This window comes from Pezoporus flaviventris, unplaced genomic scaffold (assembly GCF_033815535.1).
Source record: "Pezoporus flaviventris isolate CSIRO_AGI_PZ_B2104156 unplaced genomic scaffold, CSIRO_AGI_Pfla_v1 ptg000037l, whole genome shotgun sequence".
In the NCBI taxonomy this organism is placed as follows: domain Eukaryota; kingdom Metazoa; phylum Chordata; class Aves; order Psittaciformes; family Psittacidae; genus Pezoporus; species Pezoporus flaviventris.
Window position 1 is genome coordinate 21,745,444 of NW_026892585.1, and position 72,089 is coordinate 21,817,532.

Sequence of the window (72,089 nt, forward strand, 5' to 3'; positions counted from 1 at the left end):
ATGCTTGGTTGAGTTTGCATGGTCATGGCGAGCAACAGGTAGTTACAATGCTGCATGAGTTATTTTTATATACCTTCATGTTTTGTAGCAAACTAACTTGTGAAACAATGGTTTTAACTTCTTACTATGAATCTAGCTAAGAAAAATTTTGACAGCATACTTAGTGTTTTGAGTGTGTGCGAACAAAATATCATGTAAGTAGCTGTCTGCATTTATGAAGTCCACTTATAACCAACCCTTCTTACAGCCATAAATCTATATGTTTTATCTCACAAGCAAATACCATTGTCAGGCAGCCAAGACCGTCTAATCATACATGCCTACAGCCTGGCTTCTTGCATGAATGGCTCTCCCCTATGCACCAGCAAAATCCGATTATTTTCTAGGAAGAACAGACCATTGACAAGAGAATACGAAACATCACCAGCTAAGTTGCACTGGATATGCTGAACTCATGTAAAGGCAAAAGAGTACAGATTTCTGTTGAAAGGTGTGCTTTCAATATCTCATCAGTCACCGCAGGAAAATTCCCAATGTTTCAGCTCCCCTTTGCATGCTACTGCTCTTGAAGAAACTGTATTCCTGTAGGGGCTCACTAAAGTAGAGCCACATAACGGCATTTGAGAGGAATTCAAAAATTCAGGAGGTTAAATACAAACTTTTCTATTTATTGGATCAGTAAATGGAAAAGCCAGAGGCATTTACAGTGTGTAGGGTTAAATCAGAGCAGCTGGGAAGCTCATCTGTGAGAGATTTGAGGAAGAAACTAAAAATGCAAGTTGACCAGCAGCTGTTTGTCATAATGGGAAGAGAATTTTGGCTATTGTGGCATTAATTTAATCAAAACTAGAGAAGTATTTATAGCAATGGTAAAATGGGAAAGTGCTTATTACTTAACTAGTTGTCTACTAGTATCATGAAGAATAGTTTTCCCTCCTGTTGTGTGACACATCTTTTTTACTTTGTTTCACCTTTTCCCCTTCAGGCTCTCATAAGACCTGGTATTCATTACTTAAATGAAAAAATCTTGTTTCTTTCAGACAGTATTAATGATCTGATTTTTGATCTTGTTTGCTAATAAACTAAAACTTCTTGCATGTGCCATAACAGAGAGGATCTTTCTTTTTGTGAATTGAGCAATTTTCTGAATTAGCAGAGCTTTTCATGGGAGCATTATTTTTAAGTGCTGTTACCGGGATTAATCAGGAGAATTTAGTTTAAATTAGCAATGTTTAAATTAATTAAAGAGAGCGGCCTGTGAATTTTCCATCTGAGTTAAGATTCAAGATCTTACTTGTGGGGGATTTTTTGTGTATATGATTCCAGCAACAGCAAATTTGAAGAAAATCTGATTTAAATGTTGTGTGTTGCACAGGAGATTACATTAACACTTCAGTTAGAAATTACATGCAGACAATTGCTCATTTATCTTGAGGTTCCTTAGTCTTGGGTGGCTCAACATAGACCAACTGCAATCAGTGAGGCTGCTGTAAATGCCGTAGGCAAGATCCTACCCCAGATATATGTGGTGGTGAGAAAAGGCCATAGGAATTTTGGACACTTGCCTTCTTTTCTGAGTACTGCCTTCCTTGCCCTGTGTTTCCATGGAACAGAGCAGTAGGAGATGCACTTCATGGAGCAAATGCATGAGTGATGAGTCATTTGAAAGTACATGAGATAATTCAGCTTCTTCTGACTTCAGCTGGATGGACTAAATGCAGGAATATGAAGTATTGCATCTATTTTGAATCATCAATTAATATATCTGTAGTTGTCTGGGTACAGACAGTGTACAGAGGTACAGAGGGTACAGAGTGGTGTTGTTTCAGATTCTGGCTGCTGAAAGACTTCTAGCTTGGTAATGGACAAAGACTTTAGATTCCCCACTGCAATGTTGTTGCTGGGTAACAAACACAGTACCAACTGCCTCTTGTCCTTTTTCTATGTTAAGAAAAGATTCTGGTACCAACAAGAATAGCTATGTAGTCCTCACAGAGACCAGGATTTGAAAGCAGGCATAATTCCACCAAGCCCTATTACCCCTGTTCTTTCTTTCCTTGCTGCTGATTGTAGCCCAGCCTTGGCTTGGAGCAGCCATGCTCTGCTTAACTCAGGATATTTGCTGGCAGACTGGCCTAGAGCATTCTCTTGCCAGCTTGGGCCAAGCTAGCCCGGCAGCAAGACTCTTCTCCAAAGAGAGCTGGAGTTCAGGCTGGGCATTGTCAGAGGGAGTTTAAGCTGTGGATGCTGCATAAGGGAAGTTTTCAGCTCAGATAAAGACTTCTCTGGACCAGAGTCAGGCTTGCCCAAAGCCCTGCCTGCAGACCATGACAGACTGCTACTGAACTGTTGGAAAAACAAAATCGAGAGCTTAAAACACATCTCCGATAAATTGTCTTCCAAAAGTGTTAACTCATCAAGAGCTTATAGCAGGCCCCATGCTCTTTCATACTAACATTTATATTGCTGGACAGGCATGAGAGCAAATGCACTTTTGGTCAGGAGCAGCTAAGGGAGGATATGACTACAGATGAACTATGGATGGTGAAGGACAACATACAGAATTTTATGGAAATATTTCCAAACATTAGCTCATGCAATTAGGTTCAGAAAGTTGCAAAGTAACCTTCTGAAAAGAATCATCCCTGCGACATAGGTCATGTCACCTGGAGATGACATTTATTTAAATAGCATGAGTTGTTAGCCCTTTTCTCTCTCAATCTCTATTTTTTAAAAAATAACCAAATCCCTTTGAGAGTAACAGAGGGGTTAAGTACTTTACTTTAGGGAATGTGCTGGTTTTGACTGGGATAGAGTTGATTTTCTGCATAGTAACTGGCATGGGGCTCTGTGTTTAATTTATGCTGGAAACAGTGGTGACAGCACAGGGAGCACTGAGCAGTGTTTCACAGAGCTAAGGCCTTTTCTCCTTCTCACACCACCCCGTCAGTGAGTGGGCTGGGGATGCACAAGAAGCTGGGAGGGGACACAGCTGGGACAGCTGACCCCAACTGACCCAAGGGATATTCCACGTCATATGGTGTGATGCTCAGCACATGAAGCTGGGGGAAGAAGAAGGAAGGAGGAGATGAAGGAAGAAGGAGTGATGGCATTTGTCTTCCCAAGTAACCATTACACGTGATGGAGCCCCGCTTTTATGGAGGTGGCTGAATGCCTACCTGCCCATGGGAAGTGGTGAATGAATTCCTTGTTTTGCTTTGCTTGTATGTGCAGCTTTTGCTTCACCCATTAAACTGTCCTTACCTCAGCCCACAAGTTCTCTCACATTTACTCTTCCGAATCTCTTCTTCATCTTGACGTGGGGGGAGGGAGCGAGCGGTTGTGTGGGGGGGGTTAGTTGCTGGCTGGAGAAGCAGTTAGATTGACAGAGCCTGCCCACTAATTTAATAGAGATTCCAAAGGCTTTCCTGGATGAAACCAATTACAAGCTCTTCCTGAGGAAAGGTGTTTGGGATGTATATATATAAATTATATATTATTATATATTATATATTACATATTGTATAATACATTATATATAAGATATGTATATATTATGTGTATGTATATTATATATAGTACATTGTATCTGTATATTCTATATTATATATTGTATATATGTATTTTACATATACATTTAATAGATATATACTGTATATATATTAGACATTTTCCATTCATAAGAAATTGTTTCTCCTGAATACATTGGGTTTTATTTGCAGACTATGATATGATCACCTTTATTAATGTAGGTGGTGCAAACACCTAGATAAGAAAATAAGAAAGCTGAATAGGATGATGAACCAGAAATTGAGTGATCCCGTTTTATGCAATCCCACTGCTGCTCTGCAAGGCAATTACATTTCTGATTGCAACCATTTTAATGGTAAGATTCTCCCAGTTTTCAAGTCCATGTTTTTTGTGCCCTCTCTCTCTCTCAGGTAAGAAAACCAGTGTGAAGAGGGCTTGCTTTATACAAAATCTTTTCTGCAGAAGCACAAAAAAATAACCCCAGCCATTACAGATATGCTTATTCCTCTGAAGTTTCTTTCAGGTGCTTGACACCTCTGAGGAATAAGAACGGCAGTTTTAAAATACATCTCCCCCTTTAATTCCTCAGCGCATCCATTTTAGCAGCAATCATTACAATGGAGTTGACACATCTACGAACCTGAGAGGTGTTGTCAGAATCTGGAGGAATGAGCACACGAGATGAAGTCAGAGCGTTTGTTCCTTGACAGCTCACACTGGCAGCCCAGATAGGGCTGGAAAAAAAAGAGAAGGTACTGTAATTTGTCCTCACTGATCTGAAGCCTGCAAACGGATATAATTTCAGACATAAATACTCTGAGCAGCATGCTTTCCTGGGAGGTTGTTGCAAGAGTGAAGCATACTGATACCTCCTCTAAAGGTTTGTATTTCATGACCCCATTTTGGTGACTGTCTCTAACAGTCATTCCCTGCAAAGATTCTCACTCAGAAAATATATTATGAATGAGAGTGGGTTTCTTTTTGAGTTCAAACTGAAATTTATCTCCTTATTCTTACAGCTTGAAAAAAACTAAAGTTTAATGCCTGAACTGCAACTGAATCATTACATTTTATGTATATAAAGCAAGATAAAACCTATTTGACATGCTTACTTTTTTCAGGTTACTAACATATTTTACTTTATCTGTGTGGGTTTTTTGTAATATCTGAAAATATGCCCAATGTTTTACAAAACTAGTACAGGCTTAGCACCAGCCCATAAAGTCTGACAGTTCTGAGACGATGAGTATTAGGTGCTTTTTCCCATCAATTATTATTTCTGTAATAGATGTATGGAAAAGGAAAAAGCACGTTAAAATTAGGGCAGCCATGAAAAAATAAATCCTCAGTCATGCACAGTTAAGATGGAACATTAAATATTAAATCTGAATTTTGAGGATATATTGTGAAATATGGTCTACATTTACATTCTAAAATATTTTGTTTAAACAATTAATTGTCCTCAACATGCCTTTTTTAAAGTTAAATGTTTTATGCAATAACTTACTGAACATACAGAATGGAGCTGGCAGCCACCAATATTAAGGATGAATATCCTTACAGCTTAACCTAGAATACTGTAAGGCAACTTGCCTTATATCAGTGTTAAAAAATTCACAATAATGTCACCATTGGAAATCATAGTATCGTAGAATGGTTTCGGTTGGAAAGGACCTTAAGATCATCTAGTTCCAACCCTTGTGCCACGGGTAGGGACACCTTCCACTAGACCATGTTGCCCAAGGCTCTGTCCAATCTGGCCTTGAACACTGCCAGGAACGGAGCATTCAATCTTGAAAGCTCGGTACTTTCCAAAGCCCCACAATTTCTTTCCTCACCCCTCTTTTTATTTTTTTTTTTCTAGAAATGCAAGGTCAATGAAATTATACTTTGTAAATATGCAACCTGTAACATGCTTATGCTTTTGTATGCAGTTACTATAACATTACGTACAGAGAAGCATCCATCCTCAACTGTTTCTCAGCAGCATCTCCAAGGAAGTCTTGTGCCATAGTATGACATGATTAGTCTTTGGATAAAAGAGACTCTAATATTAAGTGACCAAAAAAAAAAAAAAAAAAAAATATTCAAAGCCTCCTTTTTCTGCTATAAACCTACAATGGTTGTTCAGGACCGCTCCTTACGTAGCTGGTATCCCAGTATCTATTCTACTTACGATGCTACTTATAAGTAGTAATAGTGTCTTACAGAACCCTTCCCACAACAAGTTATTGTGGAGAAAAGAGTGAGGAAAGGTGCAAAGATGATCCTAGGCCACCTGTATCTGCCTAATTCAGCCACAACACATCTTTGCCTGTGAAGAGACATACTAAATAGCACAGAGATCAATTGTCTGGATGCCAGGCACCTTGCCATACAGCTGCCCATGTGCCAGTGCAGCTCTCCACAGCATAGGTCTCCTTCCAAGTGATTCAGTTTGGAGCACTGAGGAGTCTGCTAAATAGCAGATGGGGTTTTGGGGGGGGTTTGGTTGTTATCTTGGTTTTGTTTTCTTTTTTTCCTTCTGCAGTCCTCATTCTTTCTGCTAATCACGCATGGTTATTATTTAGATTCACAGTTTCAAAATGCATTTCTACATGCCCAGTTCTAAAAATAGATCAAAGCACCTACCCAGTCATCAGTAATAAAAATTCACAGGGTAAGCATAGAAGCAAGCTGCCCACCCTACCTTAACTCTGTGTGGGGGAGTGGGTGCAAAGTAGAATGCCTCAAATGTTAACAAAGCTCATGGCTGAGAGCAAGATCTAAACCTACTACAGAGGATTTCAGCCAGCACCTCCTTTTACAGTGAGGGTGCATCGACTCTCTGCTGGTCTGGTCTCCCAAGGAACACTACAACATGGAATTGAAGGGCATTTCTCAAATAGCAAACCATTTAGAGCATACTATGTTAAAGCTGACCTCTTTAGTGCCATCAGGAATCTTATCAGAAACCAAGACTCATCTTGGAGTATTGGTATAACACATTTTCAATTGCTCCTGTATGTAAGAAAGGGGCTAAACATTCAGCTACACTGGCAACCTCTTGTCTTTGGTGGTGATGGGTAGCACTAATGGCTATTCTCATTGTTATAAGATTAAAAAAGTTTTTTTTTTAAACAATTCTATACCCCGGTCTGCTTCCTAATACCTACTCTTATGATTGAAAGATGATTAGCTAGTATTCCAAGGCATTATATTTAACATTCATCTACTACCATACTGGTGTAACATAATCATAATAAAAATAGATTTATTGGTTTATTTCTCCTTCTAGTCAATTAGGTAAAGCTCACAATTTTATAGGATACTGAGGACACTGAAGTAGACACTAAATAATAACTGTTAATCTCTGTTCATTTTGATATATCCCAGAACAGCTCCAAATGATGGCCAAGCTCTGTTAACCATCCTGGATAGAATTAGGGATTTCTTCCAAGTACTTCTGCATTACAGACCCATTTTCATTTTCTAGTTAGTCCTCTTCTCTCACACAATCCTATGAATTCCCACACATGCAGAATAGCTATTCCTCACCCTATGCTTACTTAGAGAGGAAGACTGGAGTATTCCAACATACATTTTAGCAGGGCCAAAAAAGAAATTGCCGTAGGTAATTCCAAGTGATCCTTCACTTGTGCTGATTATACTGAAATGTAGGTTTTAAAAATATAGTATATACAAACCCAGTATTAATGATCAGCCTTCAAGCACTTTTGGGCATATCTATGAAACCATGTTTATAATTAAGAAGTCCACAGAGAGCACAACATGCTGTGCGTTAAATGTGGGGAGTCTCCATCCCTATAGAAGAAATAGTCAAAATGAAATAATCCTTGTTAAACTGTGGGGCAGAATCACACTCTTTCAGCAGCCTAATGTAGTGTAAGACATTACAGCACAAGGTATTACTTCTCAGGTCATTGTCCCAGGCAAGTGTATCACAAGAGTTCACATTTCTCAAATATTCCATTTTCTGTCCAACGGTGTGTTTTTCTCATATTGCTATTTCCTGGTTTTCCATTCCCCAGAAACTGAAATAAATATAATTTCACTAGAATCAGTGCCTGGAAAAATCTCCAGAATGATACCACCCATTTTACAAGCAGTAAAGTAATAAGATATGACAACTCAAGTGTTATATTTTAAGTGATACATAGTTGTGCTGTATTTTTAATACCTTTCTGCTTTTAGAAATGTATTAGACAACTCTAGAAACAAGTGTGAGTGTAGTACGAATCCCCTCATCCAGATCATCAGTGAAGATATTAAACAATGCTTGCCTTAACACTGAGCCCCGAGGGACACCACTGGTGTCTGGTTGCCAGCTAGATGTGATACCATTTGCCACCACTCTCTGGGCTTGGCCATCCAACCAGTTTCCAAACCCAGCAATGAATCCACCTATCCAGGCCACGGGCAGTCAGCTTCTCCAGGAGAACACTGTGGGAGACAGTGTCAAATGCTTTACTAAAGTCCAAATAGAGAATATCTACAGCCTTTCCCTCATCAACCTTGCTGTAGAAGGAGATCAGGTTGTACAATGTGAATACAGTTTGTAAAATCTGAAGTCTTCACATGCGTTTTTGCTTGTCTTTGAGCCTGGCAATAGTTGAGATACTGAATCTTATTAAATTGTCCAAATAAACTACTACTCTTATACTGGTAGTGTTGTTTGCCAGTTAGTAGTCCAAAGCAGAGCAGCTTGTCTCTGTTTAAACCATGGACTAGCACATTCATAATTAAAGCAACAATTTGAACTAAACTGTAAGAAGCATGGGAAGAACTATGCTCTCATAAAAACAAAGACGTTGTTTCATTACTGTTCTGTGGTAACAGGGGCCACATTTTGACTTGCCCTTGGAAGTGCATATAATATTTGCACGCACAACCTCTCCACAAGGAGATTCCTCAGCACATTTAGGAAGTTCCACCCAAACTCTTGCATGTGAACGTAATGGAGAGGTAAAAAAAGAAATAGGATAAAAATCACTCCTTGACTTTAGGATGCAGAAAAGATCAAACTCTCACTTCAGTTCTGTCTGGAAGGCTTAAATGGCAGAAAATTGCACAGTCCTGTGCCAGCCCTCTGCATCAGTGTGCATGCTATTCCAAAATGCAGTGCAGCTTTGATTGCCCAACGGGAACAGTGGTATCCTGCTTGAATAATCTGCTTCTTTGTAGGTCAGATACAGATACATGTCTTGACTCAGTGATGACTAATAAGAACCTCAAATTCAGTTCTCTTTTTTTTTTTTCCGAGTGTTGTTTCAGATATATTAAAAGATTTATTCCCCCAGTTTTTACTGAATCATATTATTTCAAAGATCTTCTGAACTCATATACATACACAAAGATCTTGCCATCCACATATTTCCAAACACTCATCTCCCTCAAATTCATTTTTACACTTATTTTCATAATGTTTCTGTGTGATCCATTTGTCCTGAAGTGGAAAACTGAAGTAAAGCTGATTCTTCCCTTACCTGTTTCTCCTTCACTTTTAGAAATTAATCTGTCCTTGGGTTTAGACAAATAATGCTATTTCAGAAAAGTCTCACTGGTACAAACAATGATGTATTTGATGTTTTGCTCCTGACACTGTAGCATTCATATATAAAGACCTGTTATTACTGTGCTCATGCTGCAATCCTGTAAGCACAAACAATGCATCATCACTGGACAATAATTTTGCCAGATCAAGGCTGTGACTTTGCCCTCTGAGGGTTGTCTGTAAGCAGAATAGTTGAACTAGTCAGAAGGATTTACAATGAACTTCTTGTTAATTATCATGCATAACTCTAGGGAGCTTTTCAAACTGGTCCCTCTTTGAGTAATTTTAATATGTTTCTACAAGATATAAAGTGATATAGGTCCAGAGGCAGAATAATATGTATGTCTATTTTAAATTCTAGTGTAAATCCCCAGCTGCACAGCTTTGTCTGTATTCATATTTTATTAATCAGCCCACTTTAATGTCCTCACTTTTCATTCTCTCTCATTCTTTTCCTCAAAGTCCCTGCCCAGATGCTTCTCAGAGACCATTTTAAAATTGCTTCTAATGACTTTAGGCACTTTTAATATGACTATCAGTTCTCCTAGTGAACCAAGTTGTTAGCTGGCAGCAGTATTATTTGGGGACCTCATCTCATTGTTTCACCCATGCTGACAAGAGTCAGGCTAAATCCTTGGTCTAATCCTATTTACTTATTTACAATTTAAATTAATTTAAATGAATTTGCCATAGGAAAATTGGCTCCCTTGCAGTATAATAGCAAAATTAAGAGGGTCTAAGCTCCAGCTGTTCTTCAGAGAGGGAGATAACTTATACAAACTCTGTGACCAGGCTCATTCCTTTCAACAAGACCCCCCCCCTGCATGCACAATGAATTTTCTCTGCCCTGTTGAGCATCTGGGGCAATTGCCCCTCTTCCAAGTAATGATCAGTTTTGACTAGCAGACTCAGATACTCCACTGAGCCTGAAAGAGTTCTTGGCAGACCACTGATTTTTAAGCTGGGTCTAATGTTTATTCAGGTTAAACACTGGATGACAGCCTTTAGTACATTTCAGCATAATAGTTAACAAGAACTCTTATCAGAATTTGTGCACTGAAATAGTTAAGCAAGAGCAAAAAGTCAGATTTTTTTTGAAAGAAAAAAAGGAGTCAATTATGTTTCAAATGTTTCTGCTTACTTGATCTTCTTATTTTTCCCTTGTATTACAGTTGTTCCTGTGGGTTACTATGTATTTATCAAGGGTCAGTAACTTCAGCTTTGGTAATTTGCCTAAGATCAGTAGTACCTTGTAACAACAAAAAAAAAGCCCTTAGTGGGCTTCTTTTGCCCTTCTTTGGCCTTCTTCTTTTTTACTTCCTAAAAACCAGAGACAGTGTCCGTGCTTCTCACTTTCCCAGGATCTGTGGTTCTTTTATGGTGCTTCTCCATTCAGGTTGCAATAGCAAAACTTAATTCAATGTGGGGGTTATGTTGGATTGTCTTCTGTGGAATTCTCCTGAAAAGGAGACTATTCAAGAGTAGTGATGAGAATCACAGACTATCTTAGATCTCCATCAACTTCTCTTCAAGGTTTCATTTATGAGGGGGTAAAAAAGGCACATAATCTTAGGGCTTCCATCTTGGTCCTCCCTGATGTCCAGCGCCAAAGAACAGTAATAACAAGGGACAATCTGATATACATGAAGAGAAGGAAATCTTCACATATAGTATATATATAGGTATATATATATATGTGTTACTACAGGTCATGTCATTTCCTCTGTAATACCTGTTACTACACCATATTTGTCCATAACACAACACACTTGTTATTGCACTATAACATAATTGTCTTTCAAGACAATTTTGTGGGAGATGAAAGTACTTTTTTTTTCAACAAACTGGCTGCAGGATTAAAAAAAAAAGTGATTTTACAGTAATAGCAGTTTTCATACAACTCTTTCTATGTTGTGAGCAAGATTTACTTTGAATGTGAATTGCAAATACCTTCCCATTTTACCTAGGTAGAAACTGTCTAAGCATGAGGGATCATTTAACCTATATATTTTCTTCTCGTGCTCTGTCTGTATGTATCTTTAAAAGGGTCATTCAGCACAGACTTAGGCACACAGTTAACTTTAAATCCTTTAAAAGGCTCAGCTGAAATCAATGGCAGTACTCTTGGTGCATAATATTTAGCAGATGTATAAATACTTGCAAGGATGAGGATTGTAGGTTGTCAGCTTCTTTGGGACACATCATACTTCTCTATTTATGTAAAATACCATGTAAATGTATGCAAAATATGCACAATATCCTAGTGAATTTGTCTAATAGTTTTTATATAACGATAACAGACATAATTAAAAAATTCAACCTAAAACCTAATCAATCAAGTTGATTAGTTTGAAAGACTCAAGATAACAGATCTGGGGTACCGCGTGTGTTCTTCCAGAGCAATCAAGTTTTCTGAAGTCCTAATGATATTGTACATAAAGTAAGAACTATCTTCTGAAGAGTGTCTCAGATGCTGGAATGAGTACCTATTCTGTTATTGTTAGTTGTTGCTGGATTACTTTTAAAAATCTTTTTCTGTTTCAGGAAGATAATAAATCCACCAAAGTTTCTTATTTTCTGCCCAGGTGTCTCATCATAAACAATGATTCTTTATGCAAACTTTTTTATTTTTATTTTCCATCTAGCTATTAAAAAAGACAAGAAGAATTATGCAATAGAGGATTTGTTTGGAAAACCTCATTTGCAGTCTGCAGTCAGTAAGACAATCCCGTTTCTTAAATAAAATTGTAGTTTAAGGAAAACCTGTGATAATTCTAAAATGAGGAAAATATCTTGATGAGCTGAAGCTATAATGTGTCTTTTCGTCCTAACCTGCAGCAACAAAATGTATCCACAGTTCTGTGGTGATAACCATTATATGAAGCTATACCTATATGAAGCTGCCAGGTGCAGAACTTTTGCGGATTTGTAATACTGTGGTTCACTCATTCTGTTTATGATTAATTTGAAGTGTCACACTATTCATTACACTTAGTAGTGATTAATAAAACACTCATTAGTATATTATTCAGAGGCAATAAGTCATGGAGATGTGCATCTATACCGATCTGATACACGTACGTGTTTTGTGTCTTGTTTTATCAGTCTGAGTTGGTTGTTTCTTTCCATGACTTTTTGGTAAGAGGTTAAAAACAAGTTATCACTAGTTATGTTAGTCTACAGAGAGGAACAGCTAATTTAGCTTTAATCAGTAATTGTTTTCCAAATGGAGCCACTTCTACCTCACAACCACACTGAACACCAGGGTGCCTTTGTGAATGTTTTGCCAGAGAGGGTGTTAAATATCCGAGTTCTCATGCAGGGATGCTGAGCATATGCACCTGTCACAAAGATGAAGCACTTCATAGGTTAGGACTGGAGATCTTCAGAAAGCTGGTTTGAACACGGCTTCTCCATGACCAAGCTGTCTGGCTGTCCTGCAGTCCTGTCCTATCAGCATAAGCAGGAGGGGACTACGGATGGTGGTAGCCATGAGGCCAGGTCTCTCCTACTAAAGCAGGTACCTCTGAGAAGCTCTTCCCATACATGTAGGGCAAAGACCTGCAAGCAAATGGCAATATTTTGTGTTGGTGTCTTTTTTAATTTTGGTGGGAGTGCTTTGATTTTGAATTATCCATGAATTTGTCTCTCCCTGACCAGTGGTACTGGAGACTATTCAGTGCTTTGTGGCTCATGGGACCACCTGCCTTCCTGGGAGCCCTGGAAAAGTAGGGGTTATTAATGATGTTATGTACAAGCTTTACATTACCTCACAATTTAAGGCCAAGAGAGATCATCAGATTGCCTAGTCCAATGTCCTGTATATTGGTGGCTATTAAAAGTTGTATATGTACCTCAAGGCTGAGACAATTACTTTCATTAGCCCATAGTATTTTGGTCCTTGAGAAACCAAACTGTTACGTGTCTAAAGTAGTACCTGAGATTCATGCAACACTTTAGAACTGATTAGGCATAATATGCCCAGAAAATCACAGACAAGATTAATGCAGAAAACTCCACTATCCTTGCCTGTCTGAGCTAGAAAAACCTTTACTGCTCCTGGACTTGGCTTAATTCGTGTCCAAGCATCAGAAGTCTAAGATAATTTTCTGCACTGGTTTACTTTCTTCCTGGCTATAGCAAAATAAATAATACATGCTTCAAGAGAAGGCAAAAACTTCTACTGCAGAATATATGAGGTCAAATATCCTCTGGGAGAAGTGGAGAAGAGATTCTTCCTCTTTGCTGTAGGCAGCCAACTGGAGCTCTCAGGTATTGGGTTTGATTATACTCATTACCTTAATGCCAACCTGCAAACATCTGAGAGGGCAGGGTGCAATTCAAGCCATCTTGTTTCAGCCATAACGGAAGAAGTTGCACAGATGCATCATTCTAATGGATGTAGGGCTAGAGGGAACACCAGGGAATCTCACCTGATGTGACCCTCTTTCCTTCCCTGTTTGAGGCTGCTCTGTCCATTAGATGTTCTCCCAGAAGCTGAAGTAAAGCCTGTATTTAAGATAGCCAGTTTTTAGGACAAAATCGAGCAATGGTTAGTGCATCACCTCCCTTCGTAAGCTCTTACACAGTTTAATTACCTTTACTGCTAGAAAATTGCATCTGATTTCAAGGTTGATTACATCTAACCTTAAACTTCCAGTCACTGGATTTAGTTGTGCTTTTGTCAGCAAGGGTGCAAAAGCTCACTGCTGTCATCTTTTCCTTGTCTCCTCTCAACCTTGTCTGGAGTAAGTGGAATATGCCCAGCTCTTTAAACCTGCCATCTCAAGACTCGTGCTTGACCCGCAAAATATTTGGATTTTCTCCAATATTTTCTCATCTTCTTTAATGTGCAGGCACCAGAACTGTGCTTGATAATTTGGAAGCATGCATGGACTGTGCTGAGTCCTTTCCACAGCACTGCATTGAGATCTTATGTTAGGGGTGATTATCTAGGGTAATTGCTTTTTATCATTCCCTGAGTCTCTCTGTCTGAGACAGTGTCCATTCCTACCAGCTTTCAGTTCCCAGAGGTATAAATTTGCATTAGACTGTAGTAAAATGAATTTAGTGTGCTGCTTGCTGGACAGGGATCATCTAGCCAAATCGAGTCACTGCAGAAGTAATATATCTTCTTTATTTACTGTGCTAAAATACATTCTGCCATATGCAAGCCTTTAAAGCAAAGATTTTATCTCATGGCCTGGACTGCTGAAAACAATATAAAACAGTATTAGGTGAAGACTATGGTTTCTCCTTCTGCTGGGAACCTTCCCACATCGGATTAAATCTCCCCATTAAAAAACTGCATTTTGAAATTTGTCAGACACTTCTTAATCCTCGTAATGGGTGACATGTTAATTCCATGTAATGCAAGACTTGAAATCAAAATGTCACGTCGTATTAAGTCAACTGCTTTACAGAAATCCAAGTACATCCTATCAATACAGCTGCTTTTCTCATGCAGACCTGTAATCTTTTACATAAATCTTGTAAATAACCAAAAAGTCCACAAGTGTGTTTGACAAGACCTAACTTCCACTGATATGTTTTGACTAGCATTAAATGTATTTATTCTCCAGTTCTTTTTCCAAGTATCCCAGAAATACATGCTTTTTTTGTGCAAAGTCCAAAACACCAATTTTAAGTAATGGATGGCATATAGCAGAAAAATATACTTCCCTACTTATATTTTTCTCTAAAATATAGCTAGGTGGAGTATGAGCTGAAGCAGTTGAGCTTATTTATAACTGCTGTTTTGCTTTCAGAGCTAATGAATCATTGACAGTCCAGGGACTTTAAACCAGAAACTCTCTTCTATAATACAGGGCAGCTCTTTGCTATGTAGAAAAAGGACTACATGCAAAACTAGTGAGGTCTTTCAAAATGACAGGACCTGCCCAATACAGGAAAACAGAAGCTACTGCTACTTCTTGAAGAGAGTGTTTAAAGCCCAGTCCTCAAATCCTTGTGAGAGTAGCAGCTCTTAGAAGTCAAGATGGTCTGCACTTTGTTAGCACAGGGCTTAAGCAAGATAAAGAGACACAAAGGATTTGTACTGGCCCTCTGCAAAGATGGGCTTTCTCCACTATTAATGTTCTTGGGGCAAAATCTCAACATGCAGCAGCAGTACCCATAGGCTGAGAAAAGTATGAAGACTCTTGGCACCATCAAGCCTAGAGAGATAGCAAAAGCAGGTATCCAATTTAGATGGATACACTGTAGTTTGTGTTACCCTTGGTATTCCCAACATGCAGAATTTCATGGGTTTTCTTGATGCTCTTGTGGTTCAGTGCAGACTACTGCTCTGTGCTTTGTGTGCATCCTCTCTTTGGGCATAGAGTAATCCCAAGGAGAAAGTGTTGCTGACACATCTTTGCACTGCTCTCTACAACCATATCATACTCCGGCCCATGAACAGAACTTTAAGCTCCTAAGTGCATGTTACTAGAGGTAAGTCCCATGTGAGATTTAGTTCTTTAATGTACCTGCAACAAGAACATGAATTTCATGCCACTGTTGGTTATGAAATGAATCAAGCCTCTAGTAAAAAGAATATTAGCTAATGAATAAAAAGAAGGTTGCTCAATTTATCTCAAAACTGGAAGAAGTGATATTCTTTGCTGATTTTTGTACAAAGTTATTAATATCTGGGAAGCTTAAAAGAATAGATGGTACCAGATGATTCTTTAATTTAGCCATTTAAATATTTTGTTCATGTTTATTAACTTTTAAGGATCCAGTCCTGTAAAGTCTTATTTATATGAATAAACCTTACTCACGACCAGTCTTGCTTAATTATGTAGGGGTTTTTGCATTAGAAAAACTAATTTGTGTAAAGGTCATTAGTGGGCCCTCAAATATTTATGAACACTTACAAAAATTATTTCATGAGGTAAACTTAAGAACCATCTGTTATATTCTTATTATATGCTCCCTAATATTCATAACTATGTAGAAGTCAGCAAGTACTAGCAGTTCCTTTCTTATCTGAGGGCAGCCAAATGACCTTATACTTATCCTTTAAACTTACACCCCTTCCTAACAAGGAACTAATCCTTTCATTTCTACTGACCGTGTAAAATGGACATGCGATGCCAATAAGCTGATGAGCAAATCTGCTAGTGGGTTTGTTCATTAAGCCAAAAAGTTTCTTACACCTATAATGATAATATATTCCTTCTACTACACACACTGCCAGCTGAGGGGGGGCATGACATGAGCTGTATTTCAGTTCTTAAAAATCTGTGATATTTTTAACAGCAAGTAGCTGTGCAGTCCTTCACAGCAATTTTCCCCAGAAAAAATGCTTTTTTCTCCTTTTTAAAGATATACTAAATGGCCATTAATTTCAACTGAGGTTACAGATGCTTAGCTGCTCTCAGGAGTGAGTCTTTGAATACAAACCTGCAAACCAGCTACTCATGAGCAGCTGGTCAAAAAACATTTTAGAAGCTGCAATTTCAACAATAAAAAGTAAGTATTTCTCTCTCTTTGGTGATGTCTTTTCCTGAACACAAGCAATCACACTTAAATCAATAGGATGAATAACACCATGGCTAACGTGGTAAGTTATGTAAAGTAAAATCAGTCTTCCCTTCTATTTTTATGATTTTTAACTGTACAAGTGGTTCATTCCACTGAGCACAACTAGAGGTTCAGTTTTAAAGGGAAATTACCGCATGGTAGACATCCATTTTTATCTAGTAAAGCAAATTTTTTTTCTTTATTTTTCTTTTTCTGTTAGCCAAAAGATTAATAGATCTGCTAATCTTCTTTTCCATTAAAAAATAATTAACACTCCAAGGAGGCCTGCAATGCTTGTCATGTGGTGCACTGTGGGTATGTGGGTGTGACTAACCAAGGGCATCCATCCTGTGTGTTACACTCTGTTGTCAGATGCCTGTACACTGAACAGTGAAAATAATAAACACGAGCTGATTTGAAGAAATGGATCCTGCATATTAGATTTGGGTTCTCAGCCATGATTAATATTTTTCTACTGGCTTAAAATGAAATTGAGTCAGTTTCAGTTAAAGGAATAGAACTCACAAAGCCTAAAAGTCATAATACGGAGCTGGCAGTGCAGTCATGGCTTCCTCTGGTTGCTGACTTTGTGACACAATCTAATCCATTGTAAGCAGGAATGCATGCTCATGTTTTAAGTTTTTCTTTTTTAACTGCTTACTTCTTGAAAACAGGGCTGAGTCAGTCAGTGCTCTGGACTTGTAAGGAACTGACAAAAGCAATTTTTATGAAGTTTTTTTCTTTTTGCTATTTCTTCTTATATTAATAAGAATGTAAAATGATAAGCATGCATAAAGTGCTCATGAGCCAATTAGCAAATATTCTTAAGAGCGAAAAAGCAGGTTTTGATTTAATACAAACGCATGGTCCTGCATTATCTTGCTAAAGTGATGCAGCCACATTACTCAGAGAAGTATTTACTCGGGCAGAAACTCCCAGGAATGAGGTTTAATGATGGAGAATGGCATTTAGCAGTGTACTAGATGTAAGCTTTTCCTTCTCTCCTGCAAAAGACCACCTGTGTGTGGCCATAGTGGTGCTCCTTCTGAGCCAGCAGTTTCTTTTTCGCAATTGCCTATATGGAGGTAAAACAGTTTAGTATAGCTGAAGGCAAAAAAAGCACCATGGAAATCCAAGCCAATTAATTTTCTCTTCCATGTAGCCTCTTGGGTGGCTAAAAGCAAACCAGCTACCAAGCAAAGATGAATCTTTCTAAAACCCTCCTACCCAGATGCTCTCAGCTGGAGGCAGGCAACAGAATGCTTTGCTGCACGAGGTAAATAGAAAATTAATTTGCTGACCTGGAGCAGAAAAATGCATGTTTGAGTGACAGAGGCAACTAACTGGTGATGTTCCTTCAAGCCTGTATTTTGACAGTCCATGGAACTGCTGCAACATGGCACATTTCACAAGAAACACCTCTCGGAGAATAGTCACCCTGGCAAGAATAATGGTAAACCCAAAGCACGGTCTGAATAACTGGTTCCACACAGGACCAGACTGGGTGCAGGGCAAGTTTACCTACTGTACCATAACCGGTGCAGTGGCAAGTTTGCCACATGAAGTGTTACGCACCGGCGACAGCAGCTTTTCATTCAGATTGGCAAAGCAACTTTATTCATCTGTTGCTGGGGAACCTGGAGGGCACTGGGGAGAGCAGAAACACCCCATAAACGCACTCCGCTGGCCGGCGGGGATCCCAGCAGGAAGGGAGGACTCTCCCCGGGCTCCAGTGCGGGTTGCACAGAGAGAGCCGCTCCCCGCGCTCCAGCCCCTACAGCTTCGCGGGGAGAGCCAAAAGCAGCGCCCGGGAGGGACGGACAGCATCAGCCCTCCTGGGGGTGGCAGAGGGGGCACCTCCCCGCTGTGCTGTGGGAGCCAGAGCTAAGTCTCCTCCTTCCCTCCCTCCCTCCCTCCCCGCCCCGCTCTCTCCTCCCTCCCTCCCTGCCAGCCTCCCTGCCTGCAGCAGCAGCGGTAGCAGAGGCGCAGGGGCAGGAGGGATCGCGGCGCGGCAGGCACAAGAGCCCGGCGGAGGCAGCAGGGCTGGCGGACGGGGGCTGCGCCCGGGCCCTGCTGCCCCGGCCCCGCCGTGGCAGGCTCCGCCCGTCGCTCCTATGGCGCGGCGGCCCCGCGCCAGGTGAGGCTGCGCTGCCTGTTGCGCCGCTGGAGCGCGGACCGAGGCGCGCTGAGCCGAGCGGCAGCGCCAGCGGCGCCGCGCCGCGAAGTTTTGCGGGGAGGTGCCGCTCCGCCATGTGAGTTGCGGGGCAGCGCTGGGAGGAAACTCGACGGGCAGAGAGGGACGCGAGTAGAGCTGCTGCCGCCAAGGGGCTACCGCTGTGCCCCCAGCACTGATAGGCGAGGGCCAGTGGACATACTTTTGAGCTCCCGGCACCTCGTGAGTGCTGGGGGGTGACGGGTCCGGGGCTCCGCCGAGGCAGCGGAGGGTGTGTAAGGATGGGAATCAAGAGGCGGAGGCTGCCGGGAGGTTGGCTGCCACCTCCTCTTTTAGGAGCAAACGAGGGATTTGAGACTGATCTCGTACCGGAGCAGCATCGGATAAAGAGGAGGTGGGGGGGAAAGCGCACCCCTGTATGTATGTGTTTTTGAGGCGCTCCCGGCAGTGTGCGGGGCGAACAGCCTTAGGTCGCGCTGATCAGCATGCAGGCGGCGGCCGGTGCGCGGGGCTGGCGGGGAAGGGGGCGGCGGGGAGCGATGGGGAGACGCCGTGTGTGTGTTGCCGCGGGATTTTTCCACTTTGAGACCTACGGGGACCAGTTGCTACGGAGCAGATGGCGATGGCTGTGGTGCGGAGGAAGGAGAGGGCAGCTCCTTCCGAATCGCGAGCAGCAAATGGAAGCGAGCGGTGGCAGGGGTGGCTGTGTGGTGCCCGCCGCGCCCAGGTGAGATGCACCGGCCCGGGCCGCCCAGCCCCGCTGCCTGGTGAGGCACCGGGTACGGTGTACGGCGGCGCTGGCGTCCCCGGGGCTCACGAGCAGCCCCCGAGGCAAACGGGGCGCGGCCGCGACCTGAGAGCCCACACTGACATGCCGTGATTGCTCGCAGCAAGCGGGTACCGGCTACTCAGTGTGTGTGCGAGTGGAAACTGCAGGCTCTTTTCTCACCTTTCTGGCATTCTACACGCCCAGAATTTCCCTCTCCAGAAATCTGGAGATGTGCCAGCTGAAACTGTACTTTCCTTTTGGCTTTTGCCTTCAAAAACTGGACGATTTTTGGGTGACGGTTAGAAAATCGCAAAGTGATTCAGGGTGCAGCTTATCGCCCAGTCTTTTGGAATGTCCCTCGACAGCAGAAATGATGTGATTACAGAATAAAACCAGCCAAATAACTTGAAAAGCATGAATAAGCCAACTACTTAGAATAAAACCAGGTGAACAGTGCTCAGTGCTTATTTCGAAGAAGTAAGCCCAGACATACATATATATGAAAATGACAAACTAATGCTTTTGAGATGATAGTAATTATTAAATAATATCCATGAGAATATTGCAGATTTGGCAAGGAAAGGAAAATGAGTACTTTTCATGGGGAAAACTGACTAGGATAGCCTTTTCTGAATACTGAAGTAACTGGCAACAATTTCTTCTTGGGGTAATGTGTCTAATAATTTGTACATTTAAATTGCAAGGTGTGTGTCACGCCCTGCTGAAGGCGGTAGCTTGGAGGCTTTGATATAGAGCACCCCAGTGTTCATATGGCTTACCCATTCATATTATTCTTAGTAATTTGATTAAAAAGGACAGGCACACAATGGGCTTCTAGTTTGATTTAGAACATGTTTAAGCTGTAGAATGAACTAATTTGCAAAACCTTTGCTACGTTCAGAGACTAATTTCCTAGTTTAATTGCTAACCAGTAAAAATGCTGAGAATTGATTATAACTGTGATTTCTTAGCTGATTCTGCATCCTGCCTTTGTGCAAGGTGCTGTGGGTTTCTGTGGGACTACTCCTACAGGTTGTATTCTGATGGCCGAAGGTAGCAGGATCCGGCCCGTTGTCAGTTCCAGCGTACTGTGTGAGGATGCGCCCACTGGCATTTATGAGAGGTCTTTGATTTCAGAAGAACAGCTCAGGGTTAAATCCAGATCTCTCAGCTGTTGCTGGTTGGGTCACAGAGCCGTGATCTTGCTTTCTCTGAAGTCTGCTATAAAATTTGTTTCAGTCCAGCTAAAATATGCTCCTGTGGTTAACTGTAGGTTTCTGTTGCCTTAGGGCAAGTTGAAGCTGCTCAGTATCTTGGAGACCAAGGCCTGAGGGAATGAGATGGATGTTTGTATCTGTGACTATCAAGAAATCAATATGTTTTGCCTCAAATGAGAGATTAATCGAAAAAGTATCATTTAACAGGCATACAGGTTTGTGCTCTGGATCCAGTCCTGTGCTAATAAAGTTCATGAGAGCTTTGCCACAGATAGAAAGAATGCTTAATTTAAGTATACATTTGTGATTTGTCTCTTCTATGCGCTTTACGGACCCTGTGCTTCGGATCTTTTGGGAAGTAGTAAACTTCCTGCTCACACTGAAGCTGTGTTAGAGTAGCTTCAGAGTGAATGCCAACTTGAGAAATAATCTCCAAGCAGTAGAACTGGAATTTATAAAATACAGCCTTACTTGGAAGTGCTGATTTTGCTATCTAAACCCAGAGAAAATGTATTGCTTTATTACAGAAGCACCTTAAAATCTTGATTTTAAGGGTGTTTCCTGTCACTTCACTAGGAGTATTTATGGGAGTAGCACATGGGATATGCGGCTCACTGGTAGGAAGATTTTAAACTTTTTAATGAAAGGAATGATTTAAGAAAGCAGGAATATGTGTAGAAATATCTGTTGTTACCATTTCAGGTAATCAGAAGGTGGACTAAGGAAGATACTTTTTCTCAGAATGTTGCATTTGTGATGACTTATGGGATTTACATGGAACTATTGTCCTTGTTATCTGCATGCACGGTGTTTGGGTCAGCCCTTGCCTGAGAATGCAGATTAAATTAGTGTTTCGTGGCTAGTAAAATCATCTTTATAATTTTGCTTTATCCAGTAAAAGTTGTTCATAAATTTAGAGAAAACTCTTATGGAGCTATGAAATTTAGCAACTTATAATAATGCTAAACAGGACCTAATTTCAAGATGATGGTCTTTTGAGCCAAGAATAAATTGAGTAATGGAATGTGTAGCATTTACCTTGACTTGTTTGGCCAAGCCTTTTAAAATATTATTTTAGTTACTGAAAGTAATCTCCAGAAAGTGAAGTTTTGATAGAGCACTTCAGTGCTGAGGTGAATCAAATGTCAAGATGGCTACAGAAACTACATGCAATAAGGATATAGGAATTTCTCAGCAGCAGGTATTTTTAAATGGATTACAGTCTGTAAATACATGAACAACGTTCTACTCTTAAATCCAATGTGCTGTGGGTAAAGTAGCATCAAAGAATTGTTCTCTTCTGGTGAATTTAGAGCTCTGCTTGTAGTTTTAATCCAGCTCTTTTCATAAAGTAGTTTCTGTTTGACCGTCACTCTGATGCAGTTTGTTAGCCTGGATGTACAATGGACATATGGGTGCATCCTAGAGAAAAAGCAGTATGAAGTTCTACTTGCTTCTTCAGCTGAGCTCATTGTTTAGGTAAACAATTGCCAAATGCACTGTGGAGGAGGATCTCATTATTTCACGATTAAAGATGTATGTTCCTGCTTCATCTAGATCTCTGTGAGTAACTGGTGTCTGTGTCCATACTTGCCATCTGACTTGCATTACTTACCCCTGTAGACTAAGCAGAGTTTGTAGCCAGCGCTGGCTTGTTTTACATGGAAACACAATGCTTAACTGCTGCTGAAGAAGAAAGTAACTTCTATTCCTGTCCTCCTAGATATCTAAATGCTGTATTGAGTACCTTCAGCAAGTAGATTTCTTTTTTTTAAGTTAGGCTCCTTCTGCACTGACTGCAACACTGGACAGTGGAAAAACCTTTTACTGAAAGGATTGGCACAGCTCCTGAGTACTTCCATCAACAAGGAAAAGGCAATGTTAGCTGAATTAAAATGGGTTATCTCCCTCTGGAAGGTATGAATTTTTACAGGGGTCAGAAAAAGAGAGAGAAATGGGAACAGTAGAAAGGAAGTAGGGGAATAGTAAAATTCTAAGAAAATAGTAATAGGGGAAAAGTAAAAGACAGCAAGGAGAAAGGTAGTAGCTGAACTGGGCAGTTTAGCTTCCCAAAGGATGGAGGGGTCAGTGGGGTTGTACCATAGCACTCTGACTCAGCTCCCTGCGAGTGCCATGAGACTTCAGAAAAGATTTTTTGGTTGATTTCAGTGGGATTAGCAGCCTTGCTGAAGGATTGAATTTGGCTTTTTGTGTCTTCACTCCACAGACAGAAAGGAGATAAAAATTCTTCTTTAGTAAATGGGACTAGTAAATGGCCTTTTCAGAGATACGCCGAACTGGGTATTTAGAATTTTTACTTAAGCAGAGATAAAATTAGCACTACAGAGCTTGATGTACTTGGATAAGGTTTACCTCTGCTTTTCAGGGTCAGTTCAATTAGCTAGGGCATGGATTTAAAATTCCATTGGAAAATACTATCTGTATAAATCCGTATATTGCAGTGCTTACATAACAACCTGTATTTTACCTGAGCTGCGAAAGCCTCACACAGAGTGTTCTCCTGGAGGGGTCACTTCATGTTCCTGCTTCATCCATTGGATGCACTACCTCAGTTAATGGGGCATATCTTTTTAAAGGGGGCATGCCTTAGTGGCAGCCTGTCTTAAGAAGTATACTTTGTGGATGCTGTTAGTTTTAATGGCATTATGGCATTACAGCATAATGTACAGCATAAGAAAACATACGTTTTCTCTTCTGTCAAAGTTGCAGTGAAACTTAGCTCTTCCTCCAAAGAAAAATAGCATTGATTTTAAAGGGAGTAATTTTATTGCAGCTTTCCAAAAGTGTGTTGCATGCTTTTGCAACTGTCCTAACTGAAGATATTTTGTGTGCAATGATTGTGAGTATTCAACATTTCATTAGAGTGCTTGAATGGCTATTTAATATGCTTATACTGGGAGTTAGTGGGACATGTGAAAAGCACGTGAGGGTTATTTTCCTCATCCAGATTACAAATGTGTATCCCTTTGGCAGAATTTGCTTCATGGAAAGTGTTTTTGTCATAATTACTAAGTATACATTTTCATGTGCATTTGAATAATTTGCAGCCAAAGGTTGAAGCCTTTGGACATTCAAATGAATCTATGCGGTTGGCTATTTTAAAGGCATTAGAATGAAAATGAAACAAAAGCACTGGGTGTACAGTGTTCATGCAAGTACTCCTGAGAACAGAGGCAACTTCCCACTGCAAAGAAGAGAAGTATGCCAATTCAAATAGAATCAGAATATCTCAGCTTCATCTCAAAAGCAGCACGTGAAAGACAGCATGCAGTAAATGGGCAATCTTTTCCCTCTAAGTACGTATTGAGGCTGCAAAGCTGAGCTGTCCTGTCCCTACAGACCAGATTTCTGATCCCATTCTTGGTTTTAAGCAGACTGTTGTCATTGAAGGGTTAATAATTTCTGTTGAGAAAATGTGTTGGTCATTCTGTTTCCAGAATCTTTCACCATTTTTGGCCTTTGATAGAAGATATTGTATATGTATTCTGCTCATCATTTTCATCAATTACATGGTACTCTTATTGGCAGCTCTCATGCATAAATACTTATTTTGCTAGAGTAGGAGATGACAGGACTGAGACATATAAGAAACTGAAATCTTTGGCTCAGAAAAAACTCCTGATGGATACAAATGGTATTTCAATAACTTTCGATCCAAAAACTTTCCTTGCAAGGCGACATGACTGTTCTTGCCAGTCACGGCAGGTGCTCCATCTGTACAAATGCCGCCTAATTTGAACCAGTCAAGCTTAACTGTTTTTTCCCACTATCTGCCACATTTTCAACAAATTTTCTCAGTTCTTTAAACAAGTGTGAGGCAGCAGTGTGGAACAAAATGGACAGAGTCCAAGCAGTTCCTTAATTATAGCAGGGTTTTTTTTAACACATTGAACAGCAGCAGTCAACTGTGCAGTGTCAGTAGCATTGCAGCTTCCCTTGGTTGTGAGAAAAAAAGATACTTGCATGAATCTGTTAAAAATTGAATGCATGCTGTTTTGTTGTCTAATAGCATCTCAGTCCTTCTCATTGTCATGCTGCATGAAGAGCTATGAATATATCAGCTGTGTGCTGTTCTTTTGATCTGGCTTGTGCAGCAATAATTGATGTATGCTCTCGCATTCAGTCTTTGTTGTCTGAGAATAGCTCTTTCTCACAAGCTTGCCGTATTACACCTTTGCCACTGGTTTCACTCCAAAATGTATTTATTTCTCACATACAAAAAGCTGTCATGCTGCAGATCTTTCTTGATATGAAATCAGCCTGCAGGTCAGATCCCATAAAATATATTTTGCATTAATTTTAGGATTAGTTTATATAAAAATACCGTTCCAGTTTGGACTTTCTGTGTGGCTGTATCACAACACCACAAGCATCCTTCTATAGGCTTTGTCCCTTCTTCAAAGAAGAACCTAGCCTGCCTTGAGAGAAACTTGTGTCAGCTCCATGCATCATCATCTTAGTATTTTTCTCACTGTGGCATGCAATGATGATGATGATGCTTAGATGATGAGTAAATTGCATTAAAAAGTTTATGGATCTTTGAGTTACATGGGTAATCGTTAAAAAAATACGAGGCGAATGAAGATGCTGCAGGTTGCGCAGGTCCTTCGTGTTCCCCTTGCTGTGGAGTTTCAGAGCAGGTAAGCTCTGTGGGCTCCCTAAAAAGAGTCTTGCTGACTGGAGTTACTGTGTCATACTTGTTTTAATAAAGCAATTTTAAACTTATGGGCTACCCTGCTAGTTTTAAATTCTGGTTCTAGAAGCTGAGGAGTGGTTTTGAATCCTGAATAATGTCTTGGGCTTCTGCAAAGGGAGACTAAAATACCATCAGGCTTGCAGAGTAGTACTTTGGGAATGCAAAGCTGCGGGAAGCTATGGGCTGACTCTGTGACAATGTGTCCATAATTTCCTTAAAATTTTTTTTCAAGAATATTATTATTACCTTTCTTGTAAAAATATTAAAGGTAAGGGGTTAAAAAGACTTGAATTTAATAAATAACTGTATTGTGGTAGAAGCAACATTTTTGTGACTGCAGGTGTAAATGTGTGTGTGCAGGAACTAATGGAGTGATCCGTCTCAGCCCTTCCCACGTTACTGTTTCTTCATTTTGGACAGGTCAGTTGCAGGTAAATGGCACTGACAGGGAAATATTTTTTTAGATATTTAAATACAACAGTTGACAGAGAAAGATTAATTGTCGTTGGATCAGCTATCAGGAAAGTGTACTTCACTATTGCCATCTAGAAAAAAACAGCATGTTTGTTTTTAATTATAGATGCTGAGCTTGTTATGATCAGTTGGTGTGAGTAGAGGTAGGCTGGTTGTAGAGGTGGAAGGTTCATAGTATGAAAGTTGGAGACTGGGGAGAGGTGGACTTCTTGCTAACATTGGCACTGTAGTCAGGTTCACTGTTTTCACCCGTATACTCCATGTTCTTGGAGTTACCTAGCAGCATCTTTGATTGATGTGTTGCTCCTGGAAGCAGTTCCCTTGTGGTCTAAGAAATTACTTATAAACTTTGTCCCTTCTCCAGTATAACTTAGACTAGATGATTTTATTTGACAACTTAATAATTGTACCTGAGCTGCCTCTGAAAACATTTTGCACTTGAATTTTATTAGTCTCAAATATATTACTTCTTCAAGAGAATTTTTATAGTTCTTGCTAAATGAAAAATGGAAAAGGGAAATGAAAAGTGAGTGCTCTGTGTTTTCACTTCCTAACCAAATTCAAATTATAAGAAAGTGTAATTATATTTCCATCATTTTTGCACCAGAATGAGGGGGAAAAAAAGCCCATCTATGTAAACCATTTGAAACCTGCTTGCTGTGCCATGCCCTTTTTCAGATTGGAGAGGAACACTGAATTCCTCAGACACGATGATTAGAGTAGTACTATTCAACCACTGTGATGACAAGCAAAGAACACTGTCTGAAAGTCAGGTACCCAGTAGCGGAACTGGTGTCTCAATGCTACTGTTGTAGTGACAAGTGGGTGTTTGTATGCTCCCTGTGAGTTTCATCACCTCAAGGGCAGGGTGCACCTTCAACTACATCAGACCACAGCTTTGGGGCACACCTCTTTGCTGCAGGGGTTCTGTGGGACATTATAAAGTTCATCTTCCATCCTAATGCTGTGCCTTTAATCTTTCATTAGGGCTTTGACCCTAGGTTGATTTGAAGGGGGAACTTCGTTTCCTTGGCCATCCAGGAAATAACACCACCACCACCAAAACCCCAAATGGACCAAACAAAAGCACTAGCTTCTGTCAGCAAAAATTCATCAGATGTGACAGGTCAGTGTTCCTCAGTTTGGGACTTGCATTTGTCAGGCTTGGCGGCAGCATGAGAGGGAAATGCTATCTATAAAGAGCTGGCAGGGATGTACCAGATAAAATACCTGTGTAAGAAGGCTCATCTGAAGAGTTGAAGGGCAGAAAGATCAGGACATGCTGAAACATTTCAGTAAGATTTGTACCTCTGATGAGCAGTAAAAGATAAAACATCCTGCTGATGCTAAAGTATATCCCTGCTAAGTCTACAATTACTTTCTTGGCAGCCCTGATGCAGGTATTTTCCTGGGCCCTGAGAAAATGGGTGCTCTGGATGCATAGAGGACCTTGGGATTTGCCAGGGCTGAGACATGGACAAGGAGCAAGTCATGGAGCCCCTAATCCATCCAGGGAAGAATCTTGGGCAGGAGCTCTGTGTGTGGGCATCTGTGTGAAGCGTTCACAGCTATCAGCAGTAATGGGCTTCCCTCAGAAGCTGTCATTTTACAAGTCTGTTCAGGAGCTGCTGGGCTTTTCTACAAAAGAGAAGTTTCTTTATAGGATGGGTGTCTTGTCCAGGGTGTAAGACCAATGATGACAAGTTTTCAGTCCCTGCTGCTGTGAAACTTAGGCTCACTGCACTCTAAAATCCTGCCTTTGGAGTTTTTAATATGAATATCATCACCGTGAGTCAAGGATGTTTTTAAATGCCATCGTTTGCATAAAACCTTCAGTGCTGTGATTCAGGGCTTCAGGAGGTCTTCTCTGAAACCTTACTATGGAAAAGTGCTCAATTCTTTTCCCCCAGTGAGTGGCATGGTTTAGAGGAGAGTGGGTAGGTGAGACTTCAATGTTCTCAGCAATGGACGAGTCCTGTGTGGCATTTTGCAATGTAGGCTTAAAACCTCTAACTTGCCATCCAGTTGTTCTTTGTTTTTTTGTTTATGTTTCTGGGTTGTTTGGTTTGGTTTGGTTCGGTTCTTTTCCCCTTCCCAAGAACTTTTAAAACCTTGTTCTAATTTTTCTGTGAATCAAAGTGATGTTTAAAGAACGAAGTCCATTAGAGTTGCTGGCACAACAAAGAAAAAGAGTTTTGGAAGATGTGAGTCAGATGAGGAGGTCTGAAATGGGAGGTGGACAGGTCTTCCCTTTCTCAGAGGAAAATGGACGTTCTGAATAAGAAGCTGAGGTGTTGTCAAGTGACAGATTAGAAAAGCCTTGAAAAGGTTTACAGCACTTCTGCGTTTCCCAGTCAAGGGTTGAGAAATGTTTTATTTTAGCATAGCAGTCAACTTAGTAAAAAGTAAACTTTGTGCAATGTTGCTTGCAATTATTTGGATACTAACGAGAATGTTTAGAGCCCCTGAACTTTTTTTCTTTTTATCTTCCTGTTGTTATTCCCTTTTCATTGCTGCTGCTTTTTGAAAGTTATATTTTCCCTGTCTTAGGGGTGTGAGCTGCAGAGAACTCTTTACAATCCACCAACTTAAAGCCTTATTTTGGGCTAAAGGCAGCAGGGCAGTAGAAGAGTTTCAGTGCTGGTGCCTGGAGCTGGTCCTCCTGGGCCCCTGATGAAGCTGGTGAGTGTGTCTGCTGGGGATGGAGCTGAATTCTTATGAGGCAAAGGCGCAGCAGGAATGTGTGTAGGTTCACACCTGAAACCAGGGTTGTGCAGAGGTGTTCCATTTGATAATGATATTGCTATTTGTTTTGGAAACATCAGTATTATGGGATTTTTATTTTTTCCCCTTGGGAATCACTCATCACTCACATTTAAGGATTTGAGGTAAACCTGCATAAATCTGAGCTCACTGAAGTTGCTTTAAGGTGGGTGCAAGCCGTAGCAGATTTATGTCCATAATGCATATGCTGCCTCAGTTTGTGATAGTCTTACGCAAAATGATAACGACAACACCTGGTGAATGTATCAGTATTCACACTGATCTGAGTGCAGCATATATGCAAATGGGAAGAAAGGTATTGTTCCTAACTTGTGATATAAAAATACTTGAAATAACTATTTCTGGGAGTTATCTATTGAATTCATATCTACCCTTGTCATCTGACAGGCTACTAAAACAGAATTCTGCTCAAAATTATAGAAGTGACAGTCATACAGTGCCTTTCATTCCTGCTGAGCCAGGTTATGTAGTTTGTTCAGGGAGACTGGGATCTTGCTTCAGTTGTTCAAGGACATTCCTTTGGAAAAGGATTTGCGGAATTTGCAATTGTGCCCATAAATGTCCCACCCCTCCCTGCAACATGGTAAAGTTTCCATTGCAACCCTACTGTTCTGTGTTGGGGAACCAGCATTTCTGTCTTATTTGTTTTGTTTGTTCCATCTTTTTCAGCCCCCCGTGGTTGTGTTGTGCTTGCAGTGCACAGACCATGCTTTTCTTCCTCTGCACTGCTGTTATGTAGAATTGCTTCTGTGCTCTGTCAGCATTTGACCCCTTGCAGCTGGCAGCAAATAGAGGAAATCATATATACAGAGACTCAAACTCTGCCCTCAGCTACACTTTTGAAAACCTGTGGCATTTTACTATCGGCTTGGAAAGACTTAAGAAATCCTATGAGACCTGCTCCACTGAAAGTAGCTCTGTAAATGTTAGGGCTGTTGTTTTTGCCCTAGTACATTTTATTTTAAAGCTGTATACCTGAACTTCAGTCGATGATACTGTTGCATAACATTGAAATAGAAGGACAGAGTATGAGGTGTGTTGTGCTGTCAGTGGAGTTTGCTACTAATACTGTCTTTGCTAGGTGCCATAGCAGTGTCTGTGCTGTGAGACAAATGTGCTCTATGGGCTTCTGGTTCCTGGCAAGGTTCAAATCACTGGTCACAGTGTGACCATCCTCCTCATGGCCTGATCTCTTCTGGGAAGGAGCCAGGCCCATCTGCTGGCAGGGCTGGACAGCAGAGGTGTCAAGTCCTGAGCCCATCTTGGTGGACACTGCAGCACAGTGAGTCCCAGGCAGCAGAGAACATTGTCCTGCCTGGCCCAAGAAAACTGGGTTTAGGTCTGACATGTTTCTGACACCATCTAGTATGGAGCAAGCAGGGGGCTGAGGAATGTAAAGGGCAGGAGGCTGCACCACCTTAGTCTCCAGGCAGCGGATTGCAGCTCTGGGGTTTGGCCCATGGTGGTGTAGCTTGCTGCCCTGCCATTGATGACTGCAAAACATTAGGGTACTTGGGGGTGTATGTTGCTGTATGGAAAGGCTTGTATGACTTTTTTTGTTTCATGTTTAGTGCAGAACCATAGGAAATACTGTTCAGCCTACAGACAGATGTTGTACTCACTATAGCGTCTTTGACTCATAGCGATCTCTCTGAGCGTGGAGGATACTTCATACAGCTGGTTCACAAATAGCTGAAGAGTCTGAATAGCTTATAATTCTCTCTTATCACTGCAGTAAGTGTTGCAGTGATAGACCTGAGCGGACTGAAGTTACAGTCAAAAAGCCCTGCCCTGAGGCATTTACTCTTCTTGGTTTCTGTGCATTGTGATCCTACTGAGACAAGAGGGCAAATTATGCGAAGAGGAAGTAAAACAGAGGATATGATGAGATGTATTATACATGCCTCTAGTTGTGAGACATTTTTATCTGCTCCTGGTTTTTTAATTTTTTCAGTAAGAGATTTTGTGTTTTGGTTTGGTTTTTGGTTGTTTTGTTGTTTTTTTTCTAGACTGAATGGAAATTTTTCTTTTGTTTAATGTAGAAAGGGAGTTGGAAATATCAAAATTACATGTGAATTATTTATGTGTTCAATTTGCTGTTGTGAATGGAGGAGCAAAGATCTTAAAAGCTGTTAATTGCTACAGATTTCAATGTTCTGACTATGGTTGTAGCTGCAGGCCATGCAGGCTCTGGAGGGTAACTTAGTGCCATGCAGTCTAAGAGCACTTCTGGGAGGGAGGAGGGAATGTCCCAAAACACTGATGAGCAGTGAGGTTGCATCTAGATGTTTTGTCATGCTGCCGGAGGGAAGCGGTGTTTTTCCTTCAAGACCTGAAGATGAACAACTTTATGTTTTTTTCTGGTAAGTCTAGAACAGAAGAAAGAATAGAACAAACATTACGATCCTGTAATATAGCAGCTTCATATTTTTTATTCTGTACTTCCCACATTCAAGGGATTTCCTAGCAAGAATAGAAACATCTGCAGTAACAATTCCTATTTATGTTAATCTTTTGCAATCAGCAGGCAGTCTGAAATAATTACAATGAATGCACCCTCTGTTCCAAAAACTCACAACTTGCATTTATTTCAGACTGCTTTGCCTCAGAAGCCTGAGAACATAATCCCTCATTCTGCTCTCTTTCATCTCCTTTATATGAATTTATCTTTTTGTGAGCTTCATTAACAATGGCTATGCCATAATAAATAATATAAATCAAGAAGTTTTTAATTAAGTTAGGTAACAACAAAAAAAATGATAATAAATTTTACTAGGTAACATTTTCAAGCAATAAATTTGCACACAAAGTGTGTAATGAAGTAGACCAGGGTAAAAGCTGAAAACTGATTTTATTATTTTTTTTTTAGCCTTCATAGCTGCAAAAAGATTTTTGTTTCTTTCTTTCAAAAAAGAAAAAAACAACTTTTTAAAATCGTTTCTAATATATTTTGTGCAAAGGATTATGCAAATTTAGCAGAAGAAAACAGCAGTTAATGACAAAGACATGACCAAGAGTATGTTTGACCACATGAAAACACATCATCCAGTCTTTCTTCCTCTGTTTCTTTTAGCTTCTTGCTCAAGTCAGGGTAGTTTTCTCCAGAGCAGTGACCTTTCAGCTCCATTAATTTTTATATATTTTTTTTTTGTGCCAGGCAGAATTGAAGGTGTATTTTTGATCGAATTGGCCAATGAATGCCGTATAAAGATCACATTCAGAGCTGAGTCTCCATGCTGGTGCTCTGTGCATTTTAGCTGGGCTGCTTGCCCAGGTATGTGGGAAGGAAAAGTAAGATCAGCCTTGGCCCACGTGTGCAATGCCATGGAGTGACTCCTCGGGTGTCCTCTGCAGCTACCAGCACCTGCTTTGGCTTTGATTTCCTAGGCTTGCATCCAGAAATACTAAGATTGCTATGCGATCCCCTGCCTCCTCACCTCTTACATGGCTCGGCCAGGCTGCTTTCACTTGGCAGTGTTCCCATCGAAGGGATTTGGTCCAACAAGGAGCGATTTGGTTTTCCTGTATGTCCAGGATATATACAGCTTCATGACAGTGAATAGTGCTCTGATTTTCAATGGTGAGACGATGAAGGCATTAACAAAAAATGGGGAAGAGGGCACAGAAAGGAACTCTTTAAAAATTGCCAATTATTGGTTTGTGGTTTTGCCTATAGAGTCACAGAGAGTGATGTATGTTGGTACTTTACATTCACTGTTTTGCTTTGGTGATGTATGGATTTGGAATAATGTTTTGTAATTGTCTTTCACAAGTGCTAAAGGCTCTGTATTGAAGGCTATGAAAAATAATAACCTGTATTTATTATGTCTGTAAAGCACCCTTTCATTTTGGTATTTTAGATTATGACTGATTTAGAGAGGCAAGATTGATGTCAGCAAAATCAATTTATGGTTTTGTGGGGTTGTGGGTTTTTTTGGGTCCTCTCCCATTATTCTACGTACCATCAAACTCTGAAACCAGGGAATATGACTTATGGACATTCTGTGAGAAAACATAGCACCAGGTCATTTGATTTGTGTGTACACAGAGTTAGGGCTGCAGGGTGAGAAAAAGATGTATGATGAGTGAGAGAAGGGAAAGACAGATGCTGGGTCAGATTGTGATAATACTGCCTGTGGTGGCATTGACAGCTCTGTGTCTCTGTCCTCTCCTAGTCAGCTGTCCCCTCATCTTGGGTCACTGCAGGCATAGCTCAGTATTGTGGGAAACAAAAAATGGTCTCTTGCAGTATACTGGCTCTACCAGTAATTCTTCTTCTTTCTGCAATTTATATGTAATATTTAACGAGGCGAGGTCTGTTGTGAAGATGAAATGGAGCTATGTAACTCCTAATATTCACCAGAAATGTCGCAAACCTGTGAGCAGGTGGATTTCTTGCAGTTCCCTCACAGACTACAGTTAATTATCTACCAGAAGACATTATAAAACATTGCAGTATATTCAGATATTGTTTCTCTCTGTCCCTGCCTTTTATGCACTGAAACAGAAGAAATTGTAATTGTAGAGATGGTAGGAGGTCATAAGGTTTATATAGCAGAAGTACATCTATTTTACAGAAAATGCTCCACTTATGTTTTAGGATTCTACTTGAACAATTGCCAGATAACACTCCTGGACTTTTAGAATATCACACAGAAATCATTGCTGTAGTCCTTTGCAAAAGTTGAGAACTTGTAGTATGCACGGTAGCCTGGTGATAAAGAAGAGGAAGGACACATAGGTCCAGAGAGCAAAACCAAGGTGAAAGGAAGGAGTAAATGGGAACAAAAGAATGGTGTGTCTGTGTGACCTTAATACACAGAAAAAGAGGGGGAAATCAGTCAAGAAAAGGTAGGAAATAGAATATTGTGTTGTTTGAGAAAAGCAACTGACTAATAGTCACTTGCTAGGGTGAGAACATGGTACGTTCAAGAGGAGACTCAAGTGGACCTTCCCCCAGAAGTTTGGGAATCTCCAACATGAAGGACCTTAGTGTGGATAGGAGGGAACTCTCCCTCTTCAAGTGGTACAAATTAGCCAAGGCAGAGAAAATTTTTAATTGTATCTGGAAAACAAGATATTAGAAATTAAGGTCTTGATGACAGGAGTGTGTCAAATTAATGCATTATGTATTTTTGGAATTATACAATGTGTCATAAGCCAATTTTGTTGCATGGGAAATGTGACATCTTCTCCCTTGTGAGTGAGGTTTCCAAAGGAGTGAAAAGCAAGGAAAATGTAAAGCAAAAAGAGAAGTTGTCAAATGGAGAAGAAAAACATTGACTGTGCTATTTAAACTGTATAAATCAGCAGTGGTGTATCATACCTCTCAGCCCCTTGTGGTAGTTCTGTGCTAGAACTGATAGGCTGCTAGATCCGTTTTCCATTTTGGTCCTGTCAGGCAATAGATTTTACCTTGACCTGTAAAGCCAGTCATATCCTTTTACATAGCAGTGACTTCCCAGAGAGCAGAAACATAAATCTACGCTGTTGCTATGAGGTACCTGCTGTGCTTCACAGCAGATCTGTTTTTTAACTCGCAAGAATGTGTGCAAGAGGATTTCGCTGGGCTGCTGAATATACTTGTGCTGCAGTTCTACATACTGAATTCTTGTTTCTTTGGCTTGCAGAATCTGAACAGTTTAGAAAGCAAATGTAGAATTAATGTCTGCAGTCTGAAATGGTCTTCCTTTTTCAGAAAAAATACTGTTTCTGGCATTCCTGTTGAGGAAGAGGAGCTATCCTTTCAAACATATTCGGTATAGGTATGAAATTGTTCAAAGAGCTGGCAATTAGTAAGTATTATTCACTGCTGATGCTGCTTTGCTTCTAGTACAGTGAATGTATTTTTGGAGTAGAAATAAATCCAAGTCTCTCCAGGGGCTATTGGTATTTTGCTAATGCTAAATTAAAGTGTGCCATGTGCTGTGCGCTGGGGGTGGTCAGTAGTGGTTTGACAGAATTTAATTGTGTGTGTGGCAGGGGTGCTCTGGGTCACTGCGTGGTAGGTGTGATACAGCCACAATCTGGTGGGAAAGCAATCTTTCACAGTGCCTCATGTTTTCATGAACAGGCAGGAGATATCTCCAAGCTGCTTTCCATCCTGCCTACAAGTGAGGTGGTCCAGCTCCTGTAGTGGGTATCCTGCACAGCCAGTTTTTGTTCCTTCTGCTCATCACCTATTCCTTTGCTTTTTGTACTCCCAAACTTAAAATGAGAAATGTTAATTAGAAGCCATGAAACAGAGTTTGGAAGCTGAGCTACCTTAAAGAACCAGTAAGTGAAGAAGCAGGTCTAAATTAGAGAAGAAGGGAAGTAAGCTTTATAGTATCCAAAATTATCTTTCTATTAAGCATAGTTTTGGAGGTATCAGTGCAAAAATTTAGTAGTATTCCCTTTTTGGGACATCTGGTATATGTTGGAAGTCCTTAAAATGGCATGTTGTTCTGTACATTTTGACAACTTGTCCTGTTAATATATATTTGGTATTATTTTTCTTGATGAGGTCCTTGCTTTTCTCAGCCGTAGGCATTGAGAGTGTTCACCCTGCCCAGACTGGTGCAGTCAGTGCACAGTGTGTTGCAGTATGTCTGAGCTAAAATAAAGTGTTAGTAGGAAGAGACCACCGAAATTAAACTTGTGAATCACAGAATCAGCTGGGTTGGAAAAGACCTTTAAGATGATCAAGTTCAACCATGACCCCAGGACAGCCAATTCCACCACAAATCCATGTCTCTGAGGGCTGCATCTGCACAGTTTTTGAATACTTCCAGGGATGGTGATTCCACCACTGGCCTGGGCAGCCTGTTCCAATGCCTGAGCACCCTTTCAATTGAAGAAAGTTTCCCGAATACCCAGTCTAAACCTCCTCTGGCATAGCTTGAGGCTGTTACCTCTTGTCCTATCGTTTGTTACTTGGGAGGAGAGACTGACCCCCACCTCGCTACAGCCTCCTTTCAGGTAGCTTAGAGAGCAATAAGGTCCCACCTCAGCCTTCTCCAGACTAACCCCCACAGTTCCCTCAGCCGTTCCTCATCACACTTGTGCTCCAGGCCCTTCACCAGCTCTGTTGCCCTTCTCTGGGCCTGCTCCAGCACCTCAGTGTCTCTCTTGTAGTGAGGGGCCCAGAACTGAGCACAGGATTTGAGGTGCAACCTCACCAGCGCTCAGTACAGAGGAATGATCACTGCCCTGGTCCTGCTGGCCACACTATTGCTGATACAAGCCAGGAAGCTGTTGGCCTTCTTGGCTGCCTGGGCACAAGGTGCTCATGTTCATTTCCATCAGTCAGCACCCCTAAGTCCTTTTCCACTGAGCAGCTTTCCAGCCACTCTTCCTCAAGCCTGGAGCACTGCATTGGGTTGACCAGGAGACCAGGTTGGTCAAGCAGGACCTGCCCTTCATGAACCCATGCTGACTGGGCCTGATTGCTCTCTTTTCCTGCATGTTCTTTATGATCTCACTTAGGATAATCTGCTCCATGACTTTCACTGGGGTGAGGCTGAGAGGCCTGTAGTTTCCAGGGTTTTCCGTCCTGTCCTTTTTCTAGAGAGACTTCATGTTGGCCAACCTCCAGTCCTCTGGGACCTGCCCACTAGACCAGGACTGCTGGTAAATGATGGAATGCCTTGGCGAGCTCCCCTGCCAGCTCTTTCAGCACTCTTGGGTGGAACCCATCTGGCCACATAGACTTGAGTGTAAGTCTTCCATCTGAGCCAGCAGATTTGTCTGTTAGGGAAGTTTCTTGAAGAGCTGAGTTGGAGGCCCTATTTCTTCTTCGTGCTCTCTTCTCTATCTTGCACTGAGGGCTAAGCCAGCTCAGGCAACTGTGCAGTGGTGTGGACAGTATTCCGATGAGAATGACCTCTGTAGCGTGCAGTAACTCCAGGGATAATTTTTTGGATGCAGCTTGGTGATATATAGTATAGGTGAAGGTTTGGGAGAAAAGTACCCCTGATGTGTACTGCACCACAGCAGTCCTCAGTGAAGGGTTGATGGCCTGGGGCAGGGAATTAGCAGGATCTGTGTTTGCAGCTCAGTGCAGGTCCTATATCTGGTTGGGTGGTGGCAGGGCAGAATAGTTTGGGAGGAGAGTGAAACATCTGAAAATACATGGGGCTAGCATGGTGTTTGGGAGTCTGTGTGTGGAATGGTCGTGTTTTGCTAATTTGTTTAGTAATTTGTGATGGCAGTAGCTGAATATTTAACAGCTTAAATCTAAGCAACTGGCATTTCATGCTTTGGTGAAGAGAGAGTGGGTGAGTGAAATAGTAGGGGTAAATTGTGAATAGGAGTGAAACCAATATGCGCAGCTTTCTCTGAACCTGCCTTCCTCTTTCTTTGTGTAACACTGAGCAGCTGGGGCTGCGCTATCTCAGTTCATCATCACTAATCAGGCTGTAGAGCTCTGGGGATATGTTTTGCTTTCGGTTGCTTTGGTAGAAATCTAAACTTATTACCTAAATTATTTGCATTTAGACCAGCAAAACTGCAAACAGAATTTGAGCCTTTTTTTGTCAGTGTGGCTGGTGGGAAGAGACTGCTAGCTTTGTTGAGTCAAAGAAGAAACTGCTTGAATACAAAATGAGAAAGCATTGGCTCTATTGTGGAGTTTATTCCCTCTGTGAGGAAAATTATACTAAACTTAGTAGGGATAAAACTAATCAAGTTCACTATAAATTAATTAAAATTACTTTGTTTATTTAAAGACATTTTCCTAATCCATAGTATTTGTGCCAAACCTGTAAGAACATAGGACACAAGACTTGAACAAGTTAGTTACAGAGGTGTATGAATTCCTTCAGCTGTTTCAAACATTTTTTTCAGGAAGATTCTTTCCCCCCATTGAATTCAAGAGTTTTTCTCTCAGGTGGCCCACTGCATTCCCTATATGCTTTCTAATGCCAGGCTAGGTAGGTATATTTATGAGTTGCCATCCTAGACTGCTTTCTCCAGAGGTGTAATTTTGAGACTGGTGTTTCATTTATTGCTGTGTTTACCTTGGTCTGAATATATGATTCCATCTGTTGTTCAGATTGCAGACTGATGACTCATTCCTTTGCTTCACCGGAGAGCTGCATGGGATCTATTCCCATACTCAGATGAGCTTTGGAAGCGAGCTAACGAGAAATGTTTACAGCATTCAGGGTAAATCAAAATTCCACAGACACACTTGGTTTATGAAAAAAAGAAAAAAGAAACCACAAACATCTAAAAAAGGTTTGCTGTAACTACGCCAATTTTTAAAGAATAATTTATCTGTTTTATTGTGCCTTTGTTGGGCCTCACTGTGTATGCAAAGGATGTAAGAAGATGCTCTCTGCTCCTTTCTAGCACTCATGAATGAAGTCAGGGTGTTCAGAAGCAGAGTTGATGCTTCCACTCAGGAGCAGGGTGTAGCAAAACAACCACCACCACCACCAGAGACATTCATCTCACATCCTGTAGAAATCCATACAAAGAAAGAACTCCTAGTGGGCTGTCCACTACATTTACAGGAGGTTTTTCTGTAGAGGAGCAGTTTTCTGCATACCATGTCCCTACATGACTTAGCAGCATCCAGTAGGTGTGAATGCTTGTCTCTACAGAGCAGGATATGCAGAAGATGAAAAGATGGGTGGTGGAGGGAGACATGGTGACTAGCTCTCTATTCCTGGAAGTATCCCCTCAGCATGGATGAATAGGATCCTCACACTGTGTCATTGCTGGGGATTAAGCCATTTTCCCCGTGGATCCTGTGTTTGGCAGAAAGCTGTGCAGGAAGGGTAGTGTGCCTCCAGATTTAAACATATGCAGAAATCAGTGCTTGCCTAATAACTTAGTTCTTTATTATCCCCTGGTTTCTTCTGTTCTGTGACATGCGTTTCAGATACTGCACATGCTGATTTTATTTTGCGTGCCATGTGGTTTTAACACATGGTGAAGGAAGGATATTCAGACTTGAACTATTTCATCTGTCAGGTTTCCAGTGTCACTTTTTCTTCTTGGTATTTCTTCTGGTATTTTTATTTAGTTTTTTAAAAATAAGACATTGAATTTAGATTGCTACTATAAAACTGGTTATTCCTGTTCATTACTAAAAGGTATATTAGTGAACTGCAACTGAAAGAATTATCAGGGTATAATTTAGCCTTTTTTTTTTGCAGGGTAGGGAATTTGCTTATGTTAGGATTTCTGCTTTGGTGGGTCTGTGAAGACTACAAAGTTTAATTTTCTAGGTAATTCTAACTTGTACAGTTTCCAAGTTTTTATCTGCTGGCTTTGAATGGTATGGGGGAATTTGTAATAAAGACTTGTCATGGAATTTGAAGAATACCTTTATGCTCAGGGTAAATAGATAATCTCTTTCCTTATTTAAGTAAAGGTCTCAGCCAGTGCTCTTGCTGATGGCATCTTTTTGAGCTAAGCTGGATTATTGTAATGTGAAGAATGCAACAGCCAAGTGATACCAGGCAGTATTTTTGTTATCTGCTTGTAAGTCATGCCCTCATGGTAGTTAAAACGGCATAAAGACTTTATACTGGGCATGCTCAACCTGTCTTCTAAATGCTGTGTTCATACCCCTTCTCTGTTAGCCACCTGGGACCCGTCTTCACCTAAAAAACATTTCTTGCGGCCATCTGGGGAGTCTGCATGACCACAGTCCCCAGAACTGTTCTTCAGCCCTGCTACCAAGCTGTGTTTGCACAAGATAGAAGCTGGGTGGGGAGGGTGAGCACTGGGATTTCTCTAAGGCCGGTTTATTAGGTTCCTACAAAACAACCTTCCATCCGACTGTATAGTCAAGTATCGCTTATAAATATTTCCCTTCTCGTTTTTTTTTTTAATAGTCTGGATGTTGAGCTTTTGAAACCGTGAAGTCAATTACATTCTTGTGTACCAGATTCTGCAGAAGGTTTTTTTGGCCAATGGTGACTGATACGAAAGAGGAGTGTGGACTAATTCTGTTTAACAGCTTGTGCAAAATATATGTAGGAGTGTAAGGAAGAAACTGTCACTACTGAATCTCAGAAGAAGTAAATGTAAGAAAAATGTTTAGAATTTAGGCAGGAAGGAGAAAATGGTGTGCACAGATTGAACGTGAAGGATCAAGTCCCCTTTCAAAAAGGGAAGCTATCCGAATGCTGTTTGGGAAATCTGGGTAGTTTTCAGAGAGCATATTCTGTTGTATCTTGCTTCTTATTAACAAGCCTCTAAATTTTTGGTGCATATCATAGTTTTACCACATGCCATTACAGCTGCTGACTAAAGCTAGAAATTTGTTTCTACCGAGGATGAGTATCCTCATAGCACACGCACAAAGAGATCGGCTGACTGTATTCCTTACCTTTTGATGGAGCTAAAATGTTTTTTTACAAGCCACTTCAAAAAAACAAAGTGCATTTCATTGATAGTTATAGGAGCACTAACTTTATGTGCCATTTCTTATGAAGCAGATCAAAATGGTAGTTTACAAACAATGACTAAAGCAAGGCTTTGAAGAAAAAAAAACAAACCACAGACTTGGCTTCCATCAGTGTAGCAAAATATTTACTTAACTGAGTGTGACTTCCATTTGGTATTTTTACACTTCATTTCTTCTCTTTACCGTAGTGTTGAATCTTGCTTACTTTAGGTAGTCATGCATGAATACACCATATTAAGTAGTATTTTTACGAGTTATCTGGACATTTTAATTTTTTTATGCATAGACCTATGAATTAAAAAATGCTACTTGAAAAAATGGTTTCAGATGGCACTGAAAGATCAAAGTAACTCATTATTGGCTTCTTTACATAGGTACTCTGGGTTCTTTTAGGCATTAATTTTTGTGTAGATCTCTTTTTTTTAATCGTCATCTGTCAGATTAACCAAAATGAAGATACCATGAGTTAAATTAACAGAGAAACAGGTTAACACGTAGAAGCATTGACAACTTTTCTCGGAAATAGCTTTTTAAATTGGTTTAATCCCAATGGTCAAACTAATAAGTCTAACCAGAAAAGAATGGACATTTTTGTGGAGAAGGATGAAAGACATTAAGAGAAAGTTGTGAAACCCAAGGGGGAAGTATACAAACAGTGACTTTTGAAACAGTCTAGCCTTATGACCAGAAAGAACTAAAAAACCCATAGAGATTTAATTGCTTCCTTACCATCAGACCTTTCCACCATGAGCAGTGCTGTAAGGAGCAGTGAGTAAGCAGTGGTTGTCATAACTCAGAGGCAAGGACTGTGGGCAATTATGTGGTGGGCTGACTTTTTTTAGGCTTTAATGCCTAGGGGAGCTTCTCTTCAGCATAAAACAGGAGTAGAAATTGGACTTGTTGCTTTAAAATATAAAACCAAATTGTTCAGGGCATTCGAAAGGAATTTGTTTGCTACCAGTGCTGTCAGTCCTTGAATTTTAAAGGAGTTCTTTTTGTTACTGTGAACTTGAAAACTGAGATAGTGCTTTTCTTTTGGGGCATGAACTACATGATCCAATGACGCCTTTGCTTGCATGTGGAGGTCATCTCCACAGCTGAGTAACTCTGTGGCTTTGGAAGAAATCTGGTCAGCACTAGCACTCCCCTTTTCACCTGCAGATTATCTGGACCTATACAAGTATGGAGCAGAAGTGGTATGTCTTGCTTTTCCAGCAACTTGCAGCACTTGAACTTTGCTTCAGTCTGACCTCTTGGGAGTCACAGAGATTGCTAGGTTAAGCAAATAGCCTGATAGGAAGTTTGACTAATACCAGGAGATAAAAACAATTGTGCTGGCTGTGCTGAAAAATAGCAGCAGAAAGCCACAGAGAATCCCCGAGTGAATGCAATCACAAGGTACCAAGCAGAGGTGGGTGCTCTTGGTTTGGCAAGCTGGGAACCAGCAGGATAAAGGCCTGTTTTTCTTTTAAGGCTTCAGTGGGAGGCTTCAAGAAAAACCTTTGTGGCTTGTTCCTGTAGAACTCTACATGTGAGTTGGCATCAGATTTTCTAAGCAGGATGGTAAATGATGGATGGAAAAATATTTTTCCTATTAGAGTCCATTTACTGACTTCTCAAATTAATAACACAAGTTGGAATTTTGGAAAGCTTGTTCTACCGTGGCTCAGTTCAGCTTTTCCTGAAATCATTGGGAAAGTTTACAAGATACTTATATGGGGACAAATTCAGTGAGTTTGTTTTGCTTTGGTTTTTTTTTTTCATTTTGTTTTTAAGCCTTCTAGCTACATTTTATAGGATTTTGTTCTGTAATTTGAGTGCAGAAAACAGAATGAAAATTTACCCTTGTTTTCTGGGCAGCTTGTGTGGCATTTTAGTGCCCAAAAGCATTAAAAAAAAAACAACCCTTAAACTTCTTCTTCCTTGTCTTTTTTTTTTTTTCTTTAAGGGCAATGTGTTCTTAAAACAACTTGTGTGAAAGTAGGCACCCAAGTCAGTGTCTAATGTATTGAAATCAGTCAATCACCGAATTGGTTCATTAGGGATGTAGAATTTATTTACCAGAAGTTTGGCCATGTGTGGCTTGCTGTAATTTAAAAATATTCTAATTTCAGGAGTTTCCAAATAAATTTATGTGTATTTATTGGAGATATTACCATGCTGTCAATTCAGTAATTCAATTTTTTTACTTCAGTACAGTTACATAAATGAAAAAATATTTGCAGTTTTGGTCCATTGCTTTTAGATGATGGTATGATTTAAAAAAGAGCAGCACTATGATGAGTTAGAGTGTAATGCACAGAGCAATGCAATAATTGGGTGTCTTCAATGTTTGTTTGCTAATATAGCCGTTTCTCAGGAAGCGCTGTTGTTGTGGAAACCAGCATAATTTTAATTAAAGTTTTACGCTATGTGCCTTACAATTAACATTTTAAAAATAGAACATCTGTAATTGGACTTGTTTACCCACCTAGTCGTAAAGGAAACCGTACTCAGTGGTAAGATGTTCCATAAACCTTATTCTAAGTGATAGAAAACATCTGCAGCCAAATTTTGGGTTTGGGGGTATGTGTTTATAACTCCCTGTTGCAAGTAAGCACCCCATGAAATGCATCTCTTCTTTACAGACAACAAGATTGTACAACCATGTGTAATATAAACAGGAAATTAAAATGTGCTTCAGTAGGACTTAAATGCTGTGGTGCAAGGTCTGGCATTATCTCTGTCTTCATTTATACTGCTTTCAAGTATTTTTTTTTCCTTGAATTGTAGTTCTTTCAGATGTTTTCTTTAATCTATTTGGAAGTAATTGCAGAATGTGAGGCTGGAAGGCAGCTCTTACTCCAGTCAAGTCTCTTAGGAGATTACTTAGTCCAATCCCTTGCTTAAAGCAGAGTCACATGGAACAGGTTTCTCAGGGCTCTGTCCAGCTGTCTGATGCTGTTCCTAATGCGGGATGTGATGCTGTATCTGCCCTTGCTGCAAGGGAATGTTTATGGCTTATGTTCATCTTGGTGGCTGCCAGGACCCTTCAGTCCTTCTCTACAAGGCTCCTTTCAAATTGGTTCACACATGTACTGGTACATAGAGTTATTCATCCCCCGGTGCAGGACTTGGAATTCCCCTCTGTTGAACTCCATGAGGTTCCTGTCAGCCCATTTCTCCAGCCTGTGCAGGTTCCTCTGGATGGCAGCATACCTATCTGGTGTAGCAGCTGCACCTCCCAGTTTCGTATCATCAGCCAGCTTGCTGAATTCTCTGTACCATTGTGCAGGTCATTCATGAAAATGTTAAATTGGCCCCAGTATAGACCCCTGGGGGTATTCTACTAGTGACTGGCCTCCGGCTGGCCTTCATGCTGCTGTCCACAGCCTTTTGAGCTGAGCAGTTCAGCCAATTCTCTGTCCACCTCACCATTTATTTAGTCTGTACTTCTTTGGTCTGTCAGTGAGGGTGTTATAGGAGACAGCATCAAAAGCTTTGCTGAAGTCAAGATAAATAACATGCACTTTCATCTAAATGACATGAGCCAGGCATCTCATTGCAGAAAGCTGTCAGGTTGGTCAGATGTGATTTCTGCCTTCATAAATCCATGCTGACTACTTCCAATCACCTTATTTTACTCCATATGTTAGGGAAATTGTTCCTAGATTTATTTGCTTATCCCCTCCCCAGGGTTGGAGGTGAGGCTGACCTGTCTGTAGTTTACTGGTTCCTCCTTCTTGAAAATAGGACTTTTGCTTTCTTGAAGTCCTCAAGAACAATCTCTGATTCCCATGACCTTTCCAAGACAGTTAAGAGTAGCCTCCTGTTAACATCAGCCAGTTCCCTCAGCACCTGTGGATGCATCCCCCTCAAGACCTATGGGTTTGTGTATGTCCAGTTTGTTTGAATGTCCCTTAACTGTACCCTCCTCTGCTGATGACAAGTTTCCATTTCTCCAGAACTTCTCACTGGTTGCAGGGGCCTGGGATTTCTGAGAATAGAATATTGAAGGAAGAAACACCTAAACTGACTGCCTTTTTTCTGGTAGTAGTCTGTCCCTCTATCCCCTCAGAGACAGACTGAGTGTGCTTTAAATGCAAACCATTTCTTTGCAGAATGTGTGTGTTAAATACATGAACTACATTTAAAGTCTGTTGATTGACCTGTATTTAAAGATAAACTATTAATGTCTTTCCATGATTACATTGAAGAAAAATTCTAGTGCATAGCAGAGTATGAATCTACCAAAAGTGAGAGTTTTTTCTCTGTGCTTCTCTGTTGTGTTGGCCTGGCTGAGCTCTGGATGTGCAAAGATGTGTAACAGGAGTGAGTACAGGCGGCACAGGGATTTCTGAGATGTTTTTCGTGTGTCAGAACAACAAGGTGTATTAGTCTGCAGTCGCATTCACACTGCCACCGAGAGCTGTTGTCTGTACCTGAGCAAGGTTGTTTTCAGCTTGTGTAGATGTAACAGTCCAAATCTACAAACGTTTCTATGCAGCTGTCAAATGGAGAAAAGGAGGTAAGAAAAAAAGATGAAGATGCTGTTTCCAGCTCAGCAGGAACCTGACAGCTCCTGAGCTGAAAAGATGCTGGAAGTTGCTGCTTTTCAGGGTACAGCCCTGGCTCCTGGCTTCTTCAAAGCTCCAAGCCCAGCAGCAGCTTGGGAATCCCAATGCTCAGAGGGCTGCAAAGCACAGATTATTCCTTTCCTGCTGAGCATGTGCCACCAGTTAGTCAGTCCTGCCCTCCAAAGAGAAATTGGGCATCCCCACTGAGTGATGTCCAAGCTTAGGAGCCCCCCATCTTTGGCAGCAATCATCTACTCTTCCAGCATGGCTCTGCATGCTTTATGTTAATAATAACTTTTAAAAAGCCTTTCAGTTTCTTAGGGTTCCTTAAACAGCCACCAGCTCTTGGGATTGCTCAGCAGCAAGGACACAGCTTAGCATCACATGGGGATCTGCCAGGGTCACTCCTCTTCCTGCATGCAAGCAAGAAAGGCGCCAGGTGGGAACTGTGGCACTGTCTCAAAACTACAGGGAGACTGCAGACATTGCAGTAATTATTCCCAGGGTAGCTGTGCCGTCTTTTGGGCTGCCTTCTACTGGCACTGTTGCACAAAAAAGGTTGTTTTTTTCCTCAGCGTATCTTCTGTTCCACATGCAGAGAGTTGTGGTCAATGGCTCAATGTCCACATGGAGACCAGTAATGAGTGGTGACCCTCAGGCATCGGTGTTGGGACCGGTCTTGTTCAACATCTTTGTCGCTGACATGGACAGTGGGATTGAGTGCGCCCTCAGCAAGTTTGCCGGTGACACCAAGCTGTGTGGTTTGGTTGATACCCTGGAGGGAAGGAATGCCATCCAGAGGGACCTTGACACGCTTGTGAGGTGGGCTGATGCCAACCTCATGAAGTTTAACCATGCCAAGTGCAAGGTCCTACACCTGGGTCGGAGCAATCCCAGGCATAGCTACAGGTTGGGCAGAGAAGATTCAGAGCAGCCCTGCGGAGAAGGACTTGGGGGTGTTGGTGGATGAGAAAATGAACATGAGCCGGCTTCAGTGTGCGCTTGCAGCCCAGAAAGCCAACCATATCCTGGGCTGCATCAAAAGGAGCGTGACCAGCAGGTCGAAGGAGGTGATCCTGCCCCTCTACTCTGCTCTCGTGAGACCTCACTTGGAGTATTGTGTGAAGTTCTGGTGTCCTCAACATAAAAAGGACATGGAACTGTTGGATCTTGGAACTGGATAATCTTAAGGTCCTTTCCAACCCTAAACATTCTATGATTCTATGATCTTGTTGTTAATGCTTCTTGTTAAGTCAGGGTTGCAAAGTGTGTGTCTTGTCCATAGGTATGTTATAATAACATATCATAACTTACCTCATATTAGGTGTCTAGTCTTACAGACTCTTTGTATGATCTTATTGAATCCATAGAATCATAGAATAGTTAGGGTTGGAAAGGACCTTAAGAGTTCCAGCCCCCCTGCCATGGGCAGGGACACCTCCCACTAAACCATGTCACCCAAGGTTCTGTCCAACCATCTGAGCTTCTGCTCCACATCATTACTAAGATCTTTAGTGCAAGCCCAGACAAGCAGCATCCTGTTCACCAGTCTGTAAGAGGCTGTATCCATTAGTACACTGAAGAACCTTCTCTTCATTTTGAGGAGAGCTGACTGAAAGCTCCACTGAAAGCTGAACTGATTGAAGAAAAAATACCATCTTTTCAGTAAGACTGAAAAATGCTAGTGCTATATAAATTTTGTATTTCAACTAAAAATGTTCATATTATATGTTTTATACATTGTATAATGTTTTATACATTTTTTTGTCTTGGGGTTTGAAAGTTTTTACTTTTTTAAAAGTCACATTTTATATAATTATTTATAAAATTTTCATAAAATGCAGGAAGAAAACATGTTCCAATAATATTAAAAAATCCATTCAAGTGTCAATAACACCTTTGATGCAAATGCTATGAAAACCACAGCAGAAATAAGAAATGACTTAACTGAAAGAATGGCACTGTAAAGAGAAGGATGTAAAATAATTTCCTTTATTTATTTCTCTTCGTCTGCCATCAAGATTTCAGCCATATCTTACTTTGATGAGTAAAGGTAAGCTGTACAATTTTACCTGAGGAATACTTTAATAATTTTAAAATAATTATTAGCAGGTTATAAATAGAAGATATTTTCTCTCATCTGACTACTAACATTGATTCTAAGAGAAGGTAGTGTTTCTTTTGTTATAAATAAATGATTGCCATATTAAGGCAGCTGTTAAAATCAATTATTTTAATCAATTATTTTAATCAATGATTAAATGAGATCACTCATTCTTAATGAAGTTGTTTATGCAACCATGAAAGTAACTTCGTAATAGGAAATGATAGGTTTGTGGGTTAATATTGTAGTTGAAGTTGTAAGACAGGTCCAGGGCTGATGGTTGATTTGGCTACTTCTCCCTGTCTGCAGAGGTGTTTACAGGTGCCAAAGTACATTTCAGTGTTGCAACTCTGAAGAATTTTAGAATTATTATTTGCAAGATAACAGGTTTTTTTGGTGGAAAGAGAAAGGAGAAGTTTGAGGAAGAAGAGTGTCTTCCTAATGAAGAGGAAAGCAGGTGAAGTGACTCATCATAACAGCTTTTTAGGGCTTTGTTGAGGCTCATGCCCTGGGTAACCAGCTGCTTGCCAGCTTGCAGTCTCTTTGCTTGCCATAGAACAGCACATGCTCTTTGCATCCTCTGTGGTGGCTGTGGAAGTCAGACTATCTTGATTTAGGAGGGTGTATGTGTGCCACTCACTGGGGACAGATTCCCTTTGCTCCGATGTGACTTTCATAAATTTTGTTAGAAATGAGTGGTTAGTGACCAGACAGGGATTGCAGGTGACTGGGCAGGGCTTGCCATACCAAAGAAAACCTGAGGCTACTTGGGCTCTCACACCAAGTGAAAAAATTCACCTTTATGTCTCTCTTGGAATCAGACTGAAATGAGACTGGTAGTAAACAACTTCTGTGCTATAATAGCACAGAAAACTTCTGTGCTGTAATAGCAGGGTCCTTTAGCATGCAGGTGGTTTGGAACAGAAGTGGGTGCCTTTAAGTATTGTTTTATGGTGCCATGCATTTCAGACTGAAAAATGGCCACAAGCTTTATTACTTTAATATTAATGCTTTTTCATTACTCTCCCTCCGCTCCCTTCCCCTGCAAAGTGCTGCATTTATCCATTATAAAGTGGCTCTTTCTTTTTCTCATTATATGCCATTTTTTCACAGCATGAGGAGGGAGAAGCAGGTGGGTGGCAGGAGGGACAATTGAGGACATAATAGCACTGCATCTGTTGTCAAACAAAGCCAGACCCTGGGCTGCCACTAGATAACCTGTTGAGGTAACTTGCAAAGCCCTCAATGATAACAACATCCCTCCTGCCATGGCTGCCGCTTTCTAGTGACTCTTGTTCCAAGAGCTACTCCCATTAGGGTTTTCCATCCTCTCTCCTGCTTCTTGATGGCAGGGGTTTTGCAGTGCAGGTGTTGGTCTCCATCCCTTCCAGACACTTGCAATCAGGTATTTCCACCATGTGTCCACTGAGGGCCGTGTGCCAGGATGTTTTAAAATTGGCAAATAAGTAGTAATGATTTGCAGGACTGAATTTGCCCTGCTCCCTCCTGCAATTTGGAAAAATGGTTTAATTTTTTATTTTTTTTAAATCCTGTTCTTCTCTTCCTCATTCCAAATATGTCAAGTTAAGTTTATCTCGGTGCCAGTACCACCTGTAACTAGAGCTAAATTAGCCCTTCTGTTAGCTCTGCTTAGTTTTCAGTTTTGAACAAGCTTTAGTAAAATAAATCATGTCCCACTTGTCTTTAAATTTCATTATCATGACCTAACTTAATTTGCTATAAATTATTTCTACCTGAGCTTCTTCGGCTGTGAACTTTCAGCCTTGAGTGTCTTGCTCATTGGATTGTTGCCCAGCTAATCAAGATACTTTTTTTTTTTTTTCCCTTCAGAACTCCTGCATTTTGTATCAGCTATCTCTGCCAAAGTCAACTTGGCTGTATAACCTCCGTGGGGACACACAAAGAGCAAATGCATTCTTGTCTTTAAAAATAAAGATTTTATTGAACTGAGTTTCGGTATCTTCCTGTCATGCTCCAGAGCAGTCATTTCAAAATGAAAACATGCTGATTGTTGCCTAGGTGGAACACATGTAATTTGCAAAGTCCTTTAGTGGCAGCTGAGGGCCTGACTCACCAGCACATTAAAACAATAGCCGGTTTTTCTAACTCTTGTTTGGAGATAAGTGCTAACACACAACTGCTTCTGATGAGCAGTCAAATGTTTTCTTTCACCATACCCTTTCTTTTGAAAGCAGACACCCTTGCTTGGTGTTTAGATCCTGATGGATCAGACACATCTGCTAGAGTAGTTTAACTATTATGGTGGATGTTGACAGAATTGATCTTTCTTGGAGCATTCAGACTCAGGTGAAGTCTCCTGTTACCTTCTGGTACAGGATGGTGGGAGAATGGTGGGTACAAAAGGTACTGCCTTGGGTACCCAGTCTCCTCAGTTCTGACATGGTTTAGTCTGATCTAAATTACTGGGCTCAATATGATGTTTGCTGGTAAAATGACATGTCATGTGATAGGCAGAGGGTCAGATTAGATGATCTAATGACTCCATCTGGCCTCAAACTCTTAATTAGGGAAGTGCTACCAGCACAAGATGGCACTGAAGGTTTCCATTGTTAGATTTTGCTTGCCTGGGAGATCCTCAGCTGAAGCAGAGCTGCAGAGGCTGTACTTGGGCTACTGTTTTCCTCGCCCTATAATGCCAGTAGCAGCCAGCAGAGCTAAGCGCTAGTCCTGATGGGAACCTGCTAATCTTGGTTTCATGAAAGTACAAAAGCCCTGTGTCTAACTATTTCAGACTGTCTCAGCTTTTAGAGCTGTAATGATATCTAAATACAGAAATAAATTCTATTATTAGCTCAGTACTATGGCATTCATTGACAGAAAAAGATAACTTTCTCTGGCAAGCTGATGAGAAAGAAATTACAGTTATTTGAAGTTGCTCATGGATTAAATATTTAAAGTGGGGATGTGGTTTTACTTGTGGGTGGTTTGATGTGGTAGAGGTTCATGATACTTTTGCTTAACAGCCTTGGTGCAGAAATGGGAAGTACATATGTGTGTGTTGTTGTAGATGTGCGCTTTGCTTGCTCAGCTATGCAAGTGGCAGTGTGCAGGTTTAATAACCACGGACGTAGCAAAACCAGCATCACTGATCAGCCACTTTCTCTGGCAAGCCCAAATGGCTTGTAATTAACTCAGTGTGTCACTTCAATCCAGAAGGTTACTTGAATGTCATCTTAAAGTTGTTTAATTGCTTATTGATCTCATAATTATTCCATACTTGCTGTCTCTTTTACCATTTTCTGAAATGTGTTGGTAGGTCACAATTTTAATTTCTTCAATAGAAGATTGTGTGTTGGTGATGTCGAGCATTCATTTTTAAGTTTAGAACTTTTAATTGGGAATTTCAAACTCTGTTGGCTTCCTTTATATACAAATGTTACACATTTCATTTTTCTTGCATTTTTCTAAATCAGATATTCCTGCATACCTCTCAAATGTCCTATTATTGTACAGGTAGGATATTTGAAAGCACAAGGAGCTGAACTAATAACTGCTGAGGTACTCTATTCTGAAGTGCCGTCCCCTATTGCTAATTTAGCTTGTGGTTCCCCCCACTTCTCCTTTTCAGATTTTTTCATACACAGTAATTGGTCTGGGAGTATGTTCTTTTTCTTTGTGGTCTCATCTTGTGGGTGTTAATCAGATTGTTTTATTCCAGTAGTACCTTCTACTGCCCTGGTTTCTTTCCTTGCAGATTCCCTGTATCATACATTATTGCTCTGTGTTTATGTCACTGGGCAGTTGTGCATGGAGAAAAACATCCCTGATTTCCTGTGGTTTAAGATAACAGGGTAATCTAGATCCCAAACTGGATGCTAAGCTGCCACTGTGGCACTGCCTCTTCTCACATCTGTGTTTCCTTTTGAGTCATGTAACCCAAAGGATGGTCTCATCTGCGGTAGCGCACTATAGTTCCTGGGAACCTGCACTATGGCAGAGGAACAGCTGGAAGAAGCAACTTTCAGTCATGCTCTGCTTCATTCTCCTCCTCCCTTCCCTGTCTTTCTTTGGAGTCTGTAACACATTTCCTAGGATGCTGAGGTATCTGCTGCCAGCAGATGTCTTGCTGTCTTCTTTGTGCAACTGTTGTCAACTTTACCGAGCTGCTAGCATGTTCCTTGCTGAATGGTCCCTTCAGGTTTGCACATTTATTTCTGCCTTGCTGATTTTATTATCAACACAGCTTCAGCTTCCCCAGCCTAATTACAACTTACCTCTTCCTACTGCCTACTAAGTTACAGGAACATTTGGATGACCCTCAAATGAGCCTGAAGACAGCAGTATGCAGAACCAAATAAGCACTCTTAAAAGTGGAAGAAAGGTATATAGATGGTCTGAATCTTGCTTATCTTTGCAAGGTGGTACTTTAAAGGCCTGTTAGTTTCTGATAGCACTGGTTTTGTTACCAGTGGAGGGGTTAGATTTACAGTTTGCAAAATAAAAACAGGATTTTCGGTTGGACACCATCTGCACTCACCAGATGCAGTTATCAAGATTAAATTGAAAGACTTGTCACTGATTATGCTGGTAATCATTGAGGTGGTCAATGTAATTATCTTGAGATTGAGAAGGTGTTTTCCCTGATAGGGTACTGCAGCAGAATTATGTTGAAGAAGCACTCATCATTAGCTACTGCATATGGCTCCAACTAAGCACATGTTTTTCACTTTGATCACGTTATTTTATTATATGCGAGAAAAATAGATGAGCAAATATTGTGAAATTGACCTTTTATTTTGAAAACACTTTCCACTGGATTCTGTCAGATTTATTGAAAACCAGACTTTAGAACAGACTTGAGTCAGGGTCTCTTTACCCAAGGAATACAAAGTATTTCCACTTCAGATTATTTTAAGCCTTCAGAGTATATTATTTTCTAGTACAGATCATATGGAGGATTGACTCAGCTGCTGCTGGAAAGGGTTTTCTTGCCAAACAGAATGGTTGTTGATGTTTTCTCAGAAAATGTCACTGAGACTCAGTAGCTATAATTCCAAACTCTAAAAATGTTTTTGACTGTAATGCACACGAATAATTAATCCAGAGACAAATTACATGGCTTTTTAGAACTCTTTACAGTCATTTGTCTGTGTTGGAGCATTTCCACTTAGCATCTGTAATGCGGTTTTTTATGTTCTTATATAGGGGTAAAAAAAAAATCCATTTTGCAGATATGTTTGCTGAGCAGTAATTGGCATACCTTGAGCATTTCTTCATGCTTGTATAGATTATCAAGCCAATTTCTTGCCTATATAGTGATAAATGATGTTCTAGAGATTATATTGATCTTATTTCTATCTTATGACTTTAATTCTTAATTTACTTCATGTTGCCATTATATATGCACTGTGAGCATATATAATGCTTTCTTTCCTTTTTCAAATGGCATAGATATGCATATAAAATGTGGTTTGTATTTCCCAGAAGGGTATATTGCTCAGGGAAGGGACAGGAGCCTTTTGTAGTCCTATGAAGAAGATGCAAGAGATAACAGGGAAAAGAAGGCAGCACTGAGTGTCTTCTAAAAAGCAAGTGATCCAGTCTGTGTTAGGGCTTGAAAGAAGGAGGTCTAGTAGCATCCCTGACACTGTGTCTTTAATTTCATTCAAGTATATCAAATTTCATTCCAGGAAATATGCTTCCACAGGAGACTTCCTAGAGCAAAGCATCATAGGAAAGATAGGAGATAGTTGGTAATATTTTTCTGCCTTTGATCTGTTATTATATCTGCTAAGCTTCACACAATTATTTATCAGCTGAGAGTTATAAAATAATTCCTGACTTGACATTAAAAGGGAGAAAAGTCAAATACGTTTTTTAACGTGGACCCAACTCATCAGTCTTAAAGTGCTGATTCATTTGCCCACACAGTATAATTAAGCTGTTAATCTGTAATAAGGAGTTATACATTCAATGATCTCACAATCATAAAGTGATTATAGCCTGCCTAAAATGTTCATTTGGCTCTTCTCTATCATTTATTACTCCGCGACTGTTAAGAGAGGGTATTCGTAGCTTGGGATCTGTAACTTTTACCTACACAGTCTGCTTCTGCAACTGGGACTGGTTTGCTATGAGCAGCTGGTGGAAAGATGTCTATACTGGGAGATTTTGGGGAACAAAATGTTGACATTCTGAGTCCTGTCTTAGAGGAGAATATTCTAGCTTGAGTACATTTGGTGTTTCATCACATAATGAATCCATTATGTACTTGGAGTTCAGGCTCACACTGATTAATCATGACATTTCAATTATTCATTGAATCAGTGATCGTTTGCACCCCTTTTCCCCACCTCATTTGCTGTTGGCTTCTATTAATTTCTGTTCTTACTGCTGTAGGATTTCATCTTGCTGTGCTCTGAAATCCTGAAAATTTTCCACTGCCAGAGACTTTCATCTGTGAATTTACATCACCTGGCACCTTGCAAGCAATTCTTGGCTCTTCCTGGTTTGACTGCCTACCTGCCTTCAACATAACTGTGCTGTGAAGCAGCCAGGCAGCAGCACTGTGAGGAGTGCCAGGGGGAGATGAGTGAAGGACAGAGGTTGTCCCAAGACTCAAGACCAGATTCTTGTTTCATCTTCTAAACTGCATCTCCTGTCGGTGTCCTGGAGCCACCATCAAATTTCCCAACTCAGAGTCTGCCTGTGCAGCTAGTGAGATTGCCACAGTGCATTCCCCACTGACAGTAAACAGGCAATGTTGTTTTAAAGGACTGGGTTGTTTGTCTGCAGGAATTCACTTGGTACCCATGAAATTTGTTGTACCGTAGCACACAAGCAGCACAGAGATGAGATGCAGCTGCTGTGTTCTCCTTTGGGTCCCACAGCTCCCACTCATCGCCAGCTTGCAGGTATCCTCACTTTTAGGCTCAGTACTTACTTGGTAACGTTGCCATGGTGTAGCTTTATCACACATCCACAGTGAACAAAAATACCTTTTTTTTTTTTTTTTTTTATAATTACTGTTATTTTGACTCTGTTGCTTTTGAGCCATCATCTAAATCCTTGAACAGATTTAGAGTAACATGTAGAAGAAGGAGGCTCCACATTTTTACATCTATCTTCTTGTGTTTTTAAACAGTTATGATCAGATTCAGCCCACAGGTGTTGGAAGAGGCAGGCAGGATTTCATGGAGGTTTTTCCCCCAGTGTGTACAGTCTGTTGGCCTCCAGAAGCTCAGCTGCTTTCAAACACAGCATACAGATGCACAGGGCAATCCAATGTGTAGTTTAGTGGAAGGTAGTATAAGATTGATTAAGGATAGGATGTATAGAAGTAGTTCTTCCCATGGATATCTTCTCTGTTTTGGTTCTTCATAAGTATGCTATCTGCAGTTATTTGGAAGTAGTAGTGGCAAATCTCTTTCTTTGGTTCAGGTAAAATTGTCCTGTCCTCAGTCTTCTAGCAAACTGTTTTTTCCAGCTGGGCTAATCATCTGAGTATTTAAGCCTTTAGTCTCCAGCTCATGGCTGTCTTGTCAGTACTACATAAAAGGTAATATTTTTAGAGATAAACTAGTATATGGCATTTTATGACAACAGGGCAGGGGGAAAAGAGTACAAAGAGAAAATACATAAGTTTCTAATATAGGTCTCTCTGAGTGTGGAGAGCAAGGCAGATCTATGTGTGCTGCAACAAACAGATCAGCATTACAGGAAGAAGAGTTCAAGGAAAACAATCTATTAAAAAGACAAGTGGTTTCTATTTCAGCGGGTAATTTGCTAAGCCTCATTCAAAACAAAATTAGTCAATATGGTAAAGATCTATTTTAATAGAGAATAGGAGACTAGATTTATCAATGAGCATCTTTGCTACATACCAACATAGTCAATGTTTTAAAGAGGAGAAAAAAAAAAAATTGTAATAATGTCAGGTCTTCCAAAACTATAAAATATCTCAGTAATTTTCTGGAAGTCAGACAAAATAATGAACTTTTTACAATGTACTCTTTTAATGCATTTTTAGTTATAAAATTTTAATATTTATTCAAAGTGCAAGTTTGCTCTAAAGGATGTCTGAAAAAAGAGCCCTGCAGAGTCTTTATTTCCTGGACTTTTCTAATGCTATATCAAACTTCCAATGCTGGCATGCAGAGTTGTTACTCTGAAGGATAGGAGCTTACTTAAACTTGGCTTGAAAAGTCAAGCTGGTTTTCTAGGGATCTCTTGAAGGTTTTTGGGGAGCTGAGAGTTTCGTTTGAAGGTACAGAGCTGCACATATAAATATGAGCAGTTGGTAGATTTATACGTGAGTCTGTGGGCTGTATGTGAGGACAGGAGGCACCTTGACATGTGCAGTTCATCTCCAATATGGAGGGCCAGCAGTTACTCATAGGATGCCTTTGGTATTTCATGAAAAAACAGTGTCATTTGTGGAGGACTATGTGATCCCAAGGTGTGTGGAGCTCTGCAGTGTCATTTAGGATCTGTTTTCCAATGAGGGTTTCTCCAGGTACTGTGCCTAAAATTAGTTTTTCTGGTGGTTGAAAAGTGACAGACCAGACAGATTGAGCGCAATCATGATGCAACCAACAGGCCACCCCCTGTGGTTATCTGTTGGCTTCTTCCTTTTGCCTCTTTCCATTCCTGCTTGCTCGTTTGAGCACATAAACTACAGGAACAAGAAATTCCTCTCTAATCATGTAATGCCAAATACAAGCTGTGTGTACAGGTGCTGAGCATCTCTAGTCAGCTGTCACCCCTTTGACATTGCTGGGGTAATGAGTGCAGTCTTTTTCCTCAGGGGATCCAGCTTTGAAGACAAGAACAGACATTCTAGTACGTTATTAATACAGAAATGGAGTTGCTATCACTGAATATCCTTCACAGCGTGATGTGTGTGACAGGCAGTCTTTGCACGCAACAGAAGCATGATGTGGTTGCTCAAATGCCATGAATGTGCCTCAGGAAAAGGGTGATATTATTGATCTCCCCTCAACAGAAGTGTTTGGGACTTCATTTGAAAATTTGTGAGGCCTTTTTTTCCAGGTGGGAAGTGGGAAGGACTAATGCTTCTTTACATCACTCATTTCTTGTGAGGAGGGGTTACTAGTCAAATACACAATTTAGTGGTATTGCATCCAGATGCTAAGATGCAGTCTCTGCACCTTGCTTGAAAGGCAGTCATCTACAAGTACCTGGCACCTGAAGCTCAGTAGAAATCTCACTGTGCATTAAAAGCAAATGTGCTTTCCTTGATAATTTCAGGATTTGTACGTTTTCCTATGCTGTTGTATATGAATGGTCTAGGAAAGCTTGAAAACCAGTTTAAATTGCAAAACTATGAAGAATTCTTTTGTGTGACCTTCCCTCTATAGTTTTATTGCCCTGCAATATTTGAATCCTATGTTAGGTTTTCTATGTTTATATATGTGTTTTAGAAATGTACACAAAAAGCCTTTTTATCCTGTGCTGTTACCTGTGCTTGAAATATTGCTGTAGTTTCTGTGTGCTTTTATTTACTACTTATTTTTCTTCTTTTTTCTTGATTTGCAGATTTCTAATTCATATATTTATATGAAGGCATATATTTATATGAAAGCATCTTCCATGCCTTTCTCTGTAGTCTTAATGTTTCTATCTGGTATATATCTCTTGTCTTTAGTCTAACTTTGTTACCTTTATTTTTGTTACAAGCAAAAATTAGCTGCTCAAGAAGCCAAAAATCTTCCTTTTAGCATTGCAAATCTGAGGATCCTAGTTCTCTTTTCTCTTGTTGCAGTCACTGGGATACCTGTGAGTCAAGAAAGTCCTTGCTGTAAGTTTGTTGGTGAAACCTGAATCTCAGCTATCCCTTGGATAAGATATTCTGATCATGGAAGTAAACAAAGTTCTGTTTCCCCTGACTGATGCTCAGTCCCTTTGGGTTGCTTACAGTTAAATTACTGAGAATTCGCTGAGCTTTGTTCTTGCTCAGCTAAGTTTTGTTGACTGGGTTTTTAATTATAGGTTTTAACTTGTATTTGCTCTAACAAAACACTGGGAGTTTTTCTCCTTTTATCTATTTACTTAGCTATCTCTTTTGAAGAGGCATTGCTTCATTAAACACTTTCCTGCTTAGTCTGTAATGACCCTAATTCTTCTACTCTAAGCACATTAATACGTTAAAGAAAAAAGCTTCATTTGTCTTCAGTGGGATGTTCACAGTATCACAGTATGCTAGAGATTGGAAGGGACCTCAAAAGATCATCTAGTCCAATCCCCCTGCCGGAGCAGGAACACCTAGATAATGTTACCCAGGAATGTGTCCAGGCGGGTTTTGAATGTCTCCAGGGAAGAAGACTCCACAACCTCCCTGGGCAGCCTGTTCCAGTGTTCTGTCACCCTCACTGAGAAGAAGTTTCTTCTCAAGTTTAAGTGGAACCTCTTGTGTTCCAGTTTGTACCCATTACCCCTTGTCCTATCCATATTATCTTTGGTGCTTGACATATGATCTTTGGTGGCGTAGCAGCATTATGGAGGACTTGGCAGGATACATGGTGTAATTCCACGTTGTCAGGGTTTTTTCTGCCTGTACTGAAGGAAGTATGATATTTAATGGTCACATGCTTCTACAAAATTAAGCATCTGAGACTCCTTCAGGTCTTTGCTCTTTCACCTCGGTCCATTCCTGCAGCAGGACTGCAGTATCACTGGCAGGAAGGCACTGTGTACAAGTATTAGGTGATGAGATGATGCTCATTCTGTGGTGATGAGCTGACTGCTCATATACTTTTGGTGTAGCACAGTGAGACACATAAACATGAAGGGAAAGGAAAACAAGTGTTTTTCCATGGGACAAGCATTCTTCATGGGGCAGGCTGGGAAAAAAGCAGCTTCTGGAGCTTGTCTCCTGTAGCAGATTTCTATCTGATCTAAAGACCAGGCACTGCAGTGACCAAAGAGCCAAAGAGAGAAATGGCGAGGATGTACCCAGTGCAGCAGGCTTTCATGTAAACAGAGGTCCTGCAGAACTCCATTGATTGTGGAGATACTACCGCCCCTCTCTATCCTCAATGGGAGCTTTTCGTGCTCTGCTTACAGCCCTTCTTAATGGTTTCACATTTGCAGGCTTAACTTCACAATTTCTCATTGCTGAGAATTTCCTTTCTTTTTAATTGAAGAGTAGAAGTTTTATGGACTCCAAGTGTAAACTTTCTGTTTAGGTTCTTGGGCAATCTCTCTCTCGATCAATAAATAAGTTGAAGAGCAGTGGTGATACACTACTACTTGCAGTAGCTGCAGTAAGAGAATGCAAATAAGGCTGCAGATATCCAAGCTGCTACAGAGGGCATGTACATGAAAGCAAATGGACCTGTTGTGGTTAAAAATTCACATTGTACTGTAAGAGGGGAAAAACTAAATGAGGTTGTCTTTGAAACCTTATAGGTCAGCATTTCAGACTTCTGTATTTGTACTTCAATTAAAGGAGAAAATGGAAAAGCTTCTGGATATTTGCTATTTTTAAGCCAACTTGAGAAGCTGAAGCAGAACCTATTTTTCATGTGTTCTTTTAGCAAATTGCATGCCATGAATAAGATGGTTTTTGTTTGGCTTGTACATAGGTTTGTGTGAGTTCTATTTGGTTTGGAGGTGAGTGTGTGAGGTTTTAGCAATTGTTACATTTCTTTCTTTTTCTCTGTGATAAACGAAATTTTTCAAGAAAACATTATTTCTATGGGTCTCACAAAATGCTGGAGTTACAGGAAATCTGGGGTTCAAAAGCAGAAGGGCAGGATGGGGAGACAAACAAGACAATGATGGATGTTTGTGGTGTCTTTCAGCAGCATTTGATTTACTTGTTTTTTTTTTTGTTTCTTGGTATAGTAAAAATGTTTCCTTGCTGAAGTACTTTGATTTGGACTTAAAATAGTGTAAATTATTTTGAGATAAGTTCACATTAGCCACCACAAATTCCTTGCTTACTTGTCACTGTTGCTGGAGATCCATCTCTAAGCTCCTGTTAATACATCTTCTATTTTAGCAAGGGAAAATGTAATTTAGATTTATAGCTGTTTTAGAAACATCTGTAACAAAAGCAAGCCAGTGCCTCCTTTAATAAGTATTTAAGCCCAAACCTATGAAATTTGTAATAAATGTAGTCTATTCTCTTAAAAATGTCCTTGGGATTTGTGCACTAAACTCAGATTAATGCTAATCGGAGTTACCTACATAAATCCTGTGGTACACTGATAGGACAATAGATCATTTATTCAGTGTTGCATTTCACTTCACCTTCATTTTATTTCTATTTTTTTTAATGAATACAAAATTAAGATTGGAGTTTATGGTATAAGGAATTTTTTTTCCTTCCTTTCTGTAGGTGTGCTTCTAAAAAGAGTATTGACCATGAGGAAGCCCCTGTGATGGTCCACTAATTACACTGAAGAAAATGAAGTCACGTTTCAGCTTTGCCGATCCTTTTCCCACCACTGTCGGCTGAATGAAAAATGGTCGTGTGATTATGCTGACAGCCCAGCATGCATTTGGTAGACCTGTGGTTAACTCGTTCCCTCTCCATGTGTCTGCTCTTACAAAGTTTTGTCCTCATGATACTGTGCTTTCATTCTGCCAGTATGTGCCCGAAAGGCTGCCTCTGTTCTCACTCTGGAGGTCTGAACGTCAGCTGTAGCAATGCAAATCTCAAGGAAATACCCAGAGATCTTCCTCCAGAAACAGTCTTACTTTATTTGGACTCTAATCAGATAACATCTATCCCCAATGAAATTTTTAAGGACTTGCACCAACTGAGAGTCCTTAATTTATCGAAAAATGGGATTGAGTTTATAGATGAGCACGCCTTTAAAGGGGTGGCAGAAACCTTGCAGACTCTGGATTTGTCCGACAACCGGATTCAGAGCGTGCACAAAAACGCTTTCAACAACTTAAAGGCCAGAGCCAGAATTGCAAACAACCCCTGGCATTGTGACTGCACGCTGCAGCAGGTGTTGAGAAGCATGGCCTCCAACCACGAGACGGCCAACAACGTCATCTGCAAGACTTCTGTGCTGGATGAACACGCGGGGAGACCGTTCCTCAATGCTGCCAATGATGCTGACCTCTGCAACCTTCCTAAAAAGACTACTGATTATGCCATGCTGGTCACCATGTTTGGCTGGTTCACCATGGTGATCTCATATGTGGTTTATTACGTCCGGCAAAACCAGGAGGATGCAAGGAGGCACCTTGAGTACTTGAAATCCCTGCCAAGCAGGCAAAAGAAACCAGATGAAGCTGATGACATTAGCACTGTGGTATAGTATTCTGAATACAATGATTACCTTTGTGATGGAAACTAGATTTGGATGTCACTCAAACCAGAGGTTTACTTCTAATGTTCATTGTAAACATTAAGACTTTCGGGGTTTTTTTTTCCTGTTTAACTGAATTATGCCACTGTTGAGCTTTCTAACAGAAAGTTTTGTCTGGGTGGTATGCTTTAATTATTTCTCTGGTGGTACCCTAAAGCAAGTGAATTAATGTGTAAACATTAGTTTAGACCCATTCCACTATTTAATAATGAAATTTATTTTTTTAATTTAAAAAACAAATAAAAGCTCAAATTTGAACCATGTAAAACAGAGTAATTTATTGATTAGAAGCTTGTCCTGTGCCCAAGCACACTTGGTTTGATCAGTGTTTGTAAGGTAGAAGAGAGGGGGGATGACAAAGTGGATTGTGAGAAGTCCAGGATCAGAAGGTCTTGAAGGTGCAAGGAGGGTGCCAGGTGAATAGTAGCCCATTTTGGGGGTTGCTTGCCATGACAGGAAAAAGACATGTGGGGAGAGGAAAGTGTCCTGACTCCAGGTGTTATGGGACTGATGTTTGAGTAAGCCCCCGGAGGGCATTTCAACAGCACGGTGGAGGAGCCAACATGAAGGAGCTGCATTACAGACTTAGAAAAGAGGTAAGTGGGGAAATACAGTGAGTTTTCATCTTACACCCACTTGCTGCCTCTCATGAGCTTCAGGCAGGTGTTCCCAGCATGGGGAGGACAACAAGAAGGCAAGAGCAAACTTAGTGTACTGTTCAAACTAGAGTGTGACCAGTGGTGCTTAAAAACAAAGGGTTAATTAAATTAGTCTTTTTAATGTATATATTGGTTTGTAACTAAAAGTAGCTTTATATTATATATATTTATATGCTGCCTTTTGTAAAAAGCTGAATGAAATAAGTGAACACACAGACTGGGCATATCCTATTGTGTGTTAGGAAATATTTTTGTATGTTTTTACAGATAAATGCTTAGGAAAATGTAAAGCCCATGTAGTTAAACTCAGCCTTGGTTATGAAATTGATATTTTTAAAGCTCTGCTGTCTTCAAAACCATGATGGTTTTCTCCTTTCATAGGTGAAAGTTTCAAAGGGAACTAATTTGCAACAATGTATTATTTTCATCCTTCATTACCATAATAAAATGATACTTGTCTCTGGGTCCGTCCACACAGATCTAGTGTAATTGACATTGGAATACGGATTGCAGAAGGGTTGATTAAAATATCTGCAAAATGCTGCTTTGCAAAAACAACTGTTAAAGGGCAGTCTCAAAAAAATCAGGGAACTTCGGTCATAGCTCCCATTAGATTATCCATTATTTCTGTTACAATTGTGCTCTTTAGAGGCCACAAGTTTGTTCACCTTCTTTCAGACCATTGTTGAAAGAATACCCAAAATTTGTTTCAAGGCAGGTAAGCAAACAGCAAAATAAAAGATTTATTTTTTTTTTAATATGCACAGACTCAACTTTTTATGTCATCTTCGTAGGCTGTCTGGCCTGAGTAACAGTTCTTGTGACTGACTCAGCTGTTTGTTTTATCTCGATGAACACTTTTGATGTATTAGGAGCATGTTAATATTTGTAAAGGGCACAGTCTGCCCAAAGAATACCTGCTGGCTGATATTTCTCCTGCCTCCCTTTCCCCCCCATTAAGTCGAGATTTTATTTTCTGAGGTGAGGAGGCGGCTGTTGGTTACACATCCTGCTGAGTTTGCATTTTATACTTTCCCTTTTTCAAGTTCTATCTTGCTGATCTTTCCATCATCACCAAAGTGCCATCCCCAGGCCCCTGGGCTCTGTGTGGCCTCCAGCAGGAACCAGAAGCAGTAGGGTTAAATACACATCTGAATCTGAAGAGAGCAGATAAAATGTTATATTGTACTGACAATCCAACAAATCCTACTGAACAGGATATGTAGTGCCTCTGTGTAGGCTGAGCCAAGTTCATTCCTGACACAATTTTCCTCATTACTCCAAAATCTCCGTAAGGGTAAAATTTGTCTTGTTTCTATTGGTGTGTTCCCCAAGTGACATTTTGAATCCCAACTAGTATGCTACTTTTGGAAAAAGCAGGGGGGACTACCTAAAAGAAGGGACTGAGCGGGAGGTACTAACTTAATAAAGAATTCGGTGCTGCTTATTCACAAATAAATGCAGGAATTCCTCCACAAAAATTGGACGAAATTATTCAAACAGCAACATTTACAAAAAGCTGGTCAGTCTTAAAAAACTTAAAAACACTTGCAGGATTTCAGTATTTGTTTCAAGCAGTGTTTAAAAAACAAACAAACAAACCCACAAACAACCCAAGACAAACAAAAACTTCTCCACAAGACTGACAAAACTATAAATAATTTGTCTTTAGGTTTTCCATTTTTCTACTTTATTTCTTGATCTGTAAGACTGCTTCTGGAGCTGGTACAGTTTTGTACCAGCTGCGCTTCTGATCCTACATGTTTAAATCCTGACCAAAACCAATTTAAACCAAGCAATATTCTGTAGAAAGGCTCTGGAAGGATGGTTTTATATCATTCCTGATTTTCTTCAATTGATTACATATCAAGCACCCCTCCTCACAAAACTTTGCCTTTCCTCTTCCAAAGCCAATACTGAAATCTCTGCTTAAAATCTGGGAATCAAGGCACTTCTCTGACAACCAATAGATACAAAGTTGTCAAGCTCAATTCAGCTGATGAGGAGAATTAATTAAATCACTGTTCCTCAGCTATGTGGACTTGACAGTGCTAGTACTCCTGTCAACTCATATATTCGAGCCATGTCTCTTTATTTCATTGAAAAGAAACAGAAAAGAAAGATAGAAACCTGTAGCATAAGAAGATACTTGTTTTTGTATTTATTGCACACTTTTCTGTGCAAAACTACTGTCTGCAGAGAATTCTCTGTGCTGCCCTTTGAAGTAAATGGCACAAACTTTAAACTTTCATTACATAACTCTTCAAGGAGTTATCTTATTTACAAACCCAGTTTTGCTCAAAAATTAGTAAATCTGTATATTTTTAGCTGTGATACCATAGCATATAAATACAGTTGAGAGGAAATGAATGTTTCCACAGTCACAGGAGATAGCATATAAGAGAAAATAAGGAGGGAAATGCAGAACAGATTGATTATTTTTTTTTATTAAGATGCTTCAGGAAAAGTAGAGCTGGGGCTCAATAACTTAAATGTGATTCATTTCTCTACCCTTTTTAAAAGAAAGCTTTTCTAGTTTTTGTTTCTAAAGGTTAACTCTCAATATTAATATTTTCTTAAAACTAATGTAGATTTTTTTTCTCTGCTGATTTTCTGGTGTTACTGTGCCCTGTGGGTGAGATCTCTGATGGTGCATTTGGACTGTGTGTATTTAGGCTCATTCTTTATACTTTTATTCTGTTTCCAGGTTTGTATAGACTTAGATACAGGTCTCTCCACCATTAATATACATTATGTTTTTAAGTCTTCAGTAGCAAGATTTTGCACTGCATTTGCCATACCTTTCAGGGGCTGAGTACGAACAGAAAGTGTGATGTTGCCCGTTCTGGTCTTCCCAGGGAGGAAAGCGAATGCTGGTTTACCAAAGAGATACGATACAGAAAATCCACTTCAGTGCTTTCGAGGAGCAAAGGAGAGAACTGTAAGCATTAGGATGAGCAAGCAGAAAAAGGGAAGTGGAAGGAGCAGCTGGAGGCTGAAATGCGTGAAGGTATCATAGAGCGTGTATTGTAAAGGGTATTGTAAAAAGGTAAGGTGATGAAGGTATAAGGGTGTAACCCGCCGCATCAGTGACCAGCTGGAGTGTGAAGAGCTCCACCTGGGGATGGATGAGGAGCCAACTGAGAGCTTATGGGTCAAGGTTAAAGGGAGGGCAGGGGTGGGGGACATTACAATGGGGGTCTGCAACAGGCCATCTGACCAGGAGGATTGAGTAGATGAGGCTCTCTACAGACAGATAGGTGCAGCCTATTCACAAGCCTTGGTCCTCAGGGGGGAACTTCAATCTCCCATTATATCTGTTAAGGGGAAAAAGTAAAACCCGGGGAACTACAGGGCAGTCAGTCTCACTTTGGTGCCTGGCAGGATCATGGAGCAGATTCTTCTGGATTATATGCTAAGGTACATGAGCAATAAGGGGGTGACTGGTGACAGCCAACATGGCTTCACTAAGGGCGTATCGTGCCTGACAAATTTTGTGGACTCCTATGATGGGCCCATGGCACTGGTGGATAAGATTGGAATGACTGATGACACGTATCTGGACTTATGCAAGGCATTTAACACTGTTCTGCATCCTTGTCTCTGAACTGGGGAGATGGGGATTTCACAGATGGACACCTCAGTGGATAAGGAATTGGCTGGATGGTTGCAGTCTTTAAGGTACCTTCCAACCCAAACCATTCTATGAATCTGTGATTCTAAGAGCAGGCTTGATGATAATGAGTTGTGGTCAATGGCTCTATGTCCAAGTGGAGACTAGTGATGAGTGGCATTCCTCATGGTTGGTATTAGGACCAGTGTTAATATGCTAATATGAACAACATCTTTGTTGGTGACAGAGACAGTGGGATTGATGCTCCCTCAGCAAGCTGGCCAATGATACCAAGCTGTGTGGTGTGCAGTCAACATGCCGGAGGGAAGGAATGCCATCCAGAGGGACCCAGCCGTGCTGGAGAGCTGGCCAATGCTATCCTCATAAAGTCCAACTGCAAGGTCGTGCAGCTGGGTCAGGAAAATCCCAAGGACAAATACAGGCTGGGCAAAGAATGGATTGAGAACAGCCCTGAGGAGAAAGGACTTGGGGGTGTTGATTTGGTGAGAAGCTCAACACCACCCAGCAGTGTGCACTTGCAGCCCAGAAAGCCAACTGTGTGCTGGCATGTGCCAAAAGAAGTGTGACCAGGAGGTCAAAGGAGGTGATCCTGCCCCTCTACTCTGATCTCGTGAGAATCCACCTGGAGTAATGGATAGATTTGGCAAATGTTCTGAAAGAATCCAGGCTAGATTCTGAGAAGAGGATAAATCATCCTACAAATTAGCTCCTGCTTTCAAGATAAGTAACAAAAGTAAGAAAAAATTGTCTTTTCTTGAAGGAGGATGGTTACTGAAATTTCAGAGAAGATGTCCCAAAGATCTCAGAATGGGGCAAATGCTGCGCAGTATATTCCTGGGTGATGTGGAAAGGGAGTTAATAATAAGCTGATAACATTTGTAGATGATAAACAGTTATCCAGGGCAGCCCGACCTATAGATGAATGTGAAGTCATACAGAAGGTTCTCACATTTCTAAGTTAGCAGATGATGGTAAAATGAAGGTTGAATTTGGTGTGATAATTGCAAAGTACTGCAGATGGCACACCCTTAGCTATGAACACAAGGGTATTCTCTAAACTGGCTATAATCAAATGTTAAAAAAAACATCTTGGAGGCACAGTGGGAAGCTCCTTGATGGCAAGCACCAGTCTCTAACATTGCATTAAATTCAGGTATTCCTTGGCTTGAAAACAGATTTTCAGTAGTTCAGAGACTGAAGATCATGTAGATAAAGGCAATAAAATAATCAAAGGTGTGAAGCTGTTTCCATAAGAAAAAACTTTGAACATCTCCAAGAATGTGGATGAGATGGCAGAAGACATGGTAACAACTGGAGTAATGTACAAAAGATAACTTGTGAAGGACTGATCTCTGTTTCTCACAGCAGAAAACAGAGCAGTTCTGACAGCAGGCAGCAGGTGTTGTTCAGGGTTTCTTAATATTTGTTGTTAGTGTTCATTTAAATGATAAAATACGGGATACTGTAGAGAATAAAATGCATATCCAAATGTAGAACGCTAGAAATGTCAGAAGTTGTTTAACACTTCCACTGATGTAGATACAATTCTCAAGAAGGAAAGTTCCCTCATCCAAAGAAACAGGGATGGTTTCCCTAGGAGAGGCTCAAAAGTTTGTGCCTCTCTTGTCTCTCTGAGGTGCTGCTGTGGGTGTTTGTTGAACACCTTGTTCAACAAGGAGCTTGATTTTATGGTACTGATGCTCTCTCTCATGCATCCCTCGTGATGCAAACTGTTCTGCCTTACCCTCCCTGTGAGGCAGGAGGGGACATTTATTGTGTAGATAAGGAGACTTCACATGCATAGTGTGGGAATAAAGCCCAGGGGAATCAAAATCACATTTAACCACTGGTGTCTCCTTGCTGTGAATTGCAGTGCTAACTGCCAGGCAGGGTTTGGGTGCTCTGTGCTGAGTTGTACCATGACTCTGTTACCTAAAAGAGTGACAGCTTTTCATTGGGGACATGTGGGAAAGTTATTCAGAGATCTTCCCTGATATATCGTGGTGCTTTGATACTACTGTTACAGCTCACTTGGTGATCCATCTTAAAAGGATGGTGATTTCCCAATAGGTTCTTGATTAAAACAAGACTTCAAGATTGTTTTTCATAAAGAAATTTCTTCAACATTGTCTGTTTCTTGAGGTGGAAACTGGTGTGATGACTTAATGGAAGTATGAGTACTTCACAGTGCCACTTAGGGCAGAGAAATAACTGGCATATTTAGTTCTGGTTTGTCTGAGTCAGTTGATCTGAGGAGTGAAACCAGCCTACAAGCATTAAACACAGAGTACACATGCAGTACCATGGTAATATGTGAAGTAGGTGCTTTTTGCATGCCAATGCATACATGAGTATGTATGCGTGCAGGTCATCCATACATTACTCAAATTCATTTGCATTTCCCTGTGGTTAGTTGTGTGCATTAGTGTCAGATATGCATACACATATATGCAAGCAGAACAGGAACAGAAGCAACTTTGGAAGCTTTCATTTTCTCCTATTTAATCATGAAACAGGTTGCTTTGTTGCTTTGAAGCCATGATTCATGCTGCTTCTGAGCCAAGTACACCTCCATCCTCAGCCTTTCACAATGCCCCCTGGTCCCAACACCAGCTGCACATGACGTGGAAGAAAATGGGGTGATGCTGGCATGGCTCATCCGCTTTCTGAGATTCAAATCCATTGGTTACCATATAAAGCTGTTACAGCTTATTCACCTTTGTGAACAACCTTTTGTGTTCCTTCTGGCTCACTGAAAACAATACAATTTTCTAGGAAGAAAAAAGTTTAGGTGGATGATGTAATGCTCATAAGGAACACTCCTGTTTGTAAAAAATGGAGTGCATATGTGGCAAGTATCCCAGTGGCTAGTATCCCGGATCTGTTCTCCTCTTCTGCACTTGTTAATGAGCAGGTTCTTGGCATTACAGCATATATGGCTATGTTTTTCTCCTAGGTGATACTTATGCCCTTTGGAGGAGTTTTCTTGAGACGGTTGTGAATCTGAATACAGCTGCTAAATCTAACAAAAGCTCCAGAATGAAAAATGGGAATTCCCTATTGCAGAAAACTTGAGAAGCAGTTAAATATTTGAGAAATGAAACAAACATCTGTAGTATTCTTTATGCTCCTGTGAAGTTTCAAACGCACATTGTGAGCATCCTGCTGGGTTGGTGGGCATTTTGCATGCAGATTTCATAAAGACACAACAATCTGCAAAGCCCACTAGGGGCAGATTATACTGGGCATTGAGGGGAGAAAAAACCCCCAAACAAGCAACGAAAAATTCCATATGTTGAACAGTCTGGTTAGGTATTTCTATGCTTCACAATTACTACTCTCTGTCTCATAAGCAAAGATTTTGTGATCACTAAATCTTTTCATAGCTGCATCTTAATTTGGAAAAATAGGTCTTTTTAAACACATCTGCCTTAATACTGGTATTATCTAACTTGACAGTACTAGTATTTAAAAGGCAACTGAAGCTTAACATTATCTAGACCTTGTCTCCACTGAGGTCTGTTTGTGTGCCTGTCTGCATATCTGCAAAAAATATTCAGGTATATATTAAAAATCATACATTCCCCTTACATAGGTGTGATTGTGAGACCATGCTCTTTCAGATATGCTCTGAAAGTTTTTAATGCAAAAAAACAAAGAAAAATCTGGAAAGGAAAAACAGGCTCCAGAGCTTTCATGTTCTCTTCATAAATTGAAGCTGGACAAAAAAGACGAAAAATAAGCTCTAGCACAACTTATTCTTGTTTCTTCCTTTGAGGATTAGCTTTGTGCTCATGCTGCATTTCATGGTTTGCTAGTTTTTTATTTCTGTACCTAAACCAGTTAACATCCACTCTCAGCAAAGTCTCTTATCAGTGGAGTTCTCAGCTCAAAGAATACTGAGGTATTCTCTGGCTGAAAAAAAACCTGTAACTGCAAAAAAATAAGCTCTCTAGATAATATTTCTATAACCTTTTAATTAGATTTGGTGGCAAAGGAAAAGAATTGTTGAATTAAGGTAATGGACAGGTGATGGTAACGAGATTCCAGGTTTTCAGGTAGATACCAGCTTTTGTATTCTTAATGTGGCTGTATATAGGGTAACCAACACACCTTTATTTCTTCCCTGTTTCAGAAGCTATGGGTATTATTGCAATTACAGAACACAAAACCTCTTACGTCTTTCTTCATGTAGTCACTAAGGACAAAAGCTTTGGGAAACACTGCGTATGGAAAGTGCCACCCTGAGAGAAGTTCGCTCAGAGTCCCACCACAGCACAGGCACCCATGTTGGCTTAGGCTATATGTAAAAGGAGGGAAACTGCTGTTTGGATGTCATCTGTGAACCCTCTTGACGTGATTCAATTACCACTAGCAGCAGATAAATACATCATAGCTCAGGATCCCAGACAGCTTGTCCTTTAAAACAACAGGGCCCCTTTTTAGTTTTCTTTTCCCCTGACAGGGCATCCTGACATGTTGATGAAGCCAAATTACCGGGGTAAGGCAATTTCATGGCTACTTTTCTACAAAATGATACAACTGGGACATCAAACTCTCCAGTATATAAACTGAAAAGCGCCAGCACAGCCAGTTTGATTGTTCAGGGGGGTGTCTAACCGCATCGTAGTTATGCCCAAAATGCTAGAATTCTTTCCCCCTCTTTAGTCTTGTGGTTTAATAACCTTCATAGCTCTTCATATTGAACCTTCAGCAAGCTTGTTTTCACTTATCAAAAATTATTTCTTATTGCTATGAATCGTAGACTTTACTGGTAAATCTGTGCATGGGTGGGCCAATAGACCTGGTCATTTCTCATTTCTCTTTTACAAGATTTGTGAACTGATTAATACCAATTTTTTTTTATAAAGAGAATGAAAAGAGATCTGATGTGTATACACAAGTTTTTTTTTAAATAATGGCTGATCAATAAATGAACAAAGTGAAATTTACTGTATTTTATTCTTAAGTAAAAAAAAGACAATCTGTTTAGAAGAGGTGGGAAGTGTATAAGGGTATTCTTTCAAAAGACAAGCTCTGCTGTGCCTTGAAACACTTGTTTCTCTTCAAAAACTGCAAACCCTGAAATCATAATTTCATCATGTTAGATGCAAATTGCAACACTGAAAATAATTTGGTTTTAGATAATAGAAGAAAACAGATCTCTTACTTGGGTCCTCATGCTGTGATGTACCAAAACTCCTGGCTGAACTTGAATTTGTGTTTTCATTATTAGCAGTCTTTCTTCCCAAACCCAGGAATGCACATTGGGCTGGATATGAATCAGAGTTCCACCATTGCCTTCAGTGCAATCAGCATTTCTGGAATAAATTATTGACACAGGGTGAACTGAGTGACTGTTCTGGCAATTGCTTGTGAACTGAAGGAGTTAATGTGGATTCAACCTCAAAATAATTGCATCACACAGCTCCAGAGAGGTGCACCCTCAGACTTCTGGAGGGGCAATGAGGGACTAGCCTTTCTTCATGCTGATGGCAAAGAGCAATGACAATAGCCTTAACTTTTTATTGTTTATATGATAAAAGACAGATGCTGCCTTATTGTATTTGGCTGTACACAGATCCCTCTGGAATCTTGAAGTTTGTATGTATGAGGGCAGGCTTTTCCAGTGTAAAAAAGAAAAAGGTATTTAAGTAGGTTGACTGCATGTTATTAGCTTCCAGTAATGGGTCACACAGTTCAGCAAGCATCACCCACAAAGTTACTTTATAGCAGAATCACTGGAGTCAGCAGGCTTCTGGAAAATCACCGTTATTGTTGTTTGAGTGCTTGTATTCCAGTATTTTTCCACAATTACTGCTGTTCTGCACCATTGTGAACACATTCTCTGTATCTATGAACACCACTGTGCAGAGGACCAGAAAGTTGTCTTGGAGGGAAAAAGCTCTCCTGAGGGTATGGAGGAAAGGTTCTTCATGGAAACTACCTGAATTAAAAACAACAGTACGTAATTGTGGACCGTAGACCTGAGGAGACCTGACACACATTTCATGCCTGGCCCCTGACTGCTTGAGTAAGTAGATGCCATACTTAGCACAGGGGACAAATGGTTTGGGCTGAGAAGGGTGAGTCATTCAGAGTTGAGCTGCTTTTCCTGACAACTTACAGAAATGCAGTGATTAAATAAGCTTTACATTTGGAAAATCCTGCAGGCAAGTGTTGAAATGCTTTTCCTTCTCATGACACTAGATTTCTTTTGACACAGCATGGTATGACAGTTTTAGGTGGTAGAGGTGCATGGGTGATGACCACTCATGCTAAGGGAGTGCAGTATTGGGTGTCTGATGAGTGTGCTCCTTCTGCTTCAGGTGTTCCATTGAGCACAATGGAGAACCAACTTTTCTGAACAGACAGAAGATGCTGGCAAAAGTCATTGCATGGTCTGCCTGAAGATTTGGAGAGTGAGTAGATGGCACCCCTCACTGCAGGCCTCATGAAGCTGTTTCACTAGGTTTGAAAAACCAGTTCACATGCCTTACGGAAAACATTGGTTCATGACACATGGGCTTCAGTTGTTGCAGGCTTGTGCTTCCATGCATGTGTGTGTATGCTTGTATGGGTGTGGTAACATTTGACTCAGCTAGGTCTTGCTGGTGGGAATTTATATGCCCCACATTGTGGGTTAGTGTGTGTACAGATGATGGGCTTGAGTTGCAGCGATATCCTGGGAAGCTATGCAAAGGCTTGTTGGAGAATAGGTGGGAGAGGGTCAACAGTGCTCACCATGCTTATGTGCTATTCCAGTATTGTTATAAAAGGTTTATATTTACTTTGTCTTCTGCCCTCTTACTGACCTAGTAATAGAACGTTTCCCATAAAAATGAAGGCAGAGTAATTAAAACATTACATAGTGCTGCATAATGCAGAAGCACTTAATTACTGCATGTTGTATGTCATGGCAAAGCTTGCCAGGTTGCTTTAGTCTGAGGCCACTTCCCCAGGGCAAGGAGTCAGCCAAGTTCTTGATACATCCCTGATCCAACCGCAGGGCACCTACCTCTGAGCAAAACACACCTTGTTCACCTGACAGCTACGCTCACCGGTGTTCAGTGTGTACTTCAATGGCAAACTATCTGCTGCCTCAGATACTGTTCATTTCCACATGTAAACTTCATTTCCTATCAGAGAGAAGAGGTCAGGTGGAGGGGCAGGGCAAGGGGTGATGGGAATTTGCTCCTTGTGTTCCCAGGGAGAAAGGAGTAGTTGGGACGAATGAAGGAGGACCTGATTTGAAGTAAGGGGTTACAGGAATGCCTGGAAAAGCCAGTAAACAGCAGAAACTTGGTAGTCTCTATATGAGAGAAGCCCTGAGCTCACTGAAGAGTGGGAAGGAAGGGGTAGGAGAGGCTGAGGTAAGTATGACTACCTGGAGAGAATGCTCTGCATGGGGATATGCATTCATTTGGGCATGTTGAGCTTCTCATCAATCAATACCCTCAAGTCCTTCTCGTTAGGGCTGTTCTCAATCCATTCTCTTCCAGCCCGTAGTTGTGCTTGGGATTGCCCCAACCCAAGTGTAGGACCTTACACTTGGCCTTGTTGAACTTCATGAGATTTGCATTGGCCATCTCTGAAGCGTGTCAAGGTCCCTCTGGGTGGCATTCCTTCCCTCCAGCATGTTGACTGCACAC

General features: G+C 40.6%; 1 protein-coding gene across 6 annotated transcripts; it reads left to right on the plus strand.

Annotated features, from left to right (window-relative positions):
- The first annotated feature begins 18,562 nt into the window (after positions 1 to 18,562).
- Positions 18,563 to 60,412, plus strand: LRRC3B (leucine rich repeat containing 3B). 6 transcript variants are annotated; one of them, XM_061464973.1, is made up of 2 exons: positions 18,563 to 18,864; positions 59,157 to 60,412. In XM_061464973.1, exon 2 carries the CDS (start codon positions 59,314 to 59,316, stop codon positions 60,091 to 60,093), a length of 780 nt encoding a protein of 259 aa, XP_061320957.1. In that variant the 5' UTR covers positions 18,563 to 18,864; positions 59,157 to 59,313; the 3' UTR covers positions 60,094 to 60,412. The 6 variants fall into 6 exon arrangements, with proteins under 6 accessions (XP_061320957.1, XP_061320956.1, XP_061320962.1 ...); XM_061464972.1 differs by having other exon boundaries at positions 18,563 to 18,749; XM_061464978.1 differs by lacking the exon at positions 18,563 to 18,864 and adding an exon at positions 18,990 to 19,007.
- Positions 60,413 to 72,089: the final 11,677 nt, after the last annotated feature.

What these genes read in the sequence shown, in the direction of transcription:
- LRRC3B (XM_061464973.1), top strand. Translation starts at nt 59,314, where the DNA reads ATGCATTTGGTAGACCTGTGGTTAACTCGTTCCCTCTCCATGTGTCTG.